Source organism: Hemiscyllium ocellatum, chromosome 14 (assembly GCF_020745735.1).
Source record: "Hemiscyllium ocellatum isolate sHemOce1 chromosome 14, sHemOce1.pat.X.cur, whole genome shotgun sequence".
Taxonomy (NCBI): domain Eukaryota; kingdom Metazoa; phylum Chordata; class Chondrichthyes; order Orectolobiformes; family Hemiscylliidae; genus Hemiscyllium; species Hemiscyllium ocellatum.
This window is the reverse complement of record NC_083414.1, coordinates 2,649,015-2,713,554: the sequence shown is the minus strand read 5'-3', so window position 1 is coordinate 2,713,554 and position 64,540 is coordinate 2,649,015. Positions and strand designations below refer to the sequence as shown.

The following is a 64,540-nucleotide window of genomic DNA, read 5'->3' as shown; positions in this document are numbered from 1 at the left end:
CTGAGGTTGCCTGAGAATGGGTTGTGCAAGAACACCTGCATCATCTTCTGGGTGTGAGTTTAGGGAGTATGTCTAATGTCTGTCCCCTGTGTGAGAAAGTCTAGGGAGTGTCTCTAAAGTCTGGCCTCCTGGATGAGTGAATCCAGGGAGTGTGTCTGAAGTCTGTCTCTTGGGTGAATGAGGCTGAGGAGTGTGTCTGAAGTCTGTCTCTTGGGTGAGTGAATCCAGGGAGTGTGTCTGAAGTCTGTCCCCTGGGTGAGTGAGTCTAGAGTGTCTAAAATCTGTCTCATCATACTTTGTTCTTTGGACAGTTTGTCAGGGAAAACAAACTTTTAGCTGTGGCAGCTGAGTCACCACGAACCTCGTCTCCTTAACTGAAGTTTAAATATGTATATTTTAAATGTTTTTATATTGTACAGTATGTATATTTATTTATTCTTTTTTACATTTCTAAAGAATATTTGTTGAGAGGAGATTTTGAGAGAGCAGAAATGGTTGAATTTGCACTCCTTTCTGCTGCCTTTACCTAACTGACACACCGTGTTGGGCCAGTGACATTTTGGGGGGGATTAGTTTTTAATGGGTTGTGCATTTGCTGAGTGTTAAATCTCAGTGAAGATAGAAATGGATTCAGATAACTTTTAACTTTACAATGAAACCTTTGGGAAAGGGAGTGGACAATCCCTCCCTCACCAATGAACAAGGTGCCTAATTATACAATTTGTGTACAGACAGTGTATGCTCTGTGTACAACTTCGTGTTAAAACTCCTTAACCTAACGGTCTGGTTAATGCTTAAGATTTTGAAAATTAACAAAACTTCCTAAAGTTCTTGTCTGCATTAAAGATTGAAGCAATGTGGCCCCATCACATGTAAGGCAGCAGATTTATATTAAAAATAAATGGAATTTTGGCACTTGTCTCCACTTATTATCCCTGGGTTGGCAGGGAAGTGTTTATTGTAAAATAAGCTACTGACTCTGAAAGCTTCAACACTGTAATTTAATTATTCCTGCTTTTTCTCTCTGGTAGTTATAACATTCACTTATCAATCCTTTGATTAGATTCACTGTTCCATTCGGTATATTTGATGCTGGCCCAAAGTAATGCAATTTGAGAATTGCATTTCACTTTTTAATTCATATGTCAAGAAATAAGCTCATTGCTGCAAATCCAATTATTTATAGTAGACAGTCAGACTTGGTTGTTACTAATCTAACAGTAGAGGAACGTTTATCTAACATTGATCAGAATGTGCTCAAATCTGATGATCATTTTACAGAGGTATACTAGTTACAGTTGCTGAGATCGTAGAGTTTGGTGGTGCTAACTTTAACTAAATGGTGACACATATACATTAAGTTAGTTAAAAGTGTGATTGAGTAAAAGTAATGATGAACAGTTGAAGAAAGTTTATGCTGAAACACACAGAATGGTGTGGATTCTGTGGTCTGGAGGACAGCCCATCATCAGCATAGGAAGGTTGTTTAAAAGAAGATTCCAGAACTTATATAGGTGATCCAGATTAACACAGCAGTAAAGCTTTTATCAAAGGAGGGAGGAAAATTTGGGTCCTTTAAAACAACTTCAGATAATATAATCAATGGAAATAAGGAAATGACAAACCAGTTGAATAACCTGTTTGTCATTTTTCACGGTTGAGGAAGAGGGTCATATACCAGGCATCCCTGAGAAACTAGTAACATAACCACCGGGATTCACTCAGTTAACACAGGCAAGAAAGCAGTATTAGAAAAAACATAATGGCACCAAAGATGGATAAATCCCAGGACCTGATGGTTTCCAGCCCAGAGCTTTAAAGGAGGTGGGTGAGGAAATGATCTTCTGAGGTGGACAAGATTCAGGAATTGTCCCCTTAGATTGGAACAGTGAAAATTATATTTCCACTGCTTAAGTGGGAGAGAAATGATGAAATTACAGACCATCATGACTAATATGGTTTTTGGAATCTAAAATTCAGGAGAGAATGACTGAGCACTTGCACAAGTTGGAGCTGATTTGAGAGAGCCAACAGGGCTTTGTGAAGGGTAGGAGATACCTAACAAATCAAATTGACTTCTCTGAGGAAACAACTAAGGTGGTAAATGGGAGCGTTCATGGATGTAGGTCTGATGGGTTTTCAGATGTCTCGTGTATAATCAGCTGTTGGCTAAACATTAAAGCATATGGAATTCAAGTTGAATAATTGACCAAGTTAGATGATTCATTAATGGGCAGAAAAAGACTAAGCATTACAGGCATCTACTTGAATTGGGAAGAAGTGACAAATGGTGTCTATCCTGTATGTATCATGGCCTTGATTGTCACTGTATTTTAGCAATTGAGGCTATGATCATCCCAACTGAACTTCATTGGGCCAGCCATGTGCTAAGGAAGTCTGGTTTCTCACTGCTAAAGCCTATCCTCGCCCAGCTCAAGGAAGGCACCTGACCGAGAGGAGGACAAAGCGAGTGTCTCAAAGACTCCCTGAAGGCTTCCCTCAAGAAATGCAACCTAGATGTCAACACACTGGGGAGACCCTCGATCAGAAGAAACTGACTTGGAGGAAACTCCTGTATAAGGGATACTTCCTTGAGAACACACGTTGGCAACAGTAAAAGAGCTGAACTCCAGAGGGGAGGTGAGAGTGACAGCCTTTTATATCAAGGCTGCAATCGCCTGAGTGTGGTCTCAGGAGACCTAGCATTGATTCCTAACTGGAATCAATGGATATCTGAACAAACTGCTGGTTTGAAGGTCAGTCATCTCAGCTCCATAACATCTCTGCATGAGTTCCTCAGCGAGTATCCTCGACCCAAATATCTTCAGCTGCTTCACAAACGACCTTCCCACCATCACAAGGTCAGGAGTGTGATGGAATACTCCCCACTTGCCTGGATGGGTGCAGCTCCAACATCTCTCAAGAAGCTTGACACTATCCAGATCAAAGCAGCCCACTTGACTGGCATGACATTTGCAAGCATCCACTCCCTTCACCACTGACACTCAGTAGCAGCAGTGTGTACTATCTAGAAGACGCACTGCAGAAACTCACCAAAGATCCTTTCAAACCCATAGCCACTTCTATCTAGAAGGACAAGGGCAGCAAATACATGGGAACACCACCCTCTGCAAGTTCCCCTCCAAGCCCCTCACTATCCTGACTTGGAAATATATCACCGTTCCTTCAGTGTGGCTGGGTCAGAATCCTGGAACTCCCTCCCTAAGGGCATCGTGGGTCTATCTACAGCAGATAGACTGCAGTGGGTCAAGAAGGCAGCTCACCCCCACCTTCTCAAGGGGCAGCTAGGGACGGGCAAATAAAGCTGGCCCACCTCCCACAAATGGGCCAGAGGTACAGATAAAGCTGGAGAAAGGAATGCCAGTGATCTTCAGGCCAAAGACCACTTTCACGTCCTGGAAACATCTGCCCAATGTGTGGTCAGAGATGTGGCTCTAGGAGTAAGCTCGTCAGGTGCAGAAAGAGCCACAGAACCTAGGACCAGTAACAAACTTTCCTACATGGAGAATCACTGTCCCATTAGTGAGTGATTGCTAATGACAATTTTCGGTGACGTAGAGAGGTCTATATTCAGATTTGCCAGTGACACAAAAATGAGCAATGGGTATACTGTGGATGGCAATGTAAATGAACAAAGTGACCTTCATAGATACACTGAGCGGGAAAAAACTGCCAGATGACCTTTACAGGTAATCAATTCATTTTGAATTATCAAAAAGGATCTGTTCGTTAACCTCCACAGTTTCTAACTTTTTGTAAGTTTCGAGATTTAGTGGTCTATGTACGGAATGCATGTTTTAAAATGTATACAGTGTATTAGCCTTATAACTAGAGAGAGAGAGAGATCATTAAAGGAGGAGCTTTTGCTGTAACAGGACACAGTCCTGCTTCGACCACATTTCATGTATTTGTTGTGAGTACACACAGACCGTATAGTGAGCTTGGAGTGAGCACGGATTCACCAGAGCATGGTGAAGAGTTCCATGATGAAGAGGTTGAAGGGGCATTTCACAAATTAGGTTTGTGTTCTCTCGAACCACCTGATGAAAGAGCGGCGCTCCGAAAGCTCGTGCTTCCAATTAAACCTGTTGGAGTATAACCTGGTGTGTGATTTTTAACTTTGTACAAACCCAGTCCAACACCAGCATCTCCAAATCATGATTTAATTAAGTGTTTGAAAAGTACTGAGACACACCCAAGTGCATGTTTGTCTGGTGACTGTGGAGAGCGATTTCATTGTTTTTAAAAGGCTGAAAAAACATGGCATATTTCTCAGGAACAATTAAGCCACAGATTTGTTTTGTCTGAGAACAAGTCTTCAATTAATCATGCAACCAGAAAGACTAGGATGCACCATAGAAACATGATGAAAATGGGATTGTTGTAAAGGTGTTAATTATTGATCGTGGCTTGTATTTCCATTGGCGTTGTCACATTGTTACCAGTAACGTGGAGAAACGCTGGGACTGTGATGAATGCAGCATAAGTTTCAATTATCTATCACAACTAGAAATCTATCCATACAGTCCCATTTGCCCCATGTGGGGATTGTGAGAAAGAATTCTATTATCCATTCCAGGTGGAAATCCTTTGGTGCAGTCACATTGGGGAGAGACCATAGGTGGGATGAGATTTTGTCTACCTCCTCTTTTTTTTAAACAGTGGCTTTATATTTGCTTGTTTTCCAATTTGCTGGAACTGTCCCGGAGTCCAGCAAATTTTTGGAAAATTACCCCAAGTGAGGTATGGCTCAGGTACAGGCCATGGGATCAAGGGCATCCTGGAGATAAAAAGGGGATACAGAAGTTTTCTGAAGAACAAAGTCAGGAGGGTGAAATAGAGGCACGAAACAGCTTTGGTTAAGAAGATTTGGGTGAATTCAAAAAGATTCTTTAAGTATATTAAAGTAAACAGAACAACTAGAGAGAGAATAGGACCAGGCGTGTGACAGTGGCTCAGTGATTAGCACTGCTGCCTCACAGCACCAGGGAGACAGGCTCAATTCCAACTTTGGGGAACTGTGGAGTTTGTACATTCTCCCCGTGTCTACGTGGGTTTCCTCTGGTTACCTCCAGTAATCTGAAGATGTGCAGGTTGGTTAAATCAGTCATGCTAAATTGCCCATAATGTTCAGTGATGTGTAGGTTAGGTGCAATAGTCAGGGGTAAATATAAGATAATGGGGAGGGGGATAGGCCTGGGTGGGTTATTCTTCAGAGAGTCGGTGTGGACGTGTTGGGCCGAAGGGCCTGTTTCTACACTGTAGGGAATGTACAATTCTAAAAGAATGCTTCGGGTAGTTACGACATCTTATGCTGACAGTGCCAATCTAAGATAAAATGACTAGAACAGCGTACTGGGTGACTCTGGCGATGTTTGGAAACACTGATACAAAGAATAGCTGAAGTATGAGATGCTCTCCCATTATAAGCAGTACATGTTAGACCACAATTATTTCAAATCTACAGATCCTTGTGAAAGTTTATGGATCTACGGATAGTAAATGGAATTTGTATCTTTCAGTGGTAGAACAGGATCAAGGGTTTGAGTAATCCATTCTTTCTCCTAAATATCTCCTGGTCAGGGCATATACCTTTTGAGTCCCTTCCTCACCACCCCCCTCTGAGATTCTATTTTGATTTGATCACTAGCCCCTTGCCCAATTTTTGATTGTGCAGAAAGGCTCTGCTTGTCACTAGCCACCCGGGTGTTTCCTTTCTCCCTGACGGTGGAATATGAATAAAGATTTCTGTGCTCGTTGTTCTTCACAGTGTCCTGCATATCTGAAAATGTGTTGCTGGTTAAAGCACAGCAGGTTAGGCAGCATCCAAGGAACAGGAAATTCGACGTTTCGGGCATAAGCCCTTCATCAGGAATGAGGAGAGGGTGCCAGGCAGGCTAAGATAAAAGGTAGGGAGGAGGGACTTGGGGGAGGGGCGATGGAGATGTGATAGGTGGAAGGAGGTCAAGGTGAGGGTGATAGGCCGGAGTGGGGTGGGGGCGGGGAGGTCAGGAAGAGGATTGCAGGTTAGGAGGGCGGTGCTGAGTTGAGGGAACCGACTGAGACAAGGTGGGGGGAGGAGAAATGAGGAAACTGGAGAAATCTGAGTTCATTCCTTGTGGTTGGAGGGTTCCCAGGCGGAAGATGAGGCGCTCCTCCTCCAGCCGTCGTGTTGTTATGTTCTGCCGGTGGAGGAGTCCAAGGACCTGCACGTCCTCGGTGGAGTGGGAGGGAGAGTTAAAGTGTTGAGCCACGGGGTGGTTGGGTTGGTTGGTCCGGGCATCCCAGAGGTGTTCTCTGAAGCGTTCCGCAAGTAAGCAGCCTGTCTCCCCAATATAGAGGAGGGTGCAGCGGATGAGGTGCTGGGGAAAAATAAGCACTACTGCTGTTAGGCAAAATCCCCCCTCCCCCAAAAAAACTGTATTCAAGTGGTTAGAGCTGCAGTCACTGGTGATCATATTGTTGATGGAGGAAATACATAAGAGACCTCTTCACCTTCCAGAGGATTTTTTTTTGCTGGTAAATACAGGCTGGTTTGATCATTCTAAACCATTCCAAAGCAGCAGAGATGAAACGAGCCTGTGCTGAAAAAAAAATACCAATTGAATCTACATCTCCACAGAAAGTAGGAAAGCATCTGGTTTTGAAACAAGGGACAGTTAATGATGTTACTATATTCCAATACTAGGATGGTGAGTGACTTGGAGGGGAACTTGCAGGAGGTGCTCCTAGATGGAAGTGGTCATGGATTTGGAAGGTTTTGTCTGAGGATCTGTGGTGAATTTCTGCAGTGCATCTTGTAGACAGTACACAATGCTGCGAGTGAGCATTGGTGGTGAAGGAGTGGATATGGAAATGTTGATTACAGTTTCAGCATAACATCCCTGCTCTCGTATTCTACGCCCTGGCTAATAAAGGCAAGTATCCCATGTGCCCTTTTACCTATCTTATCGATCTCTGTTGCTGCCTTTAGTGATCTGTCCGTATGCACAAGGCCCTTCTGATCTTCAGTACTTTCCAGGGTCCTGCCATTCATCATTTGGTTCATAAAGTCAATGAAAAGTATTTTGACTTGAGTATGTATGAAAGAATGGGATTCGATGTTGACCATGGTATTGAGTGAGATTTTCAAACTCACCTGCACAAAATCTCAATTGATCTTAAGTTGGTAGCACATGCACAATCTCACTGAGATTAGGATGAATCATTCCTGCAAATTGTTTTTGAATATGCTCTACAATGAAATTGATGCCAATCTAAACGTTGCCAACTGCAGAAGGATCAGGAGTTGCTGTTTCTTACCCTGACAGTGCTGTGGCCTGTTGTAATGCAGAGTCCTCGTTTGTAGTAGTTAAAGCTGGTTTGAAATTGATCTTCTCTGACTCCTCACAGAGACAGGAAAATAGTCACATTTATTTCAATCATTTATACTATCTGTGAACACATACTACAAACTTACACTGCTCCATAAACGAGAAAACTTAAAACTGCTCAGACTTTATAAAACGTTTTGGATGCTTGCAGCTGAGATTGTGCCTATGGGGATTGCTGAGATTTGAAAAGAAACATCATTGGAAACTGCTTGAACTAAAACTCCATTGCAAGCCGTGAGCAGTGGGGAAAGTACACATGCAGTGATTCCAGTGAGATGCAGAACTTCATAAGCATGGATTTACATGCTAAAGTAATACTCGTTCTCCTCCTTTTCCTTGTCAGTGGTGATCTGGTTCTGTTTCTCCAGCTCCTTCATTAAAGGCGGCTTTGATCGATACACAAGTTTCCTCCCGGTCTGTGAAGATGAGCAGGAATTAGTGTCAGAATGCTTAAAGCACTTCAGCCACCTGGCAGTGCCTGTGGTCAGCAGAAATATCAATAACTCCCAGTTTGAGTTTAGATTAGATTACTTACAGTGTGGAAACAGGCCCTTCAGCCCAACAAGTCCACACCGACCCGCCGAAGCGCAACCCACCCAGACCCATTCCCCTATATTTACCGCTGCCCCTGACACTACGGGCAATTTAGCATAGCCAATTCACCTGACCTGCACATTTCTGGATTGTGGGAGGAAACCCACGCAGACACAGGGAGCATGTGCAAACTCCACACAGTCAGTCGCCTGAGGTGGGAATTGAACCCGTGTCTCTGGTGCTGTGCGGCAGCAGTATTATGGCTTTGAGACCTATGCCAGGAATTTGAGCAGAATATATCCCAACTGCCACTTGCAGTGCCAGCCCTGTCAGAGGGCCAGCTCTGGAGGGATCAATGACCAAGCTTCACAGATTTAAGGTAAGGTGCAGGAGGTTTAGACAGGATGTGAGGATAATATTTTCACCCAGAGGTTGGTGGGATTCTGGAACTCTGACTGTTAACGCTGGTAGAGGAAGAAACTCTCATTACATTGACCAAGTATTGAAATGTGTACTTGCAATGCCAAGGCATTCAAGACTATGACTAAGTGCTGGAAAATTGGATTAGAATGGGTAGCAAGCTGTTTTTTGACACAACGGGCAGAAGGGTTCTTTTCTGTGCTGCAGACCTCTCTGACTGTGAAGTGGGTGTATAACAGGGAGCAGAGCTTTAATCAGCTCAGGGGTGAGCATGGGGAGATTGGGGCAAGAAAAGTTCTCTGACATAAACCTGACCTTTTTCTGGTGCTCAGCCTGCGATCTGATCATTGCTCGGTGGATTCGCTCTTCCTGGTGAAGCTTCTCTTCCATCAGTCTCTCCTCCCTTACCCTGTGAGTGAAACAGAATCAAAGAACTCATGGTTTGGAGATGCCGGTGTTGGACTGGGGTGTACAAAGTTACAAATCAGACAACACCGGGTTCTAGTCCAGTAGGTTTAATTGGATGCACAGTAGCTTTTGCAGTGCCACTCCTTCAACCACCTGATGGAGAGGCGCTCTGAAAGCTAGTGCGCTTCCAATTAAACCTGTTGGACTATAACCTGGTGTTGTGTGATTTTTAATAAAGAACTCAATGTGTGATTCAGACAAGGCTGGGGCTGAGCCTGAGGCTGGTGAGAACAATCACAGGCCTCCTGAAGGGCTCCATAACCTTGTGTAATGCATTCTCCAGGTGTGGATATCACTGGCTAGGCCAGTAATCCCTACTAACCCCTGAGACGATGGTGGAGAGCCACCTTCTTGCTCAGCCATTGTAGCAGGCAGTTAAGAGGCAATCCCATTGCTCTGGGACTGGGTCATAGACTGCAGGCTGGTAACCTGTCGCCAAAAGGAGCAGGATGAATGAGTGAACCAGGTGGGCTTTCACAACAAGCCAGCAGCTTCATAGTTAACACCTACTGAAACTAGGTGAAAGTGAGGACTGCAGATGCTGGAGATCACAGTCAAGACTAGAATGGTGCTGGAAAAGCACAGCAGATCAGGCAACATCCAAGGAGCAGGAAAATCAATGTTCTGGGCAAAAGCCCTTCATCAGCCCTCCACAACCATTCATTCCTGATGAAGAGCTCCTGCCCGAAACGTCGATTTTCCTGCTCCTCGGATGCTGCCTGACCTACTGTGCTTTTCCGGCACCACTCTAATCCAGACTCTGATCTCCAGCATCTGCAGTCCTCACTTTCGCCTAGTTGATTTTAATCTTACTGTGAATCCTCTTGCAAGAATGCCTACCTTGAAGAAGTTCTCTCCCTCTCTCTATAAAGATCTCAGTGAGTCTCTCTCTCACTGCAACTCCCAGGCCATCTCATACTTAGTGAAACCAGTCTAGTGTTCCTAGCTCGATACCAGGAGGCCCAGTATAAAATCCCACCAGAACCAGAGGTGTTTCATAATGTCTCTGAATGGGTTAATTAGAAAAGAAAGTGGAAATTTTAATTCCTCAGATGCAGGGACTTCAAAGCCCTTCTTTGGAATTACAATTCCGTGTTAATCCATGTTCCCGGATTGAAAGCCAATAGAGCACAGACCAGGAACTATCCAGAGGTACTCAGTGATTTTCACATTGCACAGGAGAGCACTCCCTTGGTGACCTCTCTTACCACTCACACTCCTCATCGATATCAACACACATCAACACACAAATTGGAAGCAGAGGATGCCACTGGTCCCTAGAGCCTGACAACTCGGGCATTACTGCCTCTAGGTTTAAGGCTGCAGGTAGTCTCTGTTGGAGGTGACAATACAACCATGATTCAGGCCTCTAGATCCAGACTCCACAACCAGGCAGGAGACTTAAACTTGTACATGGGATGTTGGTCAGGCATTTATTGCCCGACCATAGTTGCCCCTTAGAAGGTGGGGGTTAGCTGACTTCTTGAAACCACTGCAGTCCATGTGCTATTGGTAGACCCACAATGCCCTTGGGGAAGAATTTATTGGATTTTGACCCAATGATGTGTAGGAACGGCGATATATTTCCAAGTCAGGATGGTGAGTGGCTTGCAGGGGGTGGTGTTCCCATGTATCTGTTGCTCTTGTCCTTCCAGATGGAAGTGGCTGTGGGTTTGGAAGGTGCTGTCTGAGGATCTTTGGTGAGTTTCTGCAGTGCATCTTGTAGGTGGTACACACTGCTGCTACTGAGCGTCCGTGGGGGAGGGAGTGGGTGTTTGTGAACATGGTGCCAGTCAAGCGGGGACTGCTTTATCCTGGATGGTACCAAACGACTTGAGTGTTGTTAGAGCTGCCCCCATCCAGGGCAAGTGGGGAGGATTCCATCACACTCCTGACTGGTGCCTTGTAGATGGTGGACAGGCTTTGGGTAGTCTAAACTCCAGAGAAACTGACCTGTTGACTCAATCTGTTCTTGTTAAGGGGGGGGGGGGGGCGGTGATAGCTAAGTGGTATTAGCCCAGATTATTAATCCAGGGAGCCTGGTTCAAATCCCACCATAACAGATGGAGGAAATTGGACTCAATTAAAAACAAAATCCAGAATTAAGAGACTAACAATAGCAGTAAAACCATTACTCTCAGTAAATAACCCACCTGGGTCACCAACGTCCTTTAGGGAAGGAAACTGCCATCCTTGCCTACAGGTGACCTCAGACTCACAAGACTGATAACTGCTCTCTGGGCAGTTAGGGATGGGCAATAAATGCTGGTCTGGCCAGTGAGGCTGACATCCTGCAAACCAACAGGGAAAAACAAAATTCCCTGACACCTCAATAATTAACGAGTGAACTTCTACTATTGCAAGTCTATCCTTCCTTTGTTAAAGAGAATAAGACACCGTGTTTTTGCATCCTCTTTTCAGGTGTCTCTACCTCATCCTTCTCTCCTTTTCTTTGTTCCTTTGTGCCAGTTCCACCTTCTCTCGAGGCAGCTTCTCCAGATTCTCAAACAAGTCTTCCAGGTAGTTCTCAATACTGGTCAGCATCTGTAATGTACTCATGTTGGCCTCATTCTCACCAATACAGGCTCTGTAAACCTCTCCCACTTTCTGATCCAGAGCTTCCAGCATTTTATCCTAGGGTAAAGGATGTTTGGGGGTAAATAAACAGCAATGGTCAAGAACATAACAAACAGGAGCCAGATGTTGACCATCCATCCCCTCGAACCCACTCTGCCATGACTGATTTTCTCCCTCAACTCCATCTATCGCCATATCCCATGAATCCTTGTGTCAAACATGCAGCCTCTGAATTGAATATACACATCGGTGGAGCATCACTACCCTCTAGGGAGGAAAATGTTAAAGATTCACATGCCTCTGAGTCAAGAGGTTTCTCCTCACTTAGCCCAAAATGGCCACTCCCTTGTTCTGTGTCCCAGTGCCAGTGAAGGAACGGTGATATATTTCCAAGTCAGGATGGGGAGTGGCTTGTGGGGGTGGTGTTCCCATGTATCTGCTGCCCTTGTCCTTCTAGATGGAAGTGGTCATGGGTTTGAAAGGTGCTGTCTGAGGATCTTTTGAAGTTCTTGCAGTAGACAGTACACACTGCTGTAACTGAACTTCAGTGGTGGAGGGAGCAGATGTTGAAAATGTTGAATTAGACAAGTTACCTTGTCCTGGAAGCATTATTCCACTGTTTGTGGGAATTTTTCACCCAAGACCATTCCAACTGGAGTGGAAATAGCTGCATTTCCCTCAGGTCCAGACGTGTAAACTGTGGAAGGAGCATGTGATAACCTGAATATCCCAGCTCCTGTTCAATCACCTCAGACCCACAACTCCAGAATGGAAGAATCCTCCTCAATCCCGAGGGACTGTCGAAGGTGAAGGTGGATGGCGTGAGCGTTGCTGGAGCGACACTCATTGAAGCGAGTGAGGAGTGTTCCATCCCATTGATGGTTATGGTTGGGGTGAGAGTAGGTGTTTAAGGTGGGGAGAGGGAGGGCTGTGTGCGATAGACGTTTCCCTTGGAAGGCCTGCTCCCAGGGCAAAAGCTGATACCTGATCTTCAATTGTGCTCTGGCTGAAGGAGAACATCTTGGCTTTGAGTTCAAGTTCTGCAGCCCTGCTCTCCTCCTTGGCTACAGCTTCATTCAGCATGTTCAACTGCTGCTTCAGAAAATCTGTCTCACAATTCCTGCCAAACACAAACAGCAAAATTATCCATCATAGTTCCACAATAAAGCAAAACAGAAAGACTTACCAAACGCCTCTCCTCCCAGTAAAACAATTAACACAGGCCCTTCAGGAAACGCCAAAGGCAAATTCTGTGTTTGCTGGAGGAACAGCGAGATCCTGGGATGGGTTCAGATGCTTGCTCACTAAATGGCAGGGAACAGGGTTCAGAGAGCCCTCAGCTGTTAAACTTTATTGTTGAAGAACAGGAAGGGGCCATTAACTCCTTATACATTTTCTGCCATCAATTATATCAAATCACATAGGAGACAGAAACAGGCCATTAGTCCCAATGCTGGTATCAAAGATTGAATTTCTTGCTTTGTCTAAATCAACCATCATAACTCTCTATCTCCTTCTCCCTCTAAACTCCCCCTTAAATATCCCTGGAATTCATTTCAACCACTCCCTGTGGGAGCAAGTTCCACATTCCTGGTTAATTTATCTCCTGAATTCACTGTTGGATTTCTTGGTGTCTGCCTTAGATGGACAACTAAAAGAAGCAAAATGGAGAAGTCTGCATTGTACAATGCAGTTCGTTAATGAAAGGCTTACCTAACCTAATGAGATAATTTCCAGCCATCAGGATTAAAGGCCTGTTGCTAGGAGTGAGTCAGCGTATGCATGTTCCAGTGTTACAGTAGCAGTGATAGTGTTAACATTAATATCACTGACAGTAATGGGGATTGAGCCTGATAATTTCACACCAGAACATTGTGTATCTCTGATGTCATGTCAATAGCTATTAAAGACTGCGTAATAAACCCTTAATGTTTAACGAGATTGAGCCTGTTTCCTGCTAAAGGCTGTGTGTTGCGCCTCTCCCATTTCCATATCAGTCACAAAGACTGATAACAATAAGAAGGATTGGTGACTGTGCCAACCTAACCAAGGCAACTCCGATGGTTCTGGTGAATATGACCACAGCACATAATGTGCAGGCTGATGGGTGGAATTCACCAGTGTGTAGGATTGTTTTTGATTCTTCAGTTCTATATTGCTTCTATAACAGGATAGATGGGGGTTTGAGTGAATGATTGAAACTCTTACATCTTAAGCTGGGCAGTAGCCATGGCCTGTTTGATCTCCTCCACCGCCTCCTCAGTCTCCTGTGAGTTGAGAATGAGGGACAAGTTTTGTTCCTCCAGTTCGGTGTAGATATCCAGCAGCTGCTTGGGTTCTGTGAAGTAAAGTTCCTGTTCCTGCAGCCATCAAATCAGACACACAATGCTGACCCCAGTGAAAACAAGTCAACACCACAGCAAACAGCATTCACACTTAACACTGAAACGTCATGGAGAAACTCAGCCCGTCTGGCAGTGTCTGTAGACAGAAACAGAGTTCATACTTCTGGACAGCAGAGTGGCTCAGTGGTTAACACTGCTGCCTCACAGTACCAGGGACCCGGGTTCGAGTCCTGCCGAAGGTGATAGACTGTATGGAGTTTGCATGTTTTCGTCATGTCTGCTCTGGTTTCCTCCCACAATCCAAAGATGTGCAGGTGAATTGGCTATGTGTTAGGTGCATTAGTCAGGAGTAAATATAGGGTAGGCGTCTGGTTACTCTTTGGATGGTCGGTGTGGATCCCTTGGGCTGAATCTATTTCTATTTGGGCAGCATGGTGGTGCAGTGGTTAGCACTGCTGCCTCACAGCACCAGGGACCCAGGTTCAATTCCAGCCTCAGGTGACTATCTGTGTGGAGTTTGCACATTCTCCCCGTGTCTGCGTGGGTTTCCTCCGGGTGGTCTGGTTTCCTCCCACAGTCCAAAGATGTGCAGGTTTGGTGAACTGGCCATGCTAAATTGCCCGTAGAGTTCAGGGCTTGTGTCCACACTGTAGGGATTCTAAGTATCGAGATAAACACAACAGCTACAAGAGCAGGTCAGAGGCTGGGAACACGGTGGTGAGTAACTCACCTTCTGACTCCCCAAAATCTGTCCATCATCTACAAGGCACCAGTCAGGAGTGTGAGGGAATCCTCCCCACTTGCCCTGGATGGGGGCAGCTCCAAAAACACTCAAGAAGCTCAACACCATCCAGGACAAAGCAGCCGCTTGATTGGCACCACATCCACAAACATCCCCTCCCTCCCCCACCGACGCTCAGTAACAGCAGTGTGTACTGTCTACAAGATGCACTGCAGATATTCACCAAAGATTCTCAGACAGCACCTTCCAAACCTACAACCACTTCCATCTAGAAGGACAAGGGCAACAGATACATGGGATCACCACCCCTTGCAAGTTCCCCTCCAAGCCACTCATCATCCTGACTTGGAAATATATCGCCATTTTTTCAGTGTCGCTGAGTCAGAATCCTAGAATTCCCTCCCTAAGGGCATTGTGGGTCTACCTACAGTACATGAACCGCAGCGGGTCAAGAAGGCAGCTCACCCCCACCTTCTCAAGGGGAAGCTAGGGACGGGCAATAAATGCTGGGCCTAGCCAGTGACACCCCCATCCCACAGACATGAATAAAAAAATTGCTGTGGAATTCCCTCTGCCAGACGGCGATGCCTGCTGGGACATTGTATAATTTTATGGAGGGAGACAGGCAGATCTTTCATCAATAAAGAGTTGAAGAGGAGGTTGAAGGTTATAGAGAACAGGCAGAAAAATGAGATCAGCCATGATCTTATTAAAAGGCAGAGCAAGCTGGAGGGGCTGAATGGCCTCCTCCTGCTCCTAGTGCTGATGTTCTTATGGAACATGAGACTAGGCCATTTGGCTCCTCAAGCTCGTTGCATTGTGTTTGTGGCTAAACTGTTACTCTGTCCACTTTTCACTACATCGCCTTACCTATTGATTCTCTATTAACGTGAAATTATAGGGTAGAGGTGGGCAGGATGTTTCCACTGGGGAGAATCTAGTATGAGGGCGCAGTATTTAAAAATCCATTTAAAACAATTAGGAGGCTATTTTTTTCCCTCTTTGTGACAAGGCTCTTTGGGACTGTCTTCCTGAATGGATGGTGGGAACAGCAGAGGCCTTGAATATTTTTAAGGAAACAGATGAAAAGATTCTTGTTCAGCAAGGAGGTGATAGGTTAATCAGGAATAGAGTCATAGTCATACGGAAACAGACCCTACAGTCCAACCCGTCCATACTGACCAGATATCCCAACCCAATCTAGTCCCACCCGCCAGCACCTGACCCATATCCCTCCAAACCCTTCCTATTCATATACCCATCCAGATGCCTTTTCAATGTTGCAATTGTACCAGCCTCCACCACTTCCTCTGGCAGCTCATTCCTTACACGTACCACCCTCTGTGTGAAAACGTTGCCTCTTAGGTGTCTTTTATGTCTTTCTCCTCTCACCCTAAGCCTACGCCCTCTAATTGTGGACCACCGCCACCTCCACCAACCCCCCCCCCCCCCCCCCCCCCCCCCCCCCAGGAAGAGACCTTGACTATTTACCCTATCTATACTCACGCAATAAGGTCACCCCTCAGCGTCCTAAGCTCCAGGGAAAACAGTCCCAGCCTATTCAGCCTCTCCCAATAGCTCAAATCCTCCAACCATGGCAACATCCTTGTAAAGCTATCCTGAGGGACAGGATGTACATGTATTTGGAAAGGGAAGGACTGATTAGGGATAGTCAACATGGCTTTGTGCGTGGGAAATCATGTCTCACGAATGTGATTGAGTTTTTTAAAGAGTAACAAAGAGGATTTTTGAGGGCAGAACAGTAGATGTGATCTATATGGACTTCAGTAAGGCGTTCGACAAGGTTCCCCATGGGAGACTGATTAGCAAGGTTAGATTTTATGGAATACAGGGAGAACTAGCCATTTGCATACAGAACTGGCTCAAAGGTAGAAGACAGAGGGTGGGGTGAAGGGTTGTTTTTCAGACTGGAGGCCTGTGATCAGTGGAGTGCCACAAGGATTGGTGCTGGGTCCACTACTTTTCATCATTTATATAAATGATTTGGATGTGAGCATAAGAGGTACAGTTAGTAAGTTTGCAGATGACACCAAAATTGAAGGTGTAGTGGACAGCGAAGAAGGTTACCTTAGATTACTACGGGGGCCAATGGGCTGAGAAGTGGCAGATGGAGATTAATTCAGATAAATGGGAGGAGCTGTATTTTGGGAAAGCATGCATTAACAGGACTTATACACTTAATGGTAAGGTCCATGGGAGTGTTGCTGAACAAAGAGACCTTGGAGTGCAAGTTCGTAGCTCCTTGAAAGTGGAGTCGCAGGTAGATAGGATAGTGAAGAAGACATTTGGTATACTTTCCTTTATTGGTCAGAGTATTGAGTACAGGAGTTGGGAGGTCATGTTACGGCTGTACAGGACATTGGTTAGGCCACTGTTGGAATATTGTGAGCAATTCTGGCCTCCTTCTTACCTGAAGGATGTTGTGAAACTTGAAAGGGTTCAGAAAAGATTTACAAGGATGTTGCCAGGGTTGGAGGATTTGAGCTATGGGGAGAAGCTGAACAGGCTGGGGCTGTTTTCCCTGGAGCGTTAGAGGCTGAGAGGTGACCTTATAGAGGTTTACAAAATTATGAGGGGCATGGATAGGATAAATAGACAAAGTCTTTTCCCTGGGGTGGGAGAGTCCAGAACTAGAGGGCATAGGTTTAGGGTGAGAGGGGAAAGATACAAAAGAGACCTAAGGGGCAACCTTTTCACACAGAGGGTGGTACGGGTATGGAATGAGCTACCAGAGGAAGTGGTCGAGGCTGGTACAATTGCAACATTTAAAAGGCATCTGGATGAGTATATGAATTGGAAGGGTTTGGAGAGATATGGGTCGGGTGCTGGCAGTTGGGACGGGATATCTGGTCGGCATGGACAGGTTGGACCGAAGGCTCTGTACAACTGAATGACTCTATGACTTGCCCACCACCGATATCAGGCTCACTGGTCTACAGTTCCCTGGCTTGTCCTTACTACCCTTCTTAAACAGGGGCACCACGTTAGTCAACCTCCAAGCTTCTGTGACTATCAATGATATAAATATCTCAGCAAGAGGTCAGCAATCACTTACCTAGCTTCCCACAGAGTTCTCAGGTACACCTGATCAGGTCCTGGGGATTTATCCACTTTTATGCATTTCAAGACATCCAGCCCTTCCTCCTCTGTAATATGGCCATCTTTCAAGGTGTCACCGTCTATTTCCCTACATTCTACATCTTCCATCTCCTTTCCCACAGTAAGCATTGATGCAAAATACTCATTTATTATCTCTCCCATCTCCTACGGCTCCACACAAAGGCAGCCTTGCTGATCTTTGAGGGGGCCTATTCTCTTTCTAGTTACCCTTTTGTCCTTAACGTATTTATAAAAACCCTTTGGATTCTCCTTAACCCTATTTGCCAAAGCTATGTCATGCCCCCTTTTTGTCCTCCTGATTTCTCTCTTAAGTATACTCCTACTGCCTTTATACTCATCTAAGGATTTACTTGGTCTATCCTGTCTATACCTTACATGTGCTTCTGTCTTTATCGTAGGCAGGAATGTGGATTTAAGGTTGCAATCAGATCAGCCACTATCTTATTGAATGGCAGAGCAGACTGAAGAGCTGGCCCTTGCTCCTGATTTGTATGTCCCATGTGAAAGGGCAAACCAGATTGGGTCCAACTGACCAGGTCTTAAAGGGCTACCCTGCACAATATGGGTAGAATGTCCTCCGTCTGTGTTGCATAATTCTATAAAAACACTTGAAGTTGTGTTCCTATATCTAAGGCGTGCTGTGTATTATTGCAGGCTTAATCTGATGGCTGCTCTATGTGATTTCAACTTACTTATAGGTCTGACATCATCAGAAGCCCGTAATGAGTTGAAAGGTTCTGGAATATGGGCAGGAAAGTGGACCTGAGGCTAAGATGAGACCAGTCACAATTATAATAAATAGCGCAGCAGACTGGAGGAACTGAATATCTTCTGCCTGCTCCCAGTTCTTACATTCTTATGACTTTCCCTTTCTGTCCTCTCTCTCACTCACTCTCTCTCTCTCTCCTGCCTCTCTATTCTTTTTGATGTATGGAAACCAGAACCATAATCCACAAATGTGACTAAACACAGATTTGATTAATATTTAGCAGCTGGTTTTTCAATTCTCTCCCTGTAGAAATAAAGTCGCGGGACTGGTTTGGTGTTATTACAATATTGTTCCCAGGGGTAGAAGGGTCAGTGACCATAGGGGAGCACAGATTCAAGATAATTCACCAAAGAGAAGGAATGAATCACACAACCCTTACAGCATAAAAGGAGGCCATTCAGCCCACTATGTTCATGCTGGTTCTCTGTAAGAGCAACTGACCCCCCAGTCCATCTCTGTCACCTATTCCCTATTGATTTTTTCCTCTTCAAATAATGCTCCAATTCACCCTGGAATGCCTTGACTGAATCAGCCTCCATTACATTCTCAGGCAGTGCACTCCAGTTCCTAAGCACGTCTGTGTGAAAATGTTTTCCGCGTGTCACCATTGCTTTTTTTTTGTGAATTTAGCAAACTCCATTCTGCAGAGAGTAGTGTTCTGGAACATACTGCTTGAAAGAGTAGTGGGGGTAAATCCAAAAGGAACATTCAAAAGGGAATTGGAGAATTAATTGAACAGAAGAATTTTTAAAAATTCATTCACAGGATCAGAGTGTTACTGGCTGGCCCCAGCATTTATTGTCCATCCCTAATTGCCCAGAGGGTGGTTAAGAGTCAACCACATCACTATTGGTCTGGAGTCACATGTAGGCCAGACCAGGAAAGGATGGATGTTTCCTTCCCTAAAGGGAATTGGTGAACTAGTCGGTTTTTCAAACAATTGATAATGATTCATGGTCATCATCAGACTCTTACATCCAGACTTTATATTAAATTAAAACTTCACCATCTGCTGTGGTGAGATTTGAACCCAGGTCCCTCGACCACTAACTGGATTAATAGTATGGTGATCATACCACTAGGCCATGGCTTTCTGGAAGTGATGGCCCAAGTGGCCTCCTTCTTGATTCGCAAGAGGGTGAAAGGTTATTGAGGAGTAATCAGGTCAGCCATGCTCCTATTGGTTGGCAGAGCAGGACTGAACAAACCAGCAGCCAGAGTTCCTGGATCCAATCCAGGGACAATGAGGAAGCTGACATGAAGGTGATTCCAATGGTGTGGAACAGCCACTGATCTTTGGGACTGGACCTGGGTGGAGAAGGACAGTTTTTGTAGAGAAGTACAGGCTACGTACCTCATCGCTGTCAGACCATTCCGGCTCTGACTCTCTTGTTGAAGGGTGAGCAGAACTCCTTTAGAAGGAACAGAAACAAAGGGCTAACAGTGACACTAACACAAATGGACAAAATCTGCTAACTCCCCCTCAAGTCACCTGTCCATTGTTCTGTAGAAAATACCCCACTCCTATGAGTACATAGTCTCTTGAAAGCTGTGTCATAGGTAGACAGGGCGGTGAAGAAGGCATTTATCATGCTGGCTTTCATTGGTCAAGGTACTGAATACAGGAGTTAGGACGTTATGTTACAGTTGTATAAGTGACTGGTGAGGCCGCACTCGGAGTACTGTGTATAGTTTGGGTCACCATGTTATAGGAAAGACATGGTTAAACTGAAAGAGTGCAAAGAAGATTTACAAGAGTGTTGCCAGCACTAGTCAGCCTGAGATATAGGGAGAGGCTGGCCAGGATAGGACTTCATCCCTTGGGATGTAGGAGAATGAGGGGTAACCTTATTGAGGTGTATAGAATCACAAAGGGCATAGTTAGGACCAATGCAGATAGTCTTTTCCCCAGGAATGGGGAACTGAAAACTAGAGGGCACAGGTTTAAGGTGAGTGGGGAAAGATTTCGGAAGGACCTGAGGGGCAACTTCTTCACCCCAACAGAGGTGTGTATGTGGAATGAGCTGCCAGAGGAAGCGTTTGAGGCAGGTACAACAGCAACATGTTAAAAAACATTTGGATAGGGACATGGTTGGAAAGGGTTGAGAGGGATATAGAGGAAATGCGGGAAATTGGAACCAGCTGAGTGGGCACTGTGGTCAGCATGGACCAGTTTGGGCTGAAGGGCCTGCTTCCATGCTGTAATGCTCTGTGATACCTCACTGCTCCTGCCAACAGTATCCATGAACACTCCCTACTCAATGCCTACAGCTTCTGTTCCAGTTCCTCCTGTAACATTTGGGTGAATTCTTACAATAACAATTCTGCTTCTGTCTGTTTCCCCCAAAGGTATCAATGTTGTCGCCTCGAATAGGAAACTTACTTCCTCCTGTCGAATAAGGGCTTCACACCCAGCGTCACCGTTCGAATTTCCTGGCTTGACTGGACGTTGGACTTGCTACCATGCCCTAGTCAGAACAAAGACCACATGTTAAAACCCTTCAGAGAGAATCAGAGATCCACACAGCCAAGAAAAGGCCATTTGGCCCAACAACCAGATGAGGTTCAATGTCTTCTCCTGGAGGCCACCACAGCAGGTGAGATGTTTCTCTCTAAGCATAATCTGCTTGCTCAGTTCCCTGACCCATCCTGACACCTTTCACAAGGCTGTGAGGCTTTAGTCCAGTGCTGTAGTTTATTTGAGCTATAAAGCTCAGATGAGGGGTGAGGATAAAGCCCACGCTGGGCAGTGTAAACATTTGTTAAAAATAAAGCTGGAAATTAAAAAAAGGCATGTCTCAGGAGAAGTACCCATGAAACTAACTAACCCTGTAAGGACTTCTTACCAAACTGCTGCACATTTTCTTATGCCGCAGACAGAGTGCCACACTGTCAGAGGGTCAGTGCTGAGGGAGCACCGCACTGTCGGACGGTCAGTACTGAGGGAAAGCGGCACTGTCGGAGGGTCAGTACTGAGGGAATGCGGCACTGTCAGAGGGTCAGTGCTGAGGGAGGGCCACACTGTCGGAGGGTCAGTGCTGAGGGAGTGCCGCACTGTCAGAGGGTCAGTGCTGAGGGAGTGCCGCACTGTCGGACGGTCAGTACTGAGGGAATGCGGCACTGTCGGAGGGTCAGTACTGAGGGAATGCGGCACTGTCAGAGGGTCAGTGCTGAGGGAGGGCCACACTGTCGGAGGGTCAGTGCTGAGGGAGTGCCGCACTGTCAGAGGGTCAGTGCTGAGGGAGTGCCGCACTGTCGGAGGGTCACTGCTGAGGGAATGCCGCACTGTCGGAGGATCACTGCTGAGGGAGTGCTGCACTGTCAGAGGGTCAGTGCTGAAGAAGTGCTGCACTGTCAGAAGGTCAGTACTGAGGGAGTGCAGCACTGTTGGAGGGTCAGTGCTGAGGCAGTGCAGCACTGTCAGATGATCAGTGCTGAGGGAGTGCAGCACTGTCAGAGGGTCAGTGCTGAGGGAGGGCCACACTGTCGGAGGGTCAGTGCTGAGGGAGTGCAGCACTGTCGGAGGGTCAGTGCTGAAGGAGTGTTGCATTGTCGGAGAGTCAGTGCTGAGTGAGTGATATTGTAAACGTTGTAAAAAACCTATCTGGTTCATTCTTGGCTTGAGGGAAGGAAACTGCCATCCTTACTCCAGATCCACATCAATGTGGTTGACTTTCAGTTCAGGGTAATTAGGGACGGGTGGACTTACCCACATCCCATGCAAGATTTAAAAAATACTGTTTTTGAAAATACAATTCCACTGATTCCGCTGTAATCACTCTCCTACTGACATTCTCCAAAGGGTTTAACAAATTCAACCAACACCGTCTCCCTCCCTCAGAGCAAATCACTGCAGATGCTGGAATTTGTACTGAAAACAAAAAAAACATGCTGTAGATCACAGCGGGTCAGACAGCATCCATGGAGAGGGAGAAAGCTAACGTTTTGAGTCTGGATGACTCTCCATCAGAGCTATCCCATCATTATACTGTAACTGTTCCCATGTGGATACTCACGTCGTAAGGTCGCTGAAGGAATGGATGGTTTCAGAGGGGGTTCCTCAAATTTATCCTGTGACATCTTTGATTCCTTCTTTTTTCTCTCCCTCTCCTCCTTCCATTCTTTGGGAGATACTTTGATCAGAAAGTCCCTGTACACCTGGTAATCCTTCAGCGTCTCTTCAAATTTGACAATATCACTGCCAGATTCAGCAAGAACAAGATCAATACAAACTCAAAGCTTTATACTGGTTCCAGTTCCTCCCTCTCAGATGGGATAATGGGAAGATGAACCTAGACAGAAACTTTCTGCCATTTGGCAGAAGGGGTCTGCACACTGCATTTCAATCCTGCCCCCAGTCAGTGCCTTGGTCTCAGGAATCACTGTGAGCTGGTGACTATGTCGGCACAACCTAGTCCTAGGGTCAATCTTGTAAACCCTTTCCTCAAACATCTTTAGCCAGAAAGCAGAAATGAGGAATTAAAAATCTCACAGCCACAGAGAACAAAACTCAATAAATGAGGAGAAAATTACCTTCAATTTCTAATTGATTTTAAACCAAACTTTAACTCTTTAGCAGATGAAGTTCTCAAGTGAGATTCTGTTAACTGGTGAAGCCCTTTCAAGAAAGGAGGCCATTTAGTCCTTTGTGCGTGTGCTGGCTCTTTGATTGAGCTCATGGGTTAGTCCCTCACTGAGTTCTTTCCCTGTTGTCCTCTGGATGACTTTTTTCCAAAACTCTGTATGTTACTTACAGTGACATCTGCTTAGGCAGCATGTTACAGGTCACGCTTTAGATCAGAGTGGTGCTGGAAAAGCACAGCAGTTCAGGCAGCATCCGAGGAGCAGGAAAATCGACGTTTTTCGGGCAAAAGCCCTTCATCAGAAATAGGCGTCACAACAACTCACTGTGCAGATATCCTTTCCCTAAAGGCCCCAATGCCCCATTTAAACCCCTCCCCCTGAGATCTTTGACCAATTATCTTCAGCTTATATCCACATCTGACCCCATACCAATTCAATGGAAACAGCTTCTCTAGCCAAACTCTACATTGCCTCACTTTTTCACTGCCATCATTTGCGTTGTCACTTTCTTGATTTCAGCTACTTTCTCCAGCTTCAGTTTGGTCTCCTGTTCAGCTCTGAAAACAGAAAACAGAAACCACATTAACCAGAACCTGATAGGACAGCAGAGAGAGACAGAGAGACAGAGAGAGAGAGAGAGAGAGAAAGAGAGAGAGAGATCCCACCCTCTCAGCCAAATTGGTCTGAAGAAAGAATTTTTCAGACAATAGGATCTCACAGAAACAGTGAAACTAGGAGCAGGAGTAGGCCATTCAGCCCTTCAGCCTGCTCCACCATTTAATACAATCACAGCTGATCATTCAACTCAGTCCCCTGTTCCCACTTAGTTAAAAATCACACAACACTCAGATTGTTTGTTAAGTCTCTCATCTTTCAGAAAGACCATGTTGGTTTTAGTTTGTTCATATGTAAATCGCAAAACTTGTTTGAAAAGTTACATTCTCAAGTTCACTTTAACAATTGGTGTCATGTCGGCCCAGACAATGTATTGAAGGTGTTAACTCCCTGTGAGGCTGTCTGTGTCAGGCTGATTCTAATCTAAAAACCGGATTTACAGAATCTTACATGGATTCATGCGGTTTTTTGAGCAAAGTAAAATATAATTCTGCACGTGCAAATTCACCCCCCAAACTTATATGTGTATGTGTGCACGTGTGTGTGTGTGTGTGGGGGGGGGGGTTAATGAGTGTCTGTGAGAGGGTGTGTGTGCATGTGAGTGTGAGTGTAAAGGGGTTTAAGTCTGTGAGAGTGTTTATGTGTGAGTGTATGAGAGAGTCTGTGTGTGGGGGGGTGAGGCTCTCCTCATGGTTATCAAACTGAATGGGGATAGCTTGAGAATGTAACTTTTAAAACAAGTTTTGCAATTTTTATATGAAAGAACTGAAACCAACATTGTCATTCTAAAAGATGACACACTTAACAAACAATCCGGCTCTTTTTCAATATATGATTTCAGTTACATCACATTGTAAACTTTTGCTACAAATTCTATGTCTTACAATCTTAATCCACAACCACCTGATGAAGGAGCAGCGCTCTGAAAGTTAGTGCTTCCAAATAAACCTGTTGGTCTATAACCTGGTGTTGTGTGATTTTTAACTTTGTCCACCCCAGTCCAACACCGGCATCTCCAAATCATGTTCCCACATACTCTTTGATCCCTATAGCCCTAATGACTACTTTTATAACTCCTTCTTGAAAACTGCAGCCGTTTAAGAAGGCAGCTCACCCCCCACCTTCTCAAGGGGCAACTAGGGACGGGCAATAAATTATGACCCAGCCAGAGACACCAATATCCCACAGCCTTCTAATTTATCGGGAATACTTCTATCACAAACCACCCCTTTGGAGGAAACTTCAGCTTCTCTTGAACATGTTGTAAACATTTTATCAGGGGACTAAAAGATTACATTCTCACATTCGCATTGCTTCCACAGAGTTCTTGTCATTTTCTTTCAGGAACTCGTCAAACATGGCCGCGTCTTCCTCAAGATACTGCTCAGCCTTCTCCAGTTTCATCTCCTCTGCTGCAGCCACTTCATCCAATTTCCGCATTTCGTCCTTCTTCATGGTCAGTGAGTACTGGACAGGAGCAAACACCGAAGATTCGTTAGGAAAGCAGCAAAAGTGGACTTCTTCCCAGCCAACACACACATTTCCATGTCTCTGCTCCTCACTCCTGGTCTTCCCATTGCCATGACCCATTGTGAAGTGGATGCTACTCATTGAGTCCCACTACTTCACAATTTGTCCCTTAACTGAACTGAACCAATTAAATCAACTGACCTGATTGACTGCAATTCAGAACGCAAAATTAACATACGTCAGGTTTCATCGTGAAGTGACTAAGTAATATTATTTTTAATCAAGACCAACTTGAACAAACTTACAAAGAAGCTGGATTATTAATTACACAACTTTTATGAATAAACTTAAACTTTTATCCCATTCACAAATAATCCAAACAAAAACACACAGGTAAACACAAATATTACAGGTGGAAAAATATATTGCCAGGGAAACTCAGATCTGTCTGACTAGCCCAGATGGCATGAGTAGCGTGCGCTATTCACTCAATATGCAGTGCCGCACTGTCAGACAGTCAGTACTGAGGGAGTGCCACACTGTCAGAAGGTCAGTACTGAGGGAGTGCCACACTGTCAGAGGGTCAGTACTGAGGGAGTGCCACACTGTCGGAAGGTCAGTACTGAGGGAGTGCCACATTGTCAGAGGATCAGTGCTGAGGGAGTGCTGCACTGTCAGAGAGTCAGTGCTAAGGGAGTGCTGCACTGTCAGAGGGTCAGTGCTGAGGGAGCACCGCACTGTTGGAGGTTCAGTGGTGAGGGAGTGCCGCACTGGTGGAGGATCAGTACTGACGGAATGCCGCACTTTCGGAGGGTCAGTGCTGAGGGAGTGCTGCCCTGTCAGAGGGTCAGTTCTGAGGGAATGCCGCACTGTCAGAGGGTCAGTACTGAGGGAGTGCCGCACTGTCAGAGGGTCGGTACTGTCGGAGTGCTGCATTGTCAGAGGGTCAGTACTGAGGGAGCGCTGTACTGTCGGAGGGTCAATGCTGAGGGAGTGCCACACTGTCAGGGGGTCAGTGCTGAGGGAGTGCCGCACTGTCAGAGGGTCAGTGCTGAGGGAGTGCCGCATTGTTGGAGGTTCAGTGGTGAGGGAGTGCCACACTGTCGGAGGTCAGTGCTGAGGGAGTGCTGCACTGTCAGAGAGTCAGTGCTGAGGGAGTGCTGCACTGTCAGAGGGTCAATACTGAGGGAGCACCGCACTGTTGGAGGTTCAGTGGTGAGGGAGTGCCGCACTGGCGGAGGATCAGTACTGGCGGAGGATCAGTACTGACGGAGGATCAGTACTCACGGAATGCCGCACTGTCGGAGGGTCAGTGCTGAGGGAGTGCTGCCCTGTCAGAGGGTCAGTACTGAGGGAGTGCCGCACTGTCAGAGGGTTAGTACTGTCGGAGTGCTGCATTGTCAGAGGGTCAGTACTGAGGGAGTGCTGCACTGTCGGAGGGTCAGTACTGAGGGAGTGCCGCACTGTCGGACGGTCAGTACTGAGGGAGTACCGCACTGTCGGACGGTCAGTACTGAGGGAGTACCGCACTGTCGGACGGTCAGTACTGAGGAAGTGCCGCACTGTCAGAGGGTCAGTACTGACGGAGTGCTGCACTCTCGGAGGGTCAGTGCTGAGGGAGTGCCGCATGTCAGAAGGTCAGTGCTGCACTGTCAGAGGGTCAGTACTGACGGAGTGCTGCACTGTCAGAGGGTCAGTGCTGAGGGAGTGCTGCCCTGTCAGACGTACCCTTGTGCCCTGCTGTAGGTTTCCTCTTAAGGTGACAAATGCAAGTTGAAGGATCAAAGCCTCCACTGTGTGGCAGTGTTAAGGTTGGAATGGTCTAAAATGGCACAAGGGTAACTTTTTCAAAACTGATTTGCGACATCAAGTTTGATTTTGAAGAGGCAATGTGCAGATTAGATTAGATTAGATTACTTACAGTGTGGAAACAGGCCCTTCGGCCCAACAAGTCCACACCGACCCGCCGAAGCGACAACCCACCCATACCCCTACATATACCCCTTACCTAACACTACGGGCAATTTAGCATGGCCAATTCACCTGACCCGCACATCTTTGGACTGTGGGAGGAAACCGGAGCACCCGGAGGAAACCCACGCAGACACGGGGAGAACGTGCAAACTCCACACAGTCAGTCGCCTGAGGCGGGAATTGAACCCAGGTCCCTGGCGCTGTGAGGCAGCAGTGCTAACCACTGTGCCACCGTGCCGCCCCAACCACTGTGCCACCGTGCCGCCCCAACCACTGTGCCACCGTGCCGCCCCGATGTGGAGGACTGAATGAGGAGGTGGCTCAGCAACGTTTCGCCTTGGGACAGAATGGGCTGAATAAAAAAAAACGTTTCCAGTGACATGAACGGGCGGCACTGTGGTACAGTGGTTAGCACTGCTGTCTCACAGCGCCAGAGACCCGGGTTCAATTCCTGCCTCGGGCAACTGTCCGTGTGGAGTTTGCACATTCTCCCCGTGTCTGCGTGGGTTTCCTCCGGGTGCTCTGGTTTCCTCCCACAGTCCAAAAATGTGCAGGTTAGGTGAATTGACCAGGCTAAATTGCCCGTAGTGTTAGGTAAATGTAGGGGTTGCTCCTCGGAGGTTCGGTGCGGGCTTGTTGGACCGAAGGGACTGTTTCCACACTGTAAGTAATCTAATCTAAGAGGGCAAAGATTTATGGTAATTTGTAAAAAGAAAACAGGCAAAGAGGGAGCAGTGGAAGAAGATGCAAATGATACCTTTCAAAATGAAATTGAGTAAATAATTGTTAAAAAAGGGAAGGAAAATGGTGCATCTGTGAGGAGAGGGCAGAGGGAGTGAAAGCCAGGAGATAGAGGCTGGCACAAGCATAATGGGCCAAATGGCCTCCTGTGCTTTGACAGTCTATGGAAGCATGACAAGTGTTGTTCGAATGCAATGTAGATACTCAGAAGAAGACACTATAGGACAAGGATTTTTGTACTTTGATAGGAACCAAGAGCAAAATAGGATTAAATAAATATGAGTGTGTGCGTGAGCAAGAGAGAGACAGACAGAGACAGAGAGAAAGGGGGAGGGAAGGAAACAGACAGAAAAAAGAAATGGAAATGGAGGAAGTGTCACAACTGGTGACAAAGGGAAAGGGTTCAACAGTGAGAGAAGAAACAAAATCAACTGGCAAAACAAAGACAGAAGAGGAAACTTCTCAAGTAAAATAAACCTCAGGTTTTTGAGAAGGCTTGTAGCTCAGGTTGTGGATATGATTATTGGTTTGCCCACCGAGTTGATAGGTTTGTATGCAGACCTTCTGGTCACCCTGCTCAATGACACCATTAGTGCACCTTCTGATGAAATTTGTTGTACTATTCCGCTCATTATTTATCTGACCCAGTCTGTTATGGTGGTTGTGTCATTTCTGGTCCTGCTCCACAGTGGCTTGCACAGAGGATCCGTCTCTAAATGTCTGTTGATAGCGTTCTGGGTTGAGAACCAGGCCTCTAGAAATCCCTGCGTGTGTCTTTAGTTAGCTTGTTCCAAGGTGGTTACGTTATCCCAGTCGAACTGATGGCCCTCCTTGTCTGAGTGTATGGAGATGAGTGAGAATTTGTCATGTCGTTTACTGCCAGTTGGTGTCTGTATCTAGTCTCCTTCCAGTCTGTCTGATGTAGTGTTTGTGGCAGTCACTGCATGGAGTTTTGTTCATGACGTTGGTTCTGTATGTTTCGGGTATAGGGTCTTTCATCCCTGACAGCAGTTGGCGTAGTGTGGCTCTGGGTTTGTGTGCAACCATAATCCCGAGTGGTCGTGGGAATCTCGCTGTTATTTCCGAGATGTTCTTAATGTGAGGCAGGGTGACCAGTGTATTGGGCTGTACTGTGTCCTCTTGACCTTGTTTGTTCCATAGACATTGGCAGACGAAGCTGATTGGGTATCTGTCTTTTGCAAAAACTTTGTGGGCCTGTTCCAAACCAAGGTATACAGGAAGGCAACCTACACAAACCAAATCCCATTGCCCACAAACAGAGCTGTGTCAGAACACTATTCCAACAAGTAATAACACACTGCTGCATCCCGGGAATATGCAAAAATGATGAACACCTCCACAAAGCTTTTGCAAACAACAGATACCCAATCAGTTTTGGCAGCCAATGCCTATCGGCGGGCAAACCAACAATAACAAAATAAATCTTATTTCCAGACTAATTAGTGTTACCTGCAAGATAAACATCTCTCTTTTCTTGTTGATATAATCATTCAATGTTTCTTTCTCAATCTGACGATCTGAAATGACACAAATTTACAACTTACCTACTGCAACTGAGCAAAAGAGGAGGGAGAGATGGGGAGACACCAATAGAGACAGAGACATACAGAGGAAGCAGGTTGGAGGCACACTGAGACAAACAGAGACAGAAAGATAGAGAGAAAGGGAGACACGGGGAGGCACAAAAGGACGGGCTGAGCCTCTTTCTTTGTCTAAATCCAGCACAGTAACCCTCTATCCCCTTCTCCCTGTAAATTCCCTGGAATATTCAGTTCAACCGCTCCCTGTAAAAGCAAGTTTCACAGTTCTAGGAGTGTTTGATTCAGAAAGATAGAAATACAGAATTCTGACAATTGGGAATGAATGGGCAGTACCTCTTGTGACTTTGACCTTCCACGAAGGATCACTTTTGAGAGCAGACAACTTTTTAATATTGGCCTGATGCTCAGCCTCTGAATCCTCCTTTGGTTCTTCCTCCACCTTTTGTGGGCTGCCAAATTTCGCATTAACTCGAGCTGTGTACGTGACTTTCTCATGAATCTTGAGTTTCTTCTGTTCATTTTGTTCCTGGAGACCAGGATCAAACAGGAAGTGTAGGGGAAAATGGTAGTGTTAGTGCGGAGTTTATGGTTTAACTATGGACTTGTGTGCTTTTCACAAGCCTGATCGTAGAATCATTGAGTGACACAGGCCATCCAGCCCATCATTTTCAACTTCTTTTTGATCAGTCACTGGAGAACATTAATAACAGCTCAGAAACAGGATTTGATCTTTGGACCACTTTATCCTGCTCAGCATATCAATACAATCTTAGTTGACTTTCTACCTCAACTCCCATCCTACACCCCCCTACACTCTAATCACATCCTCAGAATGTCCCAGAGTCCACCCCTGGGAATATCCTGTCATACCGCAGGACTGACCCAGCAGAGGTGGTGTCACAGTGATGTACAGTTGGGAGGAGTTGACATGGGGTCTTCAACATTGACTCCAGATCACACAATGCCACATGAAAGCAGTCAACCCTCCTAGCCTACCCCTAGGCGATGAATCAGTGCCCCTCCATTTTGGACAACATTTGGAGGAAGCATTGAGGGTGGCAAGGACTCAAAATGCACTCTGAATGGGGTATTTTAATGTCCATTATCAAGAATAGCTCGGCAGCAGCACTACTGATCAGCTGGGTCCTAAAGGATATAGCTGCTAGACTGGCAGATGGTAAGGGATCCAATAAGAGGAACCATCCATTTGTCATCTCCCTCACCATTGAAACTGGTTTGGAACTGATCTATTAAAGATGCAGCTTGGTAAAAATGGACCAGACAATTTACTTTTGCATGTTCAATCCAGCCATTGACCTTTCTGTTGAAATGACGAAGGTGGGTACTGCAGATGCTGGAGATCAGAGTCAAGATTAGAGTGGTGCTGGAAAAGCACAGCAGGTCAGGCAGCATCCGAGATGCAAGAAAATCGACATTTCGGGCAAAAGCCCTTCATCAGGAAATCTGCTGGAATGCTGACTGATCTATCGTAGGACTCCAGCATTTACCCGGCTTTATCCTTCTCATAAATAAAAGATCAGAGCAGCTGCTGGAAATCTGAAACACAAACAGAAAGTGCTGGAGAAGCTAAGCTGGTCCAGCAGCGCCTGGACAGAGAGAATGTTTCAACTCAACTATGGCTCTTTGTCATACAGCATTTTCTGTTTTTAATTATTACTTAGAGGCGCTTAGAAAAGGTGAATGACAAAGGTCTTTTCTCTAGGATGGGGAGTTCAAAACTAGGGGGCATTTTTTAAGGTGACAGGAGAAGATTTAAAACAGGGCAATTCTTTTTCAACACAGTGTGTAGTTTATCTGTGGAACGAACCTCCAGAGAAAGTGATAGATGCAGGAACAGTTACAACATTTAAAAGACATTTGGATAAGTTCACAAATAGGAAAGATTTAGAGGGATATGGGCCGAGTGCAGGCAGGTGGGACTAGTTTACTTTGGGAACATGGTCAGTGTGGACTAGTTGAACTGAAGGATCTGTTTCTGTGCTGTATGATTCTTTGATTTACTGTTTTCTGGGGCTCAGTTAGCTCAATTGGCTGGATGGCTGGAGGAACACCAAAAGAGTGCGGTCACTTCCTGTACTGGCTGAGGTTACCATGAAGGGCTCTCCTTCCCAACACTCTCCCTCACTTGAGACATGGTGACCCTCAGGTTCACCACCAAAACATCGTCTCTCGCTCTCTCTCTCTCTCTATGGTCTGGTAAGACTATGGTGACTTTACATGGTTTGCTAAACTGTTTGTAAGTCCTTCCTTGTAGAATGCATTAAAGTATTACCTTCTTCTTCCGTTCTCTCTCAATATCGCGAAGGACAAAGATATCACAGTCTTGAGGGATCTTGAAAGGGTTACGTCTCTCATTCAGGAAGTCTGGGCATGCTGTAGAGAAAATCATAACTGTTTCATTTTGGGTGGAATATTACTCATCTTCCTATTTAAAATCTCTTGTTCTCTAGCAATTAACATAATAATTTGCAATTCCTCAGCAGCTTTCTCAACCCCTTGATGACCAGAACACATCACTGACAAAGAATGACTGCTGAACTGAAGGCTCTGTTATGATGTAGTTAGCATGGCAGCCAGTTTGAGCACCGCTGTGATAATGAGCCAATACTGAGGCTGTTTGAAAAGTGACTTTTGGAGGTACACCAGGAATAGCTCCACTTCTCTTCTTTGAAGCAGGAGCTATGATTTCGATTACTTCCAAATTAGGGGGCAGACAGGGCCACAGTTTAAGATCCCAAATGAAAAATGGCATCTCTGGCATTGCAGCACTCACTCAGTACTTCATTGGGAGGATCATAACTGCAAGATTTGATCTTTTATTGTCCCTGTCCTGGGAGTGTTTGTTGGACAGTGTAGAGTGAGCTTTACTCTGTATCTAACCCCGTAATGTCCCTGTGCTGGGAGCGTTTGATGGGGACAGTCTAGGGGAAGCTTTACTCTGTATCTAACCCCGTAATGTCCCTGTCCTGGGAGCGTTTGATGGGGACAATGTCGAGGGAGTTTTACTCCATAACTAACCCAACAAAGAGCAAAGAAAATTTACAGCCCAGGAACAGGCCCTTCAGCCCTTCAAGTCCGAGCTGATCCAAATTCATTGTCTGAACCTAATGTCCAATTCCTAAGTATCTGTATCCCTCTGCTCCCCACCTGCTCATGCATCTGTCCAGACAAACCTTAAATGAACATGCCGTGCCTGCCTCTACCACCTCTGCTGGCAACGCGTTCCAGGCACCTACCACCCTCTGTGTGAAGTACTTACCGCGTGTATCACCCTTAAACTTTCCACCTCTCACCTTGAAAGTGTGACCTCTCATTATTGAATCCCTCACTCTGGGAAAAAGCTTATCTCTACCCACCATGTCTATACCCTTCATGATTTTGTAAACCTCAATCAGGTCCCCCTCAATCTCCTTTTTTCTAATGAAAACAAACCTAACCTACTCAACCTCTCTTCATAGCTAGCACCTTCCATACCAGGCAACATCCTCGTAAGCCTTCTCTGCACCCTCTCCAAAGCGTCCACATCCTTTTGGTAATGTGGCGACCAGAACTGTACACAGTATTCTAAATGCAGCTGAACTAAAGTCTTGTAGAATTTTAACATGACCTGCCAGCTCTTATACTCAATACCTCGTCCATGAAGGCAAGCATACTATATGCCTTCTTGACCACTCTATCCTCCTGTGCAGCAACCTTCAGGGTACAATGGACCTGCACTCCCAGATCTCTCTGCTCATCAACCTTTCCAAAGGCTCTTCCGTTTACAGTATAGTTCGCTCTAGAATTAGACTTCCCAAAATGCATCACCTCACATTTACCTGGATTGTACTCCATCTGCCACTTTTCTACCAAACTCTCCAATCTATCTATATTCTTCTGTATTCTTTGACAGTCCCCTATGCTTTCTGCTACTCCACCAATCTTCATGTCATCTGTAAACTTGCTGATCATACCAACAGTGCCCTCTTCCAGATCATTTATGTATATTACAAACAACAGTGGCCCCAGCACTGACCCCTGTGCAACACCACTGGGCACCTTTCTCCATTTCGAGAAACTCTCTTCAACTACTACTCTCTGTCTCCTGTTGCTCAACCAGTTCTTTACCCACCTAGCTAGAACACCCTACACACCATGTGACTTTACTTTCTCCATTAGTCTACCAAGGGGAACCTTAATAAAGCCCATGTATATGACATCAACAGCCCTTCCTTCATCTATCTACTTGGTCACTTCATCAACAAACTCTATTAAGTTGTCAAGGCACAATCTACCCCCACAAAACCATGTTGCCTATCACTGATAAGTCCATTCTTTTCCAAATATAAATAGATTTTATCCCTCCTTGAAAGTGGAGTCGCAGGTAGATAGGATAGTGAAGAAGGAGTTTGGTAGGCTTTCCTTTATTGGTCAGAGTATTGAGTAGAGGAGTTGGGAGGTCATGTTGCAGTTGTACAGGACATTGGTTAGGCCACTGTTGGAATATTGCATGCGATTGTGGTCTCCTTCCTATCGGAAAGATGTTGTGAAACTTGAAAGGGTTCAGAAAAGATTTACAAGGATGTTGCCAGGGTTGGAGGATCTGAGCTACAGGGAGAGGCTGAACAGGCTGGGGCTGTTTTCCCTGGAGCATCAGAGGCTGAAGGGTTACCTTATCGAGGTTTATAAAATTATGAGGGCCATGGATAGGATAAATGGGAAAAGTCTTTTCCCTGGGGGTGGGGAGTCAGAACTAGAGGGCATAGGTTTAGAGTGAGAGGGGAAAGATATAAAAGGGACCTAAGGGACAACTTTTTCGTGCAGAGGGTGGTATGTGAATGGAATGAGCTGCCAGAGGATGTGGTGGAGGCTGGTACAATTGCAACATTTAAGAGACATCTGGATGGGTATATGAATAGGAAGGGTTTGGAGGGATATGGGCCGGGTGCTGGCAGGTAGGACTAGATTGGGTTGGGATATCTGGTCGGCATGGACAAGTTGGACCGAAGGGTCTGTTTCCATGCTGTACATCTCTATGACTCTATGACTCATTATCTTCTCCAGCAACTTTTCCACCACTGACGTCAGGCTCACTGGTCTGTAGTGACCCGGGATATCCCGACTACCCTTCTTGTACAGGGTGACAACATGAGCAACTCTCCAGTCCTCCGGCACCTCACCTGTATTTAAGGATGCTACAAAGATTTCTGTCAGGGCCCCAGCTATTTCCTTTCTCGCCTCCCTCAGCAACCTGGGATGGATCCCATCCGGTCCTGGGGATTTACCCACCTTAACATCCTTAGGTTTACCCAACACATCTTCTCTCCTTATGTCAATGTGACCCAGAATAAACAAATTTCTATCTCTAATCTCAGCATTCATCACTTCCTGTTCCTCAGTAAACACTGATGCAAAGTAATCACTGAGAAACTCACCCATTTGCTCAGGTTTGATACACAACCTTCCTTCCTTATCCTTTAGTGGACCAACCCTTTCTCTAGTTACCCTCTTGCTTCTTATATATGATTCTCCTTAATTCTACTCGTTAAAGTTATTTCATGACCCCTTTTAGCCTGCTTGATTCCTCGTTTAAGATTGGTCCTACTCTCCCGATATTCCTCAAGGCCCATAAGTCAAGCTGCCTAGACCTTATGTACGCTTCCCTTTTCCTCTAGGCTATTCACACAATTTCTCCTGTCATCCACGGTTCACGAATCTTTCAAAGGGACATGCCTATCCTGCACTATCTTTAACCTATCTTTGAAAGCCTCCCACATCTCAAATGTGGACTTTCCTTCAAATAGCTGTGTCCAATCCACTTGCCCAGCTCCTGCCTAATGTTGATATAATTGGCCTTGGCCTGTTTAGTATTCTTCCCTTGGGACCATGCTCATCTTTGTCTACAAGTATTCTAAAACTTACAGAATTGTGGTCACTATTCCCAAAGAAATCCCCCACTGCAACTTTTACCACCCTGGCCTGACTCATTCTTCAACATCAGGTCCAATATGGCCCCTTCCCTTGTTGGACTATTGACATACTGCTCTAGAAAATTCTCCTGGACGCTTCTTACAAACTCTGCCCCATCCAGACCTCTGGCACAAGTGTATCCCTGTCAGTGTTGGGAAAATTAAAATCTCCCATCACCACCACCCTGTTGCATCTACATCTTTCCATAATCTGTTTACCTATTTGTTCTTCTACCTCACCCTCACTGTTGAGAGGCCTGTAATACAGCCCCAACAATGTAACTGTACCCTTCTTATTTCTCAGCTCCACCCATAATGCCTCACTGTTCAAGGCCTCCATAGTGTCCTCCTTTAGCACAGCCGTGATATCGTCCCTGACCAGCAATGCAACTCCTCCCCCCCGTTTACTTCCTTCCCTGTCCTGTCTGAAGCGCCTCTATCCTGGAACATTTAGTTGCCAATCATGCCCTTCCTTCAACTAAGTCTCTGTGATTGCAATAACGTCATACTTCCAGGCACCAATCCAAGCCCTAAGTTCATCTGCCTTACCCACTCTACTCCTTGCATTAAGTATACGTACTTCAGACCACCAGATCTTTTGTGTTCATCTGCTCTCTGCCTACTCTTCCCCTTGGTAATGCTAATTTTGTGATCCTTGTAGTCTCCAGTTTCCACCTCATTGTCTAGCAGTAATCTCTTCTGATTCCCAGCCCCCTGCCACATTAGTTTAAAACGTCCCCAACAGCAGTAGCAAAAACTCCTCCAAGGACATCAGTCTGGTTCAGGTGTAGACCATCCAATTTGTAATAGTGCTGTGCTGTCCCTGTCCTGGGAGTGTTTATTTGGGGACAGTGTCAAGGGAGCTTTACTCCATATCTAACCCTGTACTGTACACTGTACCCTCTACACTGTATCTAACCTCATGCCATACCTGGCCCATGTAGAGAAACTCTAGTCAGGACTTTCACATCTCAGACTGAGAAATTGTTTGTTGGTCTTGCGACACATCTAGTTCTAAACTGCACAAGTTTGCAAATTTAGGGGTTTTTTTAGATTAGATTAATTAAAGTGTGGAAACAAGCTCTTCAGCCCAACAAGTCCACACCGACCCTCCGAAGAGAAACCCACCCTGACCCATCCCCCTAACACTACGGGCAATTTAGCATGGTCAATTCACTTAACCTGCATGTTTTTGGATTGTGGGAGGAAACTGGAGCACCCGGAGGAAACCCACGCAGACACAGGGAGAATGTGCAAACTCCACACAGTCAGTTGCCTGAGGCGGGAATTGAACCCAGGTCCTTGGCGCTGTGAGGCAGCAGTGCTAACCACTGAGCCACCGTGCCACCCACTAAACAAAAGTTTGTTTAGGTTCTCAGGGAAGAACTTAATCAAGGTGTCCAGGGCTTTGCCCACTGACTGGGGGGGGGGGGGGCTGGGGAGCAAGGAACTACTGCACAATTAATAACAATAGCAACTTAAAGTATGAGAGTAAGCTAGTGAGATATATTTAAAAAAACAAGATTGTCCGTCGATATTTAAAAAGTTAATAATGTGAGTGCTAGTCTGGTAAAATGAGAGTCTGGGGAAGTAACAATTTAAAACAAAGCAATGACAGATATATTGAAGGAGCATTTTACATCGATTTTCAATATAGATGATACAAAAATTTTGTAAATCAGGAAACTAAAGGGAGGGAGGAAATCAAGAAAATTCTAATCACAAGAGAAGTGGTCCTGTGTAAATTGTTAGAGCTGGGGGATGACAGGTGTCTGGATCCTGATGGATTTCATCTTATTGAGCTAAAAGTGATGAAAGAAATAGTTGTTGCATTGATTTCAATTTTAACCTTAATTTGGGGAAGGCACCATTAGATTTGAAAACACTGAATGCAATTACTTTATGGAAAGATGGAAACTTCAGGTTAGTTAGCTTGATATCTGTTGTAGGGAAAATGTAAGAAGCGATTATTAAACACTTCATAACAGGCAGAGTCAATGTGGTTTTGCAAAAAGGAAATTATGTTTAAACTAATTATTGGAGATCTTTGAAGAAGCAATATGTGCTGTGGATAAAAGGGTCACAGGATTCTCAGACATAGGAGCAGCAACGGACTACTTCAGCCATTGGATCTGCTCTGCCATTCAATGAGATCATGGTTCTTTCCTAAATTCTCCCCATAACCCCAACTCCCTTGCTGATTAAACATCTGTCTATCTTAGCCTGAAATATACTTCATGACTCAGACTCTGTAGTCTTCTGTCGTCAAGAATTCCACTGATTCATTCCCCAATGAGAGAAGAAAGTCCTCCTCATCTCAACACCAAAATCACCATTTCCAACAAATTTCTCCAAAATGCTGGCGTCTTCTTAAAATTTGTTGCAGATGTTATTACAATGCATAACTCAGTGACTCACTATTCTAACATGATGCCCTTTGGTCCTAGAGTCTCCAACAAGGAGAACCATCCTTTCCACAACTATCCCGTCAATATGCCTCAAAAATCTTACACATTTTAATAAAGTTTCCTTATTCTCCTTCTTCTAAACTCCAATTAGTGCAGGCCCAACCTCTCCTTATTAACCAATACTCAGCATCAGCCTGGTGAACCTTCGCTGGACTGCTCCAATGTTAGTTTATCTTTTTTAAGATAAGTGACTTTGTCAGACTTCACCTGACAAAGGGGCAATGCTCTGAAAGCTTGTGATTTCAAATAAACGTGTTGGACTATAACCTGGTATCATCTGACTTCTGACCTTGTCCATCCTGATGAAGGGCTTATGCCCGAAACGTCGAATTCCCTATTCCTGAGATGCTGCCTAACCTGCTGTGCTTTAACCAGCAACACATTTTCAGCTGTGATCTCCAGCATCTGCAGACCTCATTTTTCATCCCAGTTCAACACTGACACCTCTACATCATGGCAAAAACTGGCGATAGTGCATTATGATGGAAGAGATGTGGGTTTTTTTGCGTTTGTATTTGTGAATTTTAAACTAGTAGCATAATGGGTTCTGAAGGGGTTTAATGGTCAAATTGTATACATTTTTGTCGCGATGGTTATCTAATTTTAAAACACAGTCTGTAAGAATTTCTGGAGAATGGATATTGTTTACATTGGGAGAATTAATGAATGAATGAAGTAAATAGTGTAGTACATTAAACTTTTAAAAAAGATGGTTCTGGAATTTTTTAGGGCTTGGGAGAAACACCTAAAGCTTGGGAAAAAAAGCTTTTTCATACTTTTTGCAAAATTCCTGGCTAATGCTGGATGTAAAAAGCAAATGCTTTTGAGGAAGAAAGAATATAGTTTAGAGTTATTAAAAATAGGTTACCTTGATGTCAGTATTCTAGTAAAGTTGTAGACCAGAAGAGTTTGGCTAAAACTCCAAAGAGGTGATTTGAAGCTGAGAAAGTTTAACCTTAGTTACATGACAAATCAAGGAATCAAGGGTGAAATCCTGGAATTTCCTCCCTAATGGCATTGTGAGTGGACCTACTGCAAATGAATATCAGTGGTTCAAAACCTTCCCAAGGGCAATTCAGGATGGACAATAAATGCTGGTCCAGCCAGCGACAGCCACATTCTGTGATTGAATAAACATAAGGATATCAGATTCTCATGACTGGGATGTGAAACCATAGTTAACTAAAAGTCTATGTGAAACAGAGAAAGGGTTTCTCAGTGCTGGTTGAGTAGTAAGAGTTAGGATTAATGGAATTGTAATTCTACCACGTGTTTGGAATCTATGAACCTGTGCTACATGTAAATAGTTTACTTTTCTCTACCTCAATTTCTTTTGCATAGTAAACTTCTCGACACTTGAGCCCCCCAGGAGTGCATACTCAGCCCCCTACTGTACTCAGTGTATACCCATGACTGCGTCACCAAATACCAGACTAATGCCATTTATAAGTTTGCTGATGACACCATCATAGTCGGTCGAATCTCAGATGGTGATGAAACAGACGACAGACGGGAGGTGGGAGACCTGGAAAAATGGTGCACTGAGAACAACCAAGCTCTCACTGCCAGCAAAACCAAGGAACTCATTATTGACTTTCAGCGGGATGTTACTCATGCCCCCCCTACACATTAATGGCACAGAGGTGGAACATTTTGAGTGTCAAGCTCCTGGGAGTAGTCATCAACAACAAGCTTTCTTAGACTCTTCATGTGGACGCACTGGTTACAAAGGCCCAACAATGTCTCTCCTTCCTCAGGCAGCTGAGGAAATTTGCCATAACAGCGAATACCCTTGCCAACTTTTATAGGTGCACCATCGAGAGCATTCTGTCTGGATGTATCACTACCTGGTACGGCAACTGTACCATTCAAGATTGGAGACGGTTACAGAGAGGGGTGAACTCGGCCCGGACAATCACAAAGGCCAACCTCCCATCTATAGAATCCATCTACCAGGCCCGCTGTCAAGGAAAGGCCGCCAGCATTCTCAAAGATCCATCCCACCCTAGTAATGTTTTTCTACAACCTCTACCATCGGGGAGAAGGTACAGAAGCCTGAACACACACACCAGCCGATTTCAAAACAGTTTCTACCCTACTGTGTTACAATACTGAATGGACTCACAAAGTCTTAACATTTGCCTGTACCTGTGTCTTTGTTTTTGCTGCTGTTCACCTGTTACTTAACTGTGTGATCTGCCTGTAATACTCGCAAGACAAAGCCTTTCACTGTGCCTCAGTACACATGACAATAAATTCAATTCAGATTACTGACACCAAAAATGATCTACCAAACAGATTTCAGTCTAGGTTCTACCTTGTCTAGGAATAACATCAGCTGGGATCATGTCAACATTCACTTTCATCATCCTCAAGTCATTATTATAAATTGTAAATAATTGTGACCCTAACACTGATCCCTGAGGAACTCTATTAGAGTTATAGAGTTTCCCGCACAAAAACAGACCCTTCAGTCCAACTCATCTGCGCCAATTAGATATCCCAAACTGACCTAGTCCAATTTGCCAGCATTTGGCCCATATCCCTCTAAACTCTTCCTATTCATATACCCATCCAGATGCCTCTTAAATTCTGTAATTGTACCAACCTCCACCATTTCCTCTGGCAGCTGTTTCCATACACGCACCACCCTCTGCATGAAAAGGTTGCCCCTTAGGTCTCTTTTAAATCTTTCCCCTCTCATGTTATATCAATGTCATAGAGTCATAGGAATGTACAGCACAGAAAAAGACCCTCCGGTCCAACTCATACATGCCAACTTGCTATCTTAACTTAACCTAGTCCTATTTGCCAGCACTTGGCCCATATCCCTCCAAACCCTTCCTATTCATATACCCATTCAGATGTCTTTTAAAAGTTGCAATTGTACGAGCCTCCACCACTTCTCTGGCAGCTCATTCCATACACGTACCACCCTCTGTGTGAAAAAGTTGCCCCTTAGGTCCCTTTTATATCTTTCCCCTCTCACCCTAAACCTATGCCCTCTAGTTCTGGACTCCCCCACTCCAGGGAAAAACTTTGTCTATTTATCTTTTCCATGTTCCTCATGATTTTATAAACCTCTATAACGTCACCTCTCAGCCTCCAACACTCCAGGGAAAACAGCCCCAGCCTGTTCAGCCTCTCCCTATAGCTCAATCCCTCCAACCCTGGCAACATCCTTGTAGATCTTTTCTGAACCCTTTCAAGTTTCACAACATCCTTTCGGCAGGAAGGACACCAGAATTGCACATAATATTCCAACAGTGGCCTAACCAATGTCCTGTACAGCCATAGCATGACCTCCAACTCCTGTACTCAATACTCTGACTAATAAAGGAAAGCATACCAAACGCCTTCTTCTCTATCCTATCTACCTGCGACTCTACTTTCAAGCAGCTATGAACATGCACTCCAAGGTGTCATTATAGGAACTTTATAGGAATTCTCTCAGAACTTTCCATTAAATGCATAAGTCCTGCTAAGATTTGCTTTCCCAAAATGCAGCACCTAATATTTATCTAAATTAAACTCTATCTGCCACTCCTAAGCCCATTGGCCCATCTGATCAAGATCCTGTAGTAATCTGAGGTAACCTTCTTCACTGTCCACTACACCTCCAATTTTGGTGTCATCTGCAAACTTACTAACTATACCTCCTATGTTCACATCCAAATCATTTGTGTAAATGATGAAAAGTAGTGGACCCAGCACCAATCCTTGTGGCACTCCTCTGGTCACAGACCTCCAGTATGAAAAACAACCCTCCACCACCACCCTCTGTCTTCTACCTTTGAGCCAGTTCTGTATCCAAATGGCTAGTTCTCCCTGTATTCCATGAGATTTAACCTTGCTAATCAGTCTCCCATGGGGAACCTTGTCGTACTCTTGTTTTGGACTAGTTATAGGTTGCCATCCTGAACACTTCCCCTTTATCCCAATTCTCTACCTTGTATTCGTAAACCAATCCTGTATCTGGGGTGGCACATTGGCTCATGGCTAGTACTGCTGCCTCACAACACCAGGGGCCCAGGTTCAATTCCAACCTTGGGTAACTGTGTGGAGTTTGCACATCCCCCCTGTGCCTGGGTGGGTTTCTTCCGGGTGCCCTGGTTTCCTCCCACAATCCAAAGATGTGCAGGTTAAGTGAATTGGTCATACTAAATTGCCCATAGGGTAGGTGCATTAGTCAGGGGTAAATGTAGAATAATACAGTAAGGAAATGGGTCTGGGTGGGTTACTCTTTGGAGGGTCGGTGTAGAACTGTTGGGCCAAATAGCCTGTTTCCACACTGTAGGGATTCTTTGATTACGTGCCTATATATCGCCTCCCCCAACATGATGGGCCTGTATCTTTTTAAATAGCCTCATGTATAGGACCTTATCAAGTACCTCTGGCAATCTAAATATATTACATCAATTGGTTCCCCTTATCTTACATCCTCAAAGTATTCCAATCAATGTTTCAGGCCTGATTTACCCTGCATGAGTCATGCTGACTCTGTTTCACAATGTTGCATCTTTCCAAATGCTCCGCTATTACATCCTTAATGATAAGATTCCAATGGTTTCCTAATGGCAGATGTAAGTCAGGCATACACAGGAGAGATAGAACATAGAACATAGAAAAATACAGCACAGTACAGGCCCTTTGGCCCTCGATGTTGCGCCGATCCAAGCCCACCTAACCTACACTAGCCCACTATCCTCCATATGCCTATCCAATGCCCGTTTAAAAGCCCATAAAGAGGGAGAGTCCACCACTGATACTGGCAGGGCATTCCATGAACTCACGACTCACTGAGTAAAGAATCTACCCCTAACATCTGTCCTATACCTACTACCCCTTAATATAAAGCTATGCCCCCTCGTAATATCTGACTCCATACGTGGAAAAAGGTTCTCACTGTCAACCCTATCTAAACCCCTAATCATCTTGTACACCTCTATCAAGTCACCCCTATAACTTCTTTTCTCCAATGAGAACAGCCCCAAGTGCCTCAGCCTTTCCTCATACAATCTTCCGACCATACCAGGCAACATCCTGGTAAACCTCCTCTGCACTCGTTCCAATGCCTCCACATCCTTCCTATAGTATGGCGACCAAAACTGCACACAATACTCCAGATGCGGCCACATCTTATACAATTGCAACATGACCTCAGGACTCTGGAACTCAATTCCTCTACCAATAAAAGCCAGTACGTCATATTTACCTGGGTGGCAACTTTCAGAGATCTGTGTACATGGACACCAAGATCCCTCTGCTCATCCACACTACCAAGTATCCGACCATTAGCCCAGTACTCCATCTTCTTGTTACTCTTACCAAAGTGAATCACTTCACATTTACCTACATTGAACTCCATTTGCCACCTTTCTGCCCAGCTCTGCAGCTTATCTTTATCCCGCTGTAACCTGCCACATCCTTCCTCACTGTCAACAACTCCACCGACTTTCGTATCATCCGCAAACTTGCTCACCCAACCTTCTAGCCCCTCCTCCAGGTCAACAGCAATGGTCCCAAAACAGATCCTTGCAGAACACCGCTAGTAACTGCACTCCAAGATGAACCTTTACCATCAACTACTACCCTCTGTCTTCTTCCAGCCAGCCAATTTCTAATCCAAACCTCTAACGCACCCTCAATGCCATACCTCCATATTTTCTGGAGTAACCTACCATGGGAACCTTATCAAACGCCTTACTAAAATCCATATACACCACATCTACCACTTTACCCTCGTCCACCTCTTTAGTCACCTTCTCAAAAAATTCAATAAGGTTTGTGAGGCACGACCTGCCCTTCACAAAACCATGCTGACTATCCTTGATCACATTATTCCTATCCAGATGTTCATAAATCCTATCCCTTACAATTCTCTCTAAGACTTTGCCCACAACAGAAGTGAGACTCACCAGCCTATAGTTACTAGGGTTATCCCTATTCCCCTTCTTGAACAAGGGTACCACATTTGCTATTCTCCAGTCTTCTGGTACTATTCCTGTAGACAACGAGGACATAAAAATCAAGGCCAATGGCTCTGCAATCTCCCCCCTTGCTTCCCGGAGAATCCTAGGATAAATGCCATCAGGCCCAGGGGACTTATCTATTTTCACCCTTTCCAGAATTTCCAACACCTCTTCCCTACATACCTCAAAGCCATCCATTCTAATTAATTGTGACTCAATATTCACATCGGCAACAATGTCCTGTTCCTGAGTGAATACTGACGAAAAGTATTCATTCAGTGTCTCTCCAATCTCTTCAGCCTCCACGCACAACTTCCCACAACTATCCTTGACTGGACTCAAAGTCCTCCGCTTCTTCCTTTCCCGCCACACCAACCAGTATCCTTCCACTGACACCCTCCTTCGACTGACTGAACTGGTCCTCACCCTGAACAACTTCTCTTTCCAATCCTCCCACTTCCTCCAAACTAAAGGAGTTGCCATGGGTACCCGCATGGGCCCCAGCTATGCCTGTCTCTTCGTAGGATATGTGGAACAGTCCATCTTCCGCAACTACACTGGCACCACCCCCCACCTTTTCCTCCGCTACATCGATGACTGTATTGGCGCTGCCTCGTGCTCCCACGAGGAGGTTGAACAGTTCATCAACTTTACCAACACCTTCCATCCCGACCTCAAATTCACCTGGACTGTCTCAGACTCCTCCCTCCCCTTCCTAGACCTTTCCATTTCTATCTCGGGTGACCGACTCAACACAGACATCTACTATAAACCGACTGACTCCCACAGCTACCTGGACTACACCTCCTCCCACCCTGCCCCCTGTAAAAACTCCATCCCATATTCCCAATTCCTTCGTCTCCGCCGCATCTGCTCCCAGGAGGACCAGTTCCAATACCGTACAGCCCAGATGGCCTCCTTCTTCAAGGACCGCAGATTCCCCCCAGACGTGATCGACGATGCCCTCCACCGCATCTCCTCCACTTCCCGCTCCTCCGCCCTTGAGCCCCGCCCCTCCAACCGCCACCAAGACAGAACCCCACTGGTTCTCACCTACCACCCCACCAACCTCCGTATACAGCGTATCATCCGCCGTCATTTCCGCCACCTCCAAACGGACCCCACCACCAGGATATATTTCCCTCCCCTCCCCTATCAGCGTTCCGCAAAGACCACTCCCTTCGTGACTCCCTCGTCAGGTCCACACCCCCCACCCAACCCAACCTCCACTCCCGGCATGTTCCCCTGCAAACGCAGGAAATGTAAAACTTGCGTCCACACCTCCTCCCTTACTTCTCTCCAAGGCCCTAAGGGATCCTTCCATATCCGCCACAAATTCACCTGCACCTCCACACACATCATCTATTGCATCCGCTGCACCCGATGTGGCCTCCTCTATATTGGGGAGACAGGCCGCCTACTTGCGGAACGCTTCAGGGAATACCTCTGGGACGCCTGAACCAACCAACCCAACCACCCTGTGGCTCAACACTTTAATTCTCCCTCCCACTCCACCGAGGACATGCAGGTCCTTGGACTCCTCCATCGGCAGAACATAACAACACGATGGTTGGAGGAAGAGCGCCTCATCTTCCGCCTGGGAACCCTCCAACCACAAGGTATGAATTCAGATTTCTCCAGTTTCCTCATTTCCCCTCCCCCCACCTTGTCTCATCGGTTCCCTCGAACTCAGCACCGCCCTCCTAAGCTGCAATCTTCTTCCTGACCTCTCCGCCCCCACCCCACTCCGGCCTATCACCCTCACCTTGACCTCCTTCCACCTATCACATCTCCATCGCCCCTCCCCCAAGTCCCTCCTCCCTACCTTGTATCTTAGCCTGCCTGGCACACTCTCCTCATTCCTGATGAAGGGCTCTGGCCCGAAACGTCGAATTTCCTGTTCCTTGGATGCTGCCTGACCTGCTGTGCTTTAACCAGCAACACATTTTCAGCTCTGGACCTATTCCTACCCTAGTCATTCTTTTATTCCTGACATACCTATAGACAGCCTTTGGGTTTTCCCTAATCCTACCAACCAAGGACTTTTCATGTCCCCTCCTTGCCGTCTTAGCTCTCTCTTTAGATCCTTCCTGGCTACCTTATAACTCTCAATTGCCCCAATTGAACCTTCACGCCTCATCTTTACATGGGCCGCCCCCTTCCCTTTCACAAGGGATTCCAATTCCTTATTAAACCACGGCTCCCTCACACGATCCTTTCCTCCCTGCCTGACAGGTACATACTTATTAAGGACACTCAGTAGCTGCTCCTTGAACAAGCTCAATATATCGATTGTGTCCTTCCCTTGAAGCCTACTTTTCCAAGCCACACATCCTAAGTCATGCCTCACCACATCATAATTTCCACACCTCCAGCTATAACTCTTGCACTGTAGTGCACACTTATCCCTCTCCATCACTAGAGTAAAAGTCACTGAATTGTGGTCACTGTCCCCAGAGTGCTCACCTACCTCCAATTCTAACACCTGGCCTGGTTCGTTACCCAGAACCAAATCCAGTATGGCCTCACCTTTTGTTGGCCTGTCTACATATTGTGTCAGGAAACCCTCCTGCACACATTGGACAAATACCGACCCATCTAACGTACTCGAGCTATAGCTTTCCCAGTCAATATCTGGGAAGTTAAAGTCCCCCATAACAAACACCCTATTACTTTCACTCTTCTCCTGAATCATCCTCGCAATCCTTTCTTCTACATCTCTAGGACTATTAGGAGGCCTGTAGAAAACTCCTAACAGGGTGACCTCACCTTTCCTATTTCTAACCTCAGCCCAAACTACCTCAGATGGCGAGTCTTCATCCATCGTCCTTTCCACCGCTGTAATACTATCCTTGACAAGCAATGCCACACCTCCCCCTCTTTTACCCACACCTCTGACCCTACTAAAACATTTAAACCCTGGAACCTGCAACAGCCAATCCTGTCCCTATTCTACTCATGTCTCCATAATAGCCACAACATCGAAATCTCAGGTACCAACCCACGCTGCAAGTTCACCTATCTTATTTCTTATACTTCTCGCATTGAAGTATACACACTTCAAGCCATCTTCCTGTTTACAGGCACCCTCCTTCAGGAGATTGATGCCATGTTCCTAACCTCCCTACACTCAAGGTCCTGCACCCTAAACCTACAGTCGCAGAGTTAGTTTAAACCCCCCCAAAGAGCACTAGCAAACCTCCCCCCAAGGATGCTGGTGCCCCTCAGGTTCAGGTGTAGACCATCCTGTTTATAGAGGTCCCACCTTCCCCAGAAAGAACCCCAGTTAACCAGATACTGGAATCCCTCCCTCCTGCACCATCCCTGTAGCCACGCATTTAACTGCTCTCTCTCCCTATTCCTCGACTCTCTATCACGTGGCACGGGTAACAAACCAGAGACAACAACTCTGTTTGTTCTAGCTCTGAGCTTCCAACCTAGCTCCCTGAAAGCCTGCCTAACATCCTCACCCCTCTTCCTACCTATGTCGTTGGTGCCAATGTGGACCACGATCTGGGGCTGCTCCCCCTCCCGCTTAAGGACCCGGAAAACACGATCAGAGACGTCACGTACCCTTGCATCTGGGAGGCAACATACCAATCGTGAGTCTCTCTTGCCCCCACAAAACCGCCTATCTGTGCCCCGAACTATCGAGTCCCCAATAACTATTGCTCTGCTCTTTTCCGCCCTTCCCTCCTGTGCACCTTTATTGGAAAAACCTACCCAGGTAAGCTTGCGCTACACCAGCTTCCGGGTCCCCTCCGCACTTTTAAAAAAAACTATTAAATTTAAACCATTTAAAAAAAAACTTAACCGCGACTACAAAGAGACACTACCAAACAGCCCTTACCGGCTCCGCTGAGAGAGTGAACCCTTAGAAGAGTATTAAGACAGTAGCAGTAGACTTAAGAGGGAAAGCAGCAAGGCAAAAAGAAGCCTATGAGATAGCTTTGGCAAACAGCATTAAGGAGAATCTAAATTGTTTTTATAAATACATTAAGAACAAAAGGATAACTAGGAAGACAATAGGGCCCATCATAGATCAGTAAGGCAGCCTTTGTGTGAAGCTGCAGGAGATGAGGGAGATATTAAACGAGTATTTTGCATCAGTGTTTACGGTGGAAAAGGACATGGAAGATGTAGAATGTGGGGAAATAGATGGTGACATTTTGAAAAATGTCCATATTACAGAGGAGAAAGTGCTGGGTGTCTTGAAAAGCATAAAAGTGTATAAATCCCCAGGACCCGATCATGTGTACCTGAGAACTCTGTAGGAAGCTAGGCAAGTGATTGCTGGACCCCTTGCTGAGATATTTGGATTGCTGGTGGTCAATCTGTTGGAGGGAATTCTGAGGGACAGGATTTACATGCATTTGAAAAGGCAAGGATTGATTAGGGATAGTCAGCATGGCTTTGTGCATGGGAAATCAGGTCTCACAAATTGATTGAGGATTTTGAAGAAGTATCAAAGAGGATTGATGAGGGCAGAGTGGCAGATGTGATCTATATGGACTTCAGTAAGGCATTTGACAAGGTTCCCCATGGGAGACTGGTTAGCAAGGTTAGATCTCTTGGAATACAGGGAGAACTAGCCATTTAGATATAGAACTGGCTCGAAAGTAGAAGGCAGAGGGTGGTGGTGGAGGGTTGCTTTTCAGACTGGAGGCCTGTGACCAGTGGGGTGCCACAAGGATCGGTGCAGGGTCCACTGCTTTTCGTCATTTATATAAATGATTTGGATGTGAACATAAGAGATATAGTTAGTAAGTTTGCAGGTGTCACCAAAATTGGAGGTGTAGTGGACAGCGAAGAGGGTTACCTCAGATTACAACAGCATCTTGATCAGATGGGCCAATGGGCTTAGGAGTGGCAGATGGAGTTTAATTCAGATAAATGCAAGATGCTGCATTTTGGAAAGGCAAATCAGAGCAGAACTTGTACACATAATGGTAAGGTCATGGGGAGTGTTGCTGAACAGACAGACCTTGGAGTGCAGGTTCATAGCTCCTTGAAAGTAGAGTCACAGGTTGATTGGATCGTGAAGAATGCATTTGGTATGCTTTCTTTTATTGTTCAGAGCACTGAGTACAGGAGTTGAGAGGTCATGTTGTGGCTGTATAGGACATTGGTAGGCCATTGTTAGAATATTGTGTGCAATTCTGGTGTCCTTCCTATCGGAAAGATGTTGTGAAACTTGAAAGGATTCAGAAAAGATTCAAAAGGATGTTGCCAGGGTTGGAAGATTTGAGCTATAGGGAGAGGCTGAATAGGCTAGGGCTGTTGTCCTTAGAGTGTCAGAGGCTGAGGGGTGACCTTATAGAGGTTTATAAAATCATGAAGGGCATGGATAGGGCAAATAGACAAGGTCTTTTCCCTGGAGTTTGGGAGTCCAGAACTAGAGAACATAGGTTCAGGGTGAGAGGGGAAAGATATAAAAGGGACCTCAGGGGCAACCTTTTCACACAGAGGGTGGTACGTGTATGGAATGAGCTGTCAGAGGAAGTGGTGGAGGCTGGTACAATTGCAATATTTAAGAGGCAACTGGATGGAATGAATAGGAAGGGTTTGGAGGGATATGGGCCGGGTGCTGACAAATAGTACTAGATTAGGTTAGGATAACTGGTCGGCATGGACAGGTTGGACGGAAGGGTCTGTTTCCATGCTTACATCTCTATGACTCCATGACTGTGACCCTATGTTAAGACAACTGGCCTATATTTACCTCTGGTTTTTATCTCCTTCCTTTTTAAATAACGGTGGCCCACTGGCAGTTTCTAATCATCTGGGACATTTCCTGGAAGATTACCACCAGTGCATCCACAATCTCTGTAGCTACTTCCTTTAATATCCCAACAGGTCCAGGTACGTCTTAGTCTTTACCCCATTAGTTTGACTTTTCCCTCTAATGGTGTTTATGGTATTTAATTCCCACCCAAGTTAATCACCACCTTGTTTATTTAATAGTTACGAATACTATTAATGTTTTCTCCTGTGCTATAAAGTATTTATTCAACTCCTCTGCCATTTCCTAGTTCCCCATTATTATTTCCCCAGCCTCATTCTCTGAGGGGCTGCTGTTCACATTGATCTCTCTCCTCCTCTTTGTACATTTAAAGAGGCACTGACTGTTTTTATAATTGCTTGCATGTTTAGCCAGATGTTTTTCCATTTTTTGGTCATCATTCATTTATTTTTAAAACTTTTCCAATCTTGTGGCTTACCACTAATCTTTATTACATTGTAATCTTTTTTCCTTCAATGTAATATTTTTCTACACTTCTTTGATGAACAATGGTCAGTTTATCCCCTTCTCAGTATCCCTCTTCCTCACTGGACTGTACCTTTGTTGTGAATCATGATTACTTTCTTAAATGTCAGCCATTGTTCCTTAGCAATTACAACATTTTAAAAAAGATTGGACCGGTACATGGAAAGGAAAGGATTAGAGGGATTTCAGCCAAACACAGGCAAATGGAATGAGTTCCACTTAGTACACTTGGTCAGATTGGGCTGAAAGGCCTGTTTCTGTGCTGTATGACTCTATTACATTCTTTGCGCTAAATTTCTTGCTCAGTCCACTCCAGTCAACTCTGCCCTCCTTTCTTTATAAGTATTCTTATTTCAGTTTGTTTGTGTGGTTGATTCTGGTTCCGACTTCCCATTGTCAAATGGAATGTAAAATTCCATACGTAAAATACTTAAGAGATGGGTATGTGGAAGGATTATAATCAGATTTGCAGATGGCATGAAGATTGGCAATGTGGTTAATAATAATGAAGAAGGCTACTGGAAGATATAGATAGATTGATCAGATGGGCAGATGGAATGTAACCCTAATAATTGTGAGATGTTGCACTTTGAAATAAATAACAAGACAAAGAGTAATCAATGAATGGCGGGACACTAGGAAGCTCAGAAGAATAGAGGTATTTTGGGGGATTAATCTGTGGAACTTTGCCACTGAGGACTGTGGAAGCCTAGTCATTGAGTGTATTTCGGAAAGATTAGTAAGGAGATCAAGGGTTATGGAGAGAAGGCAGGAGAATGGGGTTGGAAAACATCATCCATGATCAAACGGCAGAGCAGATTTGATTGGCCCAATGATCTAATTCTGCTCCAAGTCTTATGGTCTTATAAGGGACACTTGCCTTTACCAGTTGTGGCATAGATGATAAGAACAGAGAGGTTATGTTGGAGCTGTCCAGAACTTTGGGGCGGCACGGTGGCACAGTGGTTAGCACTGCTGCCTCACAGCACCAGGGACCTGGGTTCAATTCCCGCCTCAGGCGACTGACTGTGTGGAGTTTGCACATTCTCCCCGTGTCTGTGTGGGTTTCCTCCGGGTGCTCCGGTTTCCTCCCACAGTCCAAAGATGTGCGGGTCAGGTGAATTGGCCATGCTAAATTGCCCGTAGTGTTAGGTAAGGGGTATGGGTGGGTTGCGCTTCGGCGGGTCGGTGTGGACTTGTTGGGCCGAAGGGCCTGTTTCCACACTGTGAGTAATCTAATCTAAACTTTGGTTGGGCCACAGCAGTTCTTGTCTCCACATGAGGAAGGATGTGATTGCCCTGGAGGAGGTGATTCACCAGGATATTGACTGGGATGGAACATTTCAGCAATGAAGAGAGACTGATTAAATTCAAGTTGTTTTCTTTGGAGTAGAGAAGTTTTGGTGGGGTGGCCTGATGGAGGTGTATAAGCTTATGAGGGGCATGCATAGAGTGGAGAGGAAGCAGCTGTTCCCCTTAGTTGAAGGATCAATAAGAAGGGGGCATAATTTTAACTTGAAAGACAGAAGGTTTAGAAGGGATTTGAGGGAAAATTTGTTTCACCAGAGAGTATTGGGAACCTGGAATGAACTGCCTAGTTGAGCAGGAAACCTCACAACCTTTAGAAAGTATTTACATGTGTATATTTAAGGCTATTTGCCAGGCGCGGGAAAGTGGGTCAAGTGTAGAAAGATTGCTGCAGACTCAATGGGCTGAAAAGCATCTCCTGTGCTGTATTACCACAACGGTCGGCTACAAAAACAGTTCAGAGGCTAGGGCTGGCTATATTGTCTCGTTATTAAATTAAAAAAGAGGGAAGGATTGACTGGGCAGTTATAGGCCAGTCCAAAAATCCTCAGTAGTGGTGAAAATTTTAAAAAATTATTTTGTTTGTAATTCCCTCGAGTAATGTGGACATTGTTGGCTGTCCCTAATTGCCCTTGAAAATAATCCTGAGGGACAGAATATATCTTCACTTGGAGAGACACGGCTTATTTGGGATTGTCCAGGACACACTTGTTAAGAGAAGGCTGGTTTGACAAATTTAATTGAATATTTTCAGGAGATGCCAGCAAACACTGATCAGAGTAATGTGTATGATGTGGTCTACATGGACTTTAGCAACACTTTGGGTAATGTCCCTCATGGCAGACTGGTTAAGGGAGTAAGAGCCAATGGAATCCAAAGCAAAGAGGGATGTTGGATTCAAAACTGACTGAGAGGCAAGAAGCAGAGGGTGATGGTAAAAGATTGTTTCTGTAACTAGTAGTCTGTTTCCTGTGGGATTCCAATATCGGTTAGGCTGCTCTTGGAGTACTGCATGCAATTCTGGTCTCCTTCTTATCGGAAATATGTTGTGAAACTTGAAAGGGTTCAGAAAAAAATTACAAGGACGTTGCCAGGGTTGGAGGATTTGAGCTATAGGGAGAGGTTGAATAGACTGGGGCTATTTTCCCTGGATCATCGGAGGCTGAGGGGTGACCTTATAGAGGTTTATAAAATCAGGAGTGGCACGGATAGGATAAATTGACATGGTCCTTTCCCTGGGATGGGGGAGTCCAGAATTAGAGGGCATAGATTCAGGGTGAGAGGGGAAAGATGTGAAAGGGACCTATGGGGCAACTCTTTCACGCAGAAGATGGTGCATGTATGGAATGAGCTGCCAGAGGAAGTGGTGGAGACTGGTACAATTGCAACATTTAAAAGGCAAAGATGGTAATATGAATAGGAAGGGTTTAGAGGGATATGGGCCGGGTGCTGGCAGGTGGGACTAGATTGGGTTGGGATATCTGTTCGGCATGGACGGGTTGCACCGAAGGGTCTGTTTCCATGTTGTACATCTCTCTATGATTCTGTGACTCAGGGCTTGGTGCTGGGCCCTCACTGTTTCTGGTGTCCATTCACTATTTGATCCTGAATGTCGGGGTTATGATAAAGAAGTTGGAGGATGACATGAGAATTAGAAAGGTCTTTCATAAACTGCAGGAGGCTATCAGAAGACAGCTCAGTGGGCAAGGCAGTGGCAAGTGAAATTCAACCTCAAAAAGTGAGGTAATGCACTCAGGGAGGGCTAACAAAATAAGGGATTATACTGTGAATGGTAGGACCCTGGAAAGTTCTGATAAACAAATGGACCTTAGTGTGCATATCCACAGATCTCTGAAATTGGCAGAGCAGGTAGATAAGTGATTAAGCAGACTTCTCGGATAATTGGATAGTGTGAATCGCTAAGGTATTTTCCCCAGAGTAGGGGAGTCCAAAACTAGAAGACATAGGTTTAAGGTGAGAGGGGAAAGATTTATAAAGGACCTGAGGGCAACATTTTCATGCAGAGGGTGGGGTGTGTATGGAATGAGTTGCCAGAGGAAGGGGTGGACGCTGGTACAATTACAGCATTTAAAAGGCATCAGGATAGGTACATGAACAGGAAAGGTTTAGAGGAGTATGGGCCGGGTACTGGCAAATGAGACTAGGTCAGATTGGGATCTCTGGTTGGCACGGTCGAGGTGCACCTAAGGTCTGTTTCCATCCTGTATTACTTTAGGACTCAATGAATACTGCAGCAAGTAACTCATCTCTTGACTCCACAAAGTCTGTTCCAGTAAGGTCCAGAAGCGTGGTGGAATACTCCCCACTGGGCCTGGATGGGGGCAGCTCCAACAACACTCAAGAAGCTCGACACCATCCAGGACAAAGCAGCCCTTAAATTTCCCTTCCTAAGACCAAATGGACCCCAGAAATTCAAGGAGTCAGCTCCTGACCACCTTCTCAAGGGCAATTAGGGATCCACAATAAATGTTGCCTCTTTGCAGCAATGCATCTTATGAAGAATTAGAAAATAAAACTGATAGGTACAAATTTAAGTCAGTTTTGTTCTGAATTCATAAATATCCTGACTCCAGCTTTTTTAGTACCCTTTCCCACCTATGACTAGTTGTAAAAACAATGCAAAACCTCAGTAATTAAATAATGTATATAAAATGATACACTGTAGATAGATACCGTTCTGCCCATCCATGCCATGCTATCTTATGAAAGAACACTTCCACACAGTTGCAATCAGTTGTGATAATTGGTAATTCACAGGCACCAAGAATGAATCTTCAGAACACTGACTATCAGAGTGAACAGCAAGTGTGGAATTACCTGAGTCGGGATCCTGTTCACTCTCAGCAGAGGGTTTTCCAGGCTGCTGAGAGTCAGTCTGTGATGCTAAATAAGTAGAAAAGGTAATTATTGTGGGAGAACAAATGCTGCAATTGCAGGAAGAACAAAATCTTATTTTTTAAAATCTGACATGAAATGCATTTATACAAGTCACAGTAAAGAGCAAGAGCAAAGGCAAAATGTACCAATTGGATCTCATCATTCAGCACTCATAGGGGCAGCATGTCTAAGCTAAAAGGTCAGGTAATTTTGATGTTGCAGAGGGAGCTTTACTCTGTATCTGACCCTGTGCTGTCCCTGTCGTAGGAGTATTTGATGGGGTACAGTGCAGAGGAAGCATCACCCTGTATCTAATGCTGTCTCTATCCTGGGAGTAGTTGATGGGGACAATGTAGAGGGAACTTTACTCCCTAAAGGCAATCTTAGACTGGGTACTGTGTAATGAGGAGATAATCATTATCGATCTAGATCTGTGAGACCCCTTGGTGATGGGCGACCATAATATGATAGGATTTTTTATCAAGATGAAGAGTGAGATAGTTGAATTGAAGACTAGGTTGCTGAATCTTAATAAAGGAAACTGTGAAGATATGAGTTGGTCTTGATGGATTGGGCTAACAATGGATAGGCAACAGCAAACATTCAAGAAATGCATGGGGGATCTGCGACAACTGTTTATTCTTATCTAGCACAAAGGCAAAATGGTAATAGGGTGAAGTGCGACATAGACAGGATGCAGAGCTGGGCTGAGAAATGGCAGGTGGAGTTCAACCTGAATAAATGCGAAGTGATGCATTTTGGAAGGTCGAACGTGAACGCTGAATATAGGATTAAAGTCAGGATTCTTGGCAGTGTGGAGGAACAGCGTGATCTTGGTGTTCAAGTACATAGATCCCTCAAAGTTGCCACCCAAGTGGATAAGGTTGTTAAGAAAGCATACAGTGTTTTAGCTTTCATTAACAGGGGGATCGAGTTTAAGAGCTGCGAGGTTTTGCTGCAGCTCTCCAAAACCCTGGTCAGACCACACTAGGAATATTGTGTCCAGTTTTGGTCGCCCTATTATAGGAAAGATACAGAGGCTCACTCTTCATCTTGATAAAAAATCCTATCATATTATGGTCGCCCATCCCCAAGGGGTCTGACAGAGGCTTTGGCGAGGGTGCAAAGAAGGTTTACCAGGATGCTGCCTCGACTGGAGGGCTTGTCTTATGAAGAACGGTTGAATAAGCTCGGACTTTTTTCTCTGGAAAGAAGGAGGAAGAGAGGTGAACTCATCGAGGTGTACAAGGTAATGGGAGGCATAAATAGAGTCGAAAACCAGAGACTTTTCCCCAGGGCAGGATTGACTGGCATGAGGGGTCATAGTTTTAAGGTGTTAGGAAGAAGGTATAGAGGAAACGTCAGAGATAGATTCTTTACGCAGAGTGTTGTGAACGCATGGAATGCATTGCCAGTGGTGGTGGTGGAAGTAGAGTCATTAAGGACACTTAAGCAACTGTTGGGCATGTACACGGACAGCAGTGAGTTGAGGGGTGCGAAGGTTAGGTTATTTTATTTTAGATTAGGATTAATCCTTGGCACAACATTGTGTGCTGTACTTTGCTATGTTCTATGTTCTAAGGTAAGAGTTTCAAGGTGAATAGTAGAGCCTTAAGGAGTGGAGCAGAATAGAGGGACCTTGGAGTTGAGGTGTATGGTTCTCTGAAAGTGGAACCACAGGTATACAGGGCAATGAAGAATCCTCCCCTCCCGGCACCTTTCTCTGCTACTGCAGGAATTGCAAAACCTGCGTCCACACATCCCTCCTCAGCTCTGTCCAAGGCCCAAAGGAGCCTTCCCCATCCATCAGAGTTTTACCTGCATTTTCACACATCTCATTTATTGTATCCATTGCTCCCTCTACATAGGGGAGACGCTTATTCGCAGGGCTCTTCAGAGACATCTCTGGGTCTGGGACACCCACACCAAACAATCCCATTACCCCTTGGCCAAACACTTCAACTCCCTCTCTCACTCCGCCAAGGACATGCAGGTCCTGGGCCTCCTCTATTGCCGCTCCCTTACCACCCGATGCCTGGAGGAAGAACGCCTCATCTTACACCCCAGGACTCTCCAACCCCAGGGCATCATTGTGGATTTCAACAGTTTCCTCATTTCTCCTCCCCCCACCGTACCCATTTCCAACCATCCAACTCGACACCGCCCTTACGACCTGTCCTATCTGTCCATCTTCCTTCCCACCTATCAGCTCCATCCTCCTCTCTAGCCTATCACCAATCATCCCCACCTCCACCTACCTATCGCACTCTCAGTTACCTACCCCCCCAGCGCCACACCCCTCCCATTTATCTCTCCATCCCAAGGCTCACAGCTCCATTCCTGGTGAAGGGCTTTTGCCCGAAACGTCGATTCTCCTGCTCCTCGGATGCGGCCTGACCTGCTGTGCTTTTCCAGCACTACACTCTAACCTCCAGCACCTGCAGTCTTCACTTTCACCTAGGGCAATGAAGAAAGCTTTTTGCACACTAGCCTTCATCAGGCAGGGCATTGAGTATCGAAGTTGGAAAGTTATGTTGCAGTTGTACAGGATGTTGGTGAGGCAGCACTTGGAGTATTGTGTTCAGTTTTGGTCACCTTGCTACTGGAAGGATGTTGTTAAACTGGAAAGAGTGCAGAAGGAATTTACAAGGATGTTGCCTGGACTCAATGGTCTGAGTTATAGCCGGAGTTTAGACAAGCTGTGACATTTTTCTTTAGAGCACAGGAGACTGACAGGGTCCTTATTGAAGTGTATAAGATCATGAGAGGCATGGATAGAGTAAATGTACTCAGTCTTTTCCCAGAGTTGGGGAATCGAGGACGAGAGGGCATGAGTTTAAGGTTAGAGGGGAAAGAATAAATGGGAACCTGAGGGGTAACCTGTTTTACACAGAGGGTGGTACGCATATGGAATAAGCTGCCAGTGGAGTGGTTGAGGCGCATACATTACCAACATTTAAAATACATTTGAACAAAACATGAATAGGAATGGTTTAGAAGGATATGGGCCTAGTGCAGGGAAATGGGGTTAGCGTGGATGGACATTTTCGTCTGCAGGGACCAGTTTGGGCCAAAGGGCTTGTCTCCGTGCTGTAGGACTGTATGGCTATGTTTGACAAAGTCCTGCAGAAGGGATTACTGTGCAAGAGTGAAGCACATGGGATTGGGGGATGGATCAGAAGCTGGTTGACAGAAGGGAAACAAAGATTAGGAATGGGTGTAGGTTTGCTCGCTGAGCTGCAATATTCATTTTCAGATGTTTCATCACCATACTAGGTAATTTCTTCAGTGAGCCTCCTTCACTGCTGATGTCTCCTGCTTTCTATTTATATGTTTGGGTTTCCTTAGGTTGGTGATGTCATTTCCTGCTCTTTTTCTCAGAGGGTGGTAAATAGCACTCAAGTCAATGTGTTTGTTAATATTCCGGTTGGAATGCCATGCTTCTAGGAATTCTCGTGCATCTCTGTTTGGCTTGTACTAGGATGGATGTGTTGTCCCAATCAAAGTTGTGTCCTTCTTCATTGGTATGTAAGGATACTAATGCGAGAGGGTCATGAGGTTTTGTGACTAGTTGATGTTCATGTTTTCTCAAAGCTCGCTAACACCTATGGGCTCAATATGCTAAGACTGGCCCAAAAATGGGAAATGAATGCCAACCAACAGAGTGCCACCCGCGAACAGCTGTACTTCCTGCACAAATGTCTAAGAAAACAGATAGTACCAAAATGTCTTAAATACAAATCTCCCCTTAACACCCCACTAGCCAAAAGAATAGCAGAGCAAAACGGCTGCAGAATGCTTACAGAAATAATTAATGGTGCCCACAAAAGTCTCTGTAAATACAACTGGGAAATTTTACACCAAAAATCTTTACTCACTCATGCAACAGACCATGAATGGACAGACACAATACAACAAGCCATAGATATTAGACAGCGACAAACACAGAAAATGAAAAAAAACTAGACCTGCAGAAAAAACTAGACAAACTTACACAAAGTAACAACACAGAAGCATGGATAAAAAAAAACTTATCCGACTGACCCTTAACAGACACTGAAAAAGCTGTCTTAGTAATAGGATTAAATTACAACTTCCAGGCTGCGGACAAGAAAGGTTTCTTAGCAACATTAGAAACAACACTGAAAGACAACCAACTCACAGAAGAAACCCAGCAAACTATCAGACAGGTAGTCGCACCAACATTAAGCGTGAAAAAGGAAGAAAACACACTCAATACACAAGAAAGGAAAACACTATAAAGACTAAAAGTAGATAAAAGCGTTGTTATCCTACCTGCAGACAAAGGATGCCTGACAATCATTTTAAATCAAAGACATTACACTGAAAAAGCAAACGCACTTTTATAAATACCAACACTTACCAACAAGTGGTGATAGACCCAATCCTACAACTAGAGAATTAAATCACAGCCCTACTCAAAAAACTTCAGATATCTGGAGAAATAAATAAGATCGACTTCCAAAAAATGAAACCAGACAGATCCAACACACCACGCGTCAATGGATTACCCAAAATTTACAAACCACGAGCCCGTCAGACCCATACTCTCACTACCTGGAACACCAACTTACAGACTGGCCAAGGAGCTACATCAAAGACTGAAACACTGAGTAGACTCACACCACTCCATCTACTTCATCTAAGAATTCCTAAAGACCATCAAACACACCAAGATAGAAGAGGATGAAATAATGGCCTCCTTTGATGTAACAGCCCTGTTCACATCCATCAACGTCAATCTGGCCAAGGAAACATTAACTACATTATTAAAAGAACTAAAGACACACACACCCAAACACCACTAACTTCATCAGCAAGGACAGTATCATCAAGCTAGTGGACTATGCCTTACCACCCATTTCACCTTCAACCTACAAAACCTACAGACAAACCAACGGAACACCATGGGATCTCCGATATCAGGGTTCTTAGCAGAGATAGTAATGCAGAGGCTTGAACAAACAGCTCTGCCAACCATCCAACCCAAACTTTGGGTCGCTATGAGGATGACTCCTTTGTGATCACTAAATGAAACAAATTAGAGGAAACCTTCAAGACTCATCAATAATACCCTTACTGGCATAAAATTCACTGAAGAGGAAGAAAACAACAACAAACTGCCATTCCCAGATCTCACAGTAGAGCTAATAGCCAATGGGGAACTTCAAACCAGCATCCACATACAGACCAAATACTGAACTACAGAAACAATCATCCCAACACCCACAAACGAAGCTGCATCAGAACATTATTTCAACGACACACTGCAGCACAGAGGAACTATGCAGAGCAGAGGAAAATCACCCATACAGTGTATTCAATAAGAATGGGTACCCAATGAACACAGTCCGCTGACTTCTCAGCAACAAACTCAAACAAGCAGACAAAACACGCCCAGAAACCCTAGCCACTCTCCCCTACATCAAAGACATCTCGTAAATGACTGTCAGACTACTCAGACCCTTTGGCATCATGGTAGCCCACAAACCCACCAACACACTGAAACAGCAGCTAATGAACTTGAAAGACCCTATACAGACAACGAGCAAAATTAATGTCATTTACAAAATACCGTGCAAGAACTGTAACAAACACTACATTGGACAAACAGACAGAAAACTAGCCACCAGGATACATGAACATCAAGTAGCCACAAAACGACATGACCCACTCTCACTTTCTTAAACACAGGTAAGGAAGGACACCACTTCAACTGGGACAACACATCCATCCTAGGACAAGCCAAATAGAGACATGCATGAGAACTTCTAGAAGCATGGCATTCCAACCAGAACGCTAACAACAAACATATTGACTTGGACCACGTTTATCAACCCCCGAGAAAAAGAATAGGAAATGACATCATCACAGGAAATGACATCACCAACCCAAAGAAACCCAAACATATAAATAGAAAGCAGGAAACACCAGCAGTGCTTCGTCCAAAGGCTCACTGGATATGTTACCTAGCATGTGCTGAAAAATGTGTTGCTGGAAAAGCGCAGCAGGTCAGGCAGCATCCAAGGAGCAGGAGAATCGACATTTTGGGCATAAGCCCTTTTTTCCTGAAGAAGGGCTTATGCCTGAAACGTCGATTCTCCTGACCTGACCTGCTGCGCTTTTCCAGCAACACATTTTTCAGCTCTGATCTCCAGCATCTGCAGTCCTCACTTTCTCCATGTTACCTAGCATGGTGAGGAAACATCTGAAAATGAACCTTTCCACTCAGCGAACAAACCTACATCCAGAACCTCAACTTCAGCTACAAATTTTCTCAAAACTTGCTAAAGATTAGGAATTAATGGGTCCTTTTCAAATTGGCAGGCAGTAACTAGTGGGGTGCCACAGGGAATGGTGCTGGAACACCATCTATTCACAATATGGATTAATGATTTGGATGAGGGAATAAAATGTAACATCTCAAAATTTGCAGATGATCCCAAGTTGAGTGGGACGGTAAACTGTGACAAAAATGCAGAGATCCTCCAGTATGATCTGGATAGGTTTGGTGAGTGGGCAAACCAATAGCAGCTGCAGTATAAATTGGATAAATGTGAGGTTATTCACTTTGGAAGCAATAACAAGAAGGCAGATTACTATCTGAATGGCTGTAAATTGGGAGAGGAGAGTATGCAGTGGGACCTGGGTGTCCTTGTGTACCAGTCACTAAAGGTGAGCATGCAGGGGCAGCAGCTGGGAAAGAAGGCAAATGGTACGTTGACCTTCATTATGAGAGGTTTCGAGTACAGGAGCAGGGATGTGCTGTTGTAGTTATACAGGGCCTTGGTAAGGCCACACCTAGAAAATTGTGAGCAGTTTTGGTCTCCTTTTCTGAGGAAGAATGCTCTTGCTCTTGAGGGGATGTAGCAAAGACTTACCAGGCTGATTCTGGGGGTGGTGGGACTGACTGGGTTAGGATTGTTTTCACTGGACAGAAGTGGGTATTGTAGATGCTGGAGATTAGAGTCAAGATTAGAGTGGTGCTGGAAAAACACAGCAGGTCAGACAGAATCCGAGGAGAAGGAATATCCTGATGAAACGTCGATTTTCCTGCTCCTTGGATGCTGCCTGACCTGCTGTGCTTTTCCAACACCACTCTAATCTTGACTTTGTTTCCACTGGAGTTCAGGTGAATGAGGGGGATCTCATGGAGACTTACAAAAGTCTGACAGGACTAGACAGGCTAGACACAGGGAGGGAGGTTTCCTGATGGTGAGTGCATCCAGAACCAGGGATCACAGTCTGAAGATTTGGGATGGACCATTTAGTACGGATATGAGGAGACATTTCTTTACCCAAAGAGTGGTAAGCCTGTGGGATTCATTACCACAGGAAATGGTTGATATCAAAATATTAAATGTATTCAAGTGGTTGCTAGATATAGCACTTGGGGCGAATGGGATCACAGGTTATGGGGAGAGCACAGATTAGGCTACTGAGTTGGACAATCAACCATGATCATGATGAATGGCAGAGCAGGCTTGAAGGGCCAAATGGCCTCCTCCTGCTCCTATCCTCTATGTTTCTATGTATCTAACCCCATGCTGTTCCTGTCCTGGGAGTGTTTGATGGGGACGGTGCAGAGAGAGCTTTACGTGATATCTAACCCTGTGCTGTCCCTTCCTGGAAGTGATTGGTGGGGACAGTGTAGAGGCAGTTTAACTCAGACACTCATGCGCGGAATTAATTACATTGATTATAACGGGAATAACCAAAAAGATTAAGGAAAACATACCTATTGGAATGTCTTGACCGTTTTTAATGTCAGCTGGCTGTATTTCAGAGGCTGCGCTTGCAGATGCCTCCTCCATGGAGAGTTATCTAAAAAGAACCAACAGACACCGAAACTCAGAGCGCATTTTGAAAAGATTTTTAGCTCAGGTTGAGGTTTTGGATGTGAGTTTGCTCGCTGAGCTGGAAGGTTTATTTTCAGACGTTTCGTCACCATACTAAGGAACATCATCAGTGAGCCTCTGGTGAAGCTTCACTAGAGACTCACTGATAATGTTGCCTAGTATGAACATTGCATTACAGCGCAGTATAGGCCCTTAGGCCCTCGATGTGGCACCAACCTGTGAAATCAATCTGAAGCCCACCTAACCGACACAATTCCATTCTCATCCATATGCCTATCCAATGACCATTTAAATGCCCTTAAATTTGGCGAGTCTACTCCTGTTGCAGGCGGTGCATTCCACGCCCCTACTACCTGAAGTCTTTGTCCCTGGGTAAGGTGGGGGGGAGGGGTGTGTAATACTTACTGCACATTCTCTGTTCCTGGGCAAGGGTGGGGGGGATACTTACTGCACAGTCTCTGTGCCTGGGTGGGGGACACTTACTGTAGAGTCTCTGTCCCTGTGTAAGTGGGGTGGGGGCCACTTACTACACAGTCTCTGTCCCTGGGTGAGGGGTGGGGGCCACTTACTACACAGTCTCTTTCCCTAGGTGAGGGTGTGGTGGGGGGGGGGGGGGGGTGGGGGCAGTTATTGCACAGTCTCTGTCCCTGGGTGAGGGTGTGGGTGGGAGCACTTATTGCACAGTCTCTGTCCCTGGGTGAGGGTGTGGGGGGGGGCAGTTATTGCACAGTCTCTGTCCCTGGGTGAGGGTGTGGGGGGGGCAGTTATTGCACAGTCTCTGTCCCTGGGTGAGGGTGTGGGGGGGGGGGCAGTTATTGCACAGTCTCTGTCCCTGGGTGAGGGTGTGGGGGGGGGGGGGTGGGGGCAGTTATTGCACAGTCTCTGTCCCTGGGTGAGGGTGTGGGTGGGAGCACTTATTGCACAGTCTCTGTCCCAGGGTGAGGGTGTGGGTGTGGGGCAGTTATTGCTCAGTCTCTGTCCCTGGGTGAGGGTGTGGGTGGGGGCAGTTATTGCACAGTCTCTGTCCCAGGGTGAGGGTGTGGGAGGGGGGTGGGGGCAGTTATTGCACAGTCTCTGTCCCTGGGTGAGGGTGTGGGTGGGGGCAGTTATTGCACAGTCTCTGTCCCTGGGTGAGGGTGTGGGTGTGGGGCAGTTATTGCACAGTCTCTGTCCCTGGGTGAGGGTGTGGGTGGGGGCAGTTATTGCACAGTCTCTGTCCCTGGGTGAGGGTGTGGGGGGGGGGGCAGTTATTGCACAGTCTCTGTCCCTGGGTGAGGGTGTGGGAGGGGCAGTTATTGCACAGTCTCTGTCCCTGGGTGAGGGTGTGGGGGGGGCAGTTATTGCACAGTCTCTGTCCCTGGGTGAGGGTGTGGGGGAGGCAGTTATTGCACAGTCTCTGTCCCTGGGTGAGGGTGTGGGGGGGGCAGTTATTGCACAGTCTCTGTCCCTGGGTGAGGGTGTGGGGGGGGGGGCAGTTATTGCACAGTCTCTGGCCCGGGGTGCGGGTGTGGGGGGGGGCAGTTATTGCACAGTCTCTGTCTCAGGGTGAGGGTGTGGGGGGGGCAGTTATTGCACAGTCTCTGTCTCAGGGTGAGGGTGTGGGGGGGGGCAGTTATTGCACAGTCTCTGTCCCTGGGTGAGGGTGTGGGGGGGGGGGGGGGTGTGGGGCAGTTATTGCACAGTCTCTGTCCCTGGGTGAGGGTGTGGGTGGGGGGCAGTTATTGCACAGTCTCTGTCCCAGGGTGAGGTTGTGGGGGGGGGGCAGTTATTGCACAGTCTCTGTCCCTGGGTGAGGGTGTGGGTGGGGGGCAGTTATTGCACAGTCTCTGTCCCTGGGTGAGGGTGGGGTGGGGGCAGTTATTGCACAGTCTCTGTCCCTGGGTGAGGGTGTGGGGGGGGGGGGTGGGGGGCAGTTATTGCACAGTCTCTGTCCCTGGGTGAGGGTGTGGGTGGGGGGCAGTTATTGCACAGTCTCTGTCCCTGGGTGAGGGTAAGGGGGGGGGCAGTTATTGCACAGTCTCTGTCCCTGGGTGAGGGTAGGGGGGGGCAGTTATTGCACAGTCTCTGTCCCAGGGTGAGGGTGTGGGTGGGGGCAGGTATTGCACAGTCTCTGTCCCAGGGTGAGGGTGTGGGTGGGGGCAGGTATTGCACAGTCTCTGTCCCAGGGTGAGGGTGTGGGTGGGGGCAGGTATTGCACAGTCTCTGTCCCTGGGTGAGGGTGTGGGGGGGGCAGTTATTGCACAGTCTCTGTCCCTGGGTGAGGGTGTGGGGGGGGCAGTTATTGCACAGTCTCTGTCCCTGGGTGAGGGTGTGGGGGGGGGCAGTTATTGCACAGTCTCTGTCCCTGGGTGAGGGTGTGGGGGGGGGGCAGTTATTGCACAGTCTCTGTCTCAGGGTGAGGGTGTGGGGGGGGGCAGTTATTGCACAGTCTCTGTCCCTGG

General features: G+C 45.8%; 1 protein-coding gene across 1 annotated transcript; it reads right to left on the bottom strand.

Annotated features, from left to right (window-relative positions):
- Positions 1–7,466: 7,466 nt before the first annotated feature.
- cfap100 (cilia and flagella associated protein 100) lies at positions 7,467–56,158 on the bottom strand. The gene is made up of 15 exons (XM_060835822.1): positions 56,038–56,158; positions 54,160–54,225; positions 31,630–31,730; positions 29,670–29,862; positions 29,245–29,312; positions 24,893–25,056; positions 23,451–23,531; positions 22,407–22,588; positions 20,774–20,858; positions 19,745–19,802; positions 13,602–13,753; positions 12,378–12,513; positions 11,248–11,450; positions 8,664–8,757; positions 7,467–7,810 (listed from the first exon to the last, which is right to left on the bottom strand). Exons 1-15 carry the CDS (start codon positions 56,156–56,158, stop codon positions 7,694–7,696), a joined length of 1,821 nt encoding a protein of 606 aa, XP_060691805.1. The 3' UTR covers positions 7,467–7,693.
- Positions 56,159–64,540: the final 8,382 nt, after the last annotated feature.

Bases quoted from the DNA above. Each gene is read 5' to 3' on its own strand.
- cfap100 (XM_060835822.1), bottom strand. From the start codon at position 56,158: ATGGGATTGTTTGGTGTGGGTGTCCCAGACCCAGAGATGTCTCTGAAG. The intron at 54,226-56,037 runs GTAAAACTCTGA...CTACTTATTTAG, and splicing joins TGAGATGTGTGAAAATGCAG to CATCACAGACTGACTCTCAG. The intron at 25,057-29,244 runs GTAACACTAATT...GCTCCTGTCCAG, and splicing joins GAGAGATGTTTATCTTGCAG to TACTCACTGACCATGAAGAA.